The sequence below is a fragment of the Salmo salar genome, chromosome ssa07 (assembly GCF_905237065.1).
Source record: "Salmo salar chromosome ssa07, Ssal_v3.1, whole genome shotgun sequence".
NCBI classification, from domain to species: domain Eukaryota; kingdom Metazoa; phylum Chordata; class Actinopteri; order Salmoniformes; family Salmonidae; genus Salmo; species Salmo salar.
Genome location: NC_059448.1, coordinates 6,029,403 through 6,091,237, shown reverse-complemented (window position 1 = coordinate 6,091,237; position 61,835 = coordinate 6,029,403). Strand labels below are relative to the sequence as shown.

Below are 61,835 nucleotides of genomic sequence, written 5' to 3'. Positions count from 1 at the left end.
GGTTAGTCAAGGTAATTGAGGTAATATATACATGTAGGTAGAGTTAAAGTGACAATGCATAGATAATAAACAGACAAAGAGAACCTCAGTTTACAAATAAAAAAAAATATATACTTATAGAAAGTTATGCAACACCCAATTCCCCTGTGTGACAAAGTAATTGCCCCCTTACACGCAATAACTGGTTGTGCCACCTTTAGCTGCAATGACTGCAACCAAACACTTCCTGTAGTTGGAGGAATTTTGTCTAACTCTTGCATGCATAACTACTTTCACTCAGTGACATTTGTGGGTTTTCAAGTATGAACTGTCACAACATCTCAATTGGGATTTGTAACAGTATTCGTCGTCTGAAGAGGAAGAATCATCGGACCAAAACACAGCGTGGTAAGTGTTCATGCTTTCTTTAATAAACTGAACACCGAAACAAAAATAACAATGAGAAGAACCGAAACAGTTCCGTAAGGTGCAAAACACTAAACAGAAATTAACTACCCACAAAAACCCTGTGGGAAAAGGCTACCTAAGTATGGTTCCCAATCAGAGACAACGATAGACAGCTGTCCCTGATTGAGAACCGTACCCGGCCAAAACAAAGAAATACACAAAACATAGAAAAGGGCACATAGAATGCCCACCCTAGTCACACCCTGGCCTAACCAAAATAGAGAACAAAACCCTCTCTATGGCCAGGGCGTGACAGTACCCCCCCCCAAAGGTGCGGACTCCGGCCGCAAAACCTGACTGTTAAGGGGAGGGTCCGGGTGGGCCTTCTTTACGGCGGCGGCTCTGGTCCGGGACGTGGACCCCGCTCCACCTTAGGCTTGGCCCACTTAGGTGGTGCCTCTGGAGTGGGGACCCTCGCCGCTGACCCCGGACTGGGGACCCTCGCAGCGGGCCCCAGACAGGCGAGCGACTCCGGCAGCTCCGGACAGGCGGGCGACTCTGGCAGCTCCGGACTGGAAGGCGACTCTGGCAGCTCCGGACTGGGGTCAGGCACAGGACACACCTTGCTGGGGAGACATGCAGGAGGTCTGGCTCTGGGAGCAGGCACAGGATTCACCAGGCTGGGGAGACATGCAGGAGGCCTGCCTCTGGGAGCAGGCACAGGACTCACCAGGCTGGGGAGACATGCAGGAGGCCTGGCTCTGGGAGCAGGCACAGAATAGACCGAGCTGTGGGGGAGCACTGGAGATCTGGTGCGTAGGCTTGACACCACTCTTCCAGGCTGAATGCCCACTTTTGCCTGGCACAGGCGGAGCGCAGGCATAGGACGAACTGAGCCCTCCCAGCGCCCCGGAGACACAGTACGCAGAGCCGGCGCAGGATACTCTGGGCCGAAACGGCGCACTGGAGACCAGACGCGCTGAGCTGGCACAATCCGCCCTGGCTGGATGCCCACTCTCGCATGGCACTTGCGGGGGGCTGGCATATAGTGCTCCGGGCTATGAGCGTGTACTGGAGACACCGAGCGCCTCACCGCATAACACGGTCCCTGACCAGTACCACGCTGCTTCCGGTAAGCATGGTGAGTTGGCTCAGGTCTATCGCCTGACTCCGCCAATCTCCCCGTGTGCCCCCCCAGAAATGTTTTGGGGGGGCTGCCTCTCGTGCCTGCTTCGCTGCCTTGCCTCATATCGCCTCCTCTCAGCTTTGGCTGCCTCTAGTTCCTCCTTCAGGCGGTGATACTCCCCAGCCTGTCTCCAGGGTCCCTTTCCGTCCAAAATCTCCTCCCAAGGCCAGGAGTACTGAACCCTCTGCTCCTCCATACCACACTGCTTGGTCCATTGGTGGTGGGTAATTCTGTAACAGTATTCGTCATCTGAAGAGGAAGAATCATCGGACCAAAATGCAGCGTGGTAAGTGTTCATGCTTTCTTTAATAAACTGAACACCGAAACAAAAATAACAAAGAGAAGAACCGAAACAGTTCCCTAAGGTGCAAAACACTAAACAGAAATGAACTACCCACAAAAACCCTGTGGGAAAAGGCTACCTAAGTCTGGTTCCCAATCAGAGACAACGATAGACAGCTGTCCCTGATTGAGAACCATACCAGGCCAAAACAAAGAAATACACAAAACATAGAAAAGGGCACATAGAATGCCCACCCTAGACACACCCTGGCCTAACCAAAATAGAGAACAAAGCCCTCTCTATGGCCAGGGCGTGACAGCATTAGGTTTTGACTTTCACTAGGCCATTCCAAAATGTGTTTGTGTTCTTTTAGATTGGTATGTAATTGAGAAATGTGTTTTTGAAGCATGTTATCAAATCAAAATCAAATTTATTTGTCACATACACATGGTTAGCAGGTGTTAATGTCAGTGTAGCGAAATGCTTGTGCTTCTAGTTACGACCATGCAGTAATATCTAACAAGTAATATAACCTAACAATTTCACAACAACTACCTTATACACACAAGTGTAAAGGAATGAATACGAATATGTACATAAAAATATATAAATGAGTGATGGCCGAATGGCATAGGCAAGATGCAGTAGATGGTATAGGGTGCAGTATATACATATGAGATGAGTAATGTAGGGTATGAAAACATATAAAGCGGCATTGTTTAAAGTGGCTAGTGATACATTACATCAAGATGGCAAGATGCAGTAGATGGTATAGAGTACAGTATATACATATGAGATGAGTTATGTAGGGTATGAAAACATTATATGAAGTGGCATTGTTTAAAGTGGCTAGTGATACATTACATCAAGATGGCAAGATGCAGTAGATGGTATAGCGTACAGTCTATACATATGAGATGAGTAATGTAGGGTATGAAAACATTATATTAAGTGGCACTGTTTAACCTGTTATGGCTAGGGGGCAGTATTTTCACAGCTGGATAAAAAACGTACCCGATTTAATCTGGTTACTACTCCTGCCCAGTAACTAGAATAAGCATATAATTATTGGCTTTGGATAGAAAACACTCAAAAGTTTCTAAAACTGTTTGAATGGTGTCTGTGAGTATAACAGAACTCAAATGGCAGGTCAAAACCTGAGAGATTCCTTTACAGGAAGTGGCCTGTCTGACCATTTCTTGAACTTCTTTGCCATCTCTATCTTTTACTAAGGATCTCTGCTGTAACGTGACACTTCCTACGTCTTCCATGGGCGCTCAGAGCCCGGGAAAAACCTGAATGTCGTCATCCCAGCCCTAGGCTGAAACACATTATCGCCTTTCTCAAGTGGCCGATCAAGGGACTGTGGGCTTAGGCGCGTGCCCTGGCCGCCCCCGTCTTTGTGATTTTTCCTCTGTTTGCCGAAAAGGAGATTCCCGGTCGGAATATTATCGCTATTTTACGAGATAAATTGCATAAAAATTGATTTTAAACAGCGGTTGACATGCTTCGAAGTACGGTAATGGAATATTTAGATTTTTTTTGTCACGAATTGCGCCATGCGTGCGACCCTGATTTACCATTTCGGATAGTGTCTGGGACGCACGAACAAAACGCCGCTATTCGGATATAACGATGGATTATTTTGGACCAAACCAACATTTGTTATTGAAGTAGCAGTCCTGGGAGTGCATTCTGACGAAGACAACAAAAGGTAATCAAACTTTTATAATAGTAAATCTGATTTTGGTGAAGGCTAAACTTGCCGGGTGTCTAAATAGCTAGCCCGTGATGGCTGGGCTATGTACTTAGAATATTGCAAAATGTGCTTTCACCAAAAAGCTATTTTAAAATCAGACATATCGAGTGCATAGAGGAGTTCTGTATCTATAATTCTTAAAATAATTGTTATGCTTTTTGTGAACGTTTATCGTGAGTAATTTAGTAAATTGTTAGCAAATTCCCCGGAAGTTTGCGGGGGGTATGCTAGTTCTGAACGTCACATGCTAATGTAAAAAGCAGTTTTTTGATATAAATATGAACTTGATTGAACAAAACATGCATGTATTGTATAACATAATGTCCTAGGTGTGTCATCTGATGAAGATCATCAAAGGTTAGTGCTGCATTTAGCTGTCTTCTGGGTTTTTGTGACATTATATGCTAGCTTGAAAAATGGGTGTCTGATTATTTCTGGCTTGGTACTCTGCTGACATAATCTAATGTTTTGCTTTCGCTGTAAAGCCTTTTTGAAATCGGACAGTGTGGTTAGATAAAGGAGAGTCTTGTCTTTAAAATGCTGTGAAATAGTCATATGTTTGAAAAATTGAAGTTTTTGTATTTTTGAGGAATTTGTAATTCGCGCCACGCCTATCATTGGATATTGGAGCAGGTGTTCCGCTAGCGGAACGTCTAGATGTAAGAGGTTAATAAACTCGCACACCGAATCAGCGTATTCGTCAATGTTGTTGTTTGCCGCAATGCGGAACATATCCACGTGATCGAAGCAATCTTGAAGCGTCGGACCAGCGTTGAACAGTTCTGAGGGCAGGAGCTTCCTGTTTTAGTTTCTGTCTATAGGCTGGGAGCAACAAAATGGAGTCGTGGTCAGCTTTTCCGAAGGGAGGGCGGGGGAGGGCCTTATATGGATCACGGAAGTTAGAATAACAGTGGTCTAGGGTTTTGCCAGCCCTGGTAGCACAATCAATATGATGATAGAATTTGGGGAGCCTTGTTTTCAGATTAGCCTTGTTAAAATCCCCGGCTACAATAAATGCAGCCTCAGGATATGTGGTTCCCAGTTTACATAGATTCCAATGAAGTTCTTTCAGGGCCGTCGATGTGTCTGCTTGGGGGGTAATATACACGACTGTGATTATGATCGAAGAGAATTGTCTTGGTAGATAATGCGGTCGGCATTTAATTGTCAGGTGAACAAAAGGACTTGAGTTCCTGTATGTTGTTATGATAACACCACGTCTCGTTAATCATAGGGCCTACACCCCCGCCCTTCTTCTTACCAGAGAGATGCTTGTTTCTGTCGGCGCGATGCGTGAAGAAACCAGGTGACTGTACCGACTCAGATAGCATGTCTCGAGTGAGCCATGTTTCCGTGAAACAAAGAACGTTACAGTCTCGGATGTCTCTCTGGAATGCTACCCTTGCTCGGATTTCGTCTACCTTGTTGTCAAGAGACTGGACATTGGCGAGTAGTATGCTCGGGAGCATTGCGTGATGTGCCCGTCTACGGAGCCTGACCAGAAGACCGCTCCGTCTGCCCCTTCTTCTACGGCGTCGTTGTGTTGGGTCACCGGCTGGGATCCGATCCATTGTCCTGGGTGGTAGGCCAAACAGAGGATCTGCTTTGGGAAAGTCGTATTCCTGGTCGTAATGTTGGTGAGTTGACGTTGCTCTTATATCCAATAGTTCCTCCTGACTGTATGTAATAAAACCTAAGATTACCTGGGGTAACAATGTAAGAAATAACACAAAAAAACGAAATACTGCATAGTTTCCTAGGATCACGATGCGAGGCGACCATCTCTGTCGGCGCCGGAAGTGATAACCATATTTATACTCTCACACGCACTCTCTGATACCGATGATGTATGTTAAGGTAAAAAATAGCACAAGCACAAAAGGCAACAAGGTAATAAACTGAGTTATGTTTACATTAAGCAGTTGATGAAAAGGTTACATTTAATTTTTGTTTAGGTATGCATATTCAAGTGTATGGAATCTGTCAAGATGGACAAAAGAGGAGGAGAACTTTAAATATAATAACAATCACTTAACAACATTCCTGACTCTACTTCATGGATACATTACTTGACAAGATGTGAATGTCATATAATTCTCACGATTGAAAAATGGAATGCTGTATATTTATTCAGTACTGCAGCACCCTTAGGAGCAGGCAAAGCAGACTGTCTATAATACTATAGCCATTCAAATAAATAATTTTTTTTCTCAAATTTGGAATATAATACATTCATTCTAACATAATTATGGAAACAAACAGGCATATGAATTGCCAATATCATGATACCACTGACAATGTAGTGATATGATGTTGTCTAGTCTTTGTAAATGGAAGACTGGACTATCAAAATAGAGTTATATGCGTAGCCGTGGGAAATTGTTTTGGGGTGAGCATTCTGAGGATTCTGAATAATCTGACACAACTAATGGTGGGTACAAAGGTGCAACGTGTTGAAAAACTGTGACAGATGCAAACTCATCAATGTACATTTCTGCCATCAGGTGTTACTAACCAAAATAGTACAACAGAGGATATGGATGGAATTCACACTGATCCCCTCAATGTGACAATGACGCCTCGGATGATGTCATACATTTTTTTGGAGAAGGAACATGATTAGAAGACTCTACAGTACACCAGTTTCATATGAGATCCTGTACCCAGAGCAGTACTCTGCATTGACCCATTGACTCATCAGAGCAGTACTCTGCATTGACCCATTGACTCATCAGAGCAGTACTCTGCAGTACCCATTGACTCATCTGCACGTGAATCTGGAAGACTGTACTCTTGTGTGTAACATGGTGGAAGTTGAAAATATGACTTTATGTGTGACAACTGCAGGTTTTCTGTGAATGTATGTAAATCACAAGGCTTATTTGAATTTCCAGTGGTGCAGGAAAATTCTCAGCGACAACAGAGTAATGAAATAAAGATATGACATATGTAGGTAAAATGACACCTTGTTAAAGAATGCTGGAGATTATCAGCCTTATAATAACACCAGCATTACTTCCTCCTGCATTTTTGTATGAGTGACAACAAGGTGGCATTGTACCTACAGTGCCTTGAAAAAGTATTTTCTCCCTTTCTGAATTTCTCTATTTTTGCATATTTTTGATACTGAATATTATCAGATCTTCAACCTAAACCTAAAGGGAACCTGAGTTTAACAGTTTAACAAAAATCTATACTTATTTTATTTATTTAATAACTAACACATTTACCCAACACCCAATTCCCCTGTGTCAAAAAGTAATTGTCAACTTACACTCAATAACAATGACCAAACCCATTGTCAGACACAGGTAGAAGGAAGAATAGTGGTTAGAGCGTTGGGGCCAGTAACGGAAAGGTTGCTGGATCGAATCCCCGAGAATGTTTCCAACTAATCAACTAGGTATGATGTTACCTAGCCTTGTAAAAAAAAAAAAAAATGGATTAAACACAATGACCTTCGGAGGGGTGACGGAGGGGACACACGTCAGAAAGAATAGCCTTATCCTTTCCTGCCAAACACAAGCAAGAGACCAAAATGATCTACATGTTGATGACAACAGTTTCAAAGCAGTTACTTCTTCTTCTTCCATGTTTTCTTCTTCCATGTTTAAAGTGGTCCTCCAGAGATTGTTGAACTTTTCCTGTTCAAAAGCGATATCCCAAGTAAAATACGGTAAAGTACACACACTAAAGGGTGAAAAAAAACGGTATTTTTTTTACAAAATATTGTTTTTTACTGCAAACATCAAGGAGTAGGACATTATTCAAGGAGTTGGTTTGATGGGAAGTCATCTCCCCCCGTGCTTGAGGAGCAATAGAGAACCAAAGAGATAAGGCCCACCCACTTGTGCCATGTCATGAGGATACCTGGACCACCTATTGAGATGTTCCTTTTGTTAATAAATCAGGTGATAAAGGAGCTGAAAAGGAGACTGGAGAGACAGTTAAATTAAGATGCTGCCATTTGTATTGTAATATAATATTCATGCCTGGATTCTAGGACATCTGATTTTATACTCACATTACACAATAAGTGCAAACTAACTGTGACAAAAGTAGTGTTTTTCATGTGTCACTTTTCTATTGCATTTATTGATTGACATCCCTAATGTCACAATATGCTGCCTGTTTTGCTCTAATCTAACGACCTTTACACGGAAGTACAGATCAGTTCTTGGCAGTTAAAAGGAATGCATTAACAATATACCTTAGACATGAGACAAGGAACAGATTGGTCACCACTACCTCATATCACATCACCTTATAAAAGTGCACACAGTCAAGATTAAGTCCTCTATGGGTGCACCACGGATTCTAAGACAAACTACTCCTGAACTTCTGAATATTGCTATATATACTGGATACTGGATACATATAACTTGGTGTAGCTCTAGTCATATATGTATTACGAAATTATAAAATCAACCAATAAGACATTTTAGAATCAACTGAATTTCTATTTCACAATAATGGGTAAGTATTTTAAAATGAATTATAATAAGCCACTTTTTCACTATTTTCACTCAAAACAATTCTGTAAACTCACTTTGAAATACATTTTCTGCCATAGAAAAGGGTCCATTAATTGCGTTATTGCATTATTTGCATTATTGTATTATTTCAGTACAATACCTTTGAAATGATGCATGGTTATTTCATAGAATATCTCAGATACCTTATTTTTTTAATTTTTTTATGGTCAACCACCACAGGCTGAATTATTTTTTTAAAATGTACTTATCAAGGATCTACAGTGTGCTACCATTTTGGGGACATATGGTCCTACATATGTTGCTGTGCTACCTGAAATGTTTATTTATTTATTTATTTATAAGAAAAAAAATCACCCAGATAATACATTTTGTAATGATTTCTTCGCTATCCCTCAGCAGTATGCAAACATGTTGTGGCACAGAAAGAAAGGAAAATTGAGATGAGCTTCAAAAGTAACTAGGATTCATATAGATCCAATGTAGGATATATCTCAATATTATTTATTTTTATTCTGGTGCTCTTAAACCTGCAATCTGCAGATGCTACGCAAAATATAAGGTTGTTTTTCCAATGTTTGAAAAATAAATGTAAACAAACACTGTATGTCAAGCGGTACCGGAGCGCCAAGTCTAGGTCCAAAAGTCTCTTTTTACCCCAAGCCATAAGACTGCTGAACAATTAATCAAATGGCCACCCTACTCTCTGTTTAATATCTGTGCATAGTCACTTTACCCCTATCTACACGTACAAATTACCTTGACTAACCTGTACCCCCGCATATTGACTTGGTACCGAAACCCCCTGTATTTATCCTCATTATTGTTATTTTATTGTGTTACTTCTTTATTACATTTTTTTTACTTTATTTTATTTAGTAAATATTTTCTTAAATCCATTTTCTTAAAACTGCATTGTTATTTAAGGGCTTGTAAGTAAGCGTTTCACGGTAAGGTCTACACCTGTTTTATTCGGTGCATGTGACAAATAACATTGGATTTGATTTATAGCCTCAACATGGTTCAAACTATAATGTTGATATCATGGATGGTCAGACTTTGCATCCATAGCTCTGTCTATGAATTGGAGAGTGGTTATATTTCTCCAGCCCCATCCCTCAATCTTTTACCAGATTGTCGCTTTAATAACTCACATATTTTTCACTGTGCTCCTAAATGTATTTCTGTGTTCCTACATTTCTTGCTCGCCATAGAGCCCTGCTTACACATTTTGAGATTTTGGGGTATTTTGGTCCTTTAATAACAGGTCTTTCAAATAGTAACATAAAAATGTCAAAAAGTTGATCTAAATATATATTGTCTTTAATTTATCATACCACCGTCACCAAAATGTCATGAATTTTAACCACTTTAAAATTGACATACATACATAATTTCAAAGCTCACTACATTGAATCCCACATAATTGAAAAGCCAATTTCATAGAGAATGTTACAAACTGGACTATATGTAGTAACTTACTTTGAAAAGATGGTGATTGGATCTAAATAACCATTTGGCAATTGGTAGGCTAAATTCAGTTACATATTCTTTAACTGCCATTTCCCGAAAGTCAGACTTTTCGACAGCCAAGTAATTTTTCTCAGCTTCAGAAGCATCTACATTCACCAAAGTTTGTGTGATTATCTTTAGATAACGTCAGACTTTTACTGAGGGAACTGTTTATGTGTTTGTCAAGTTTGTATTCAATGCAACATTTTCTTTGAAAAAATGAAAAAAACATTATATATGTTTTGTATTTTAGAGATAAAGATTAAAAAAGTATTTATCCATAATCTGCTGGGTAAAAGTCCAATCCTGGAATGTCTTAACAAAATGAAACCTAAACATTTAGGCTGACTTCTTTCAGTATCCAGAAAAATAGATTTGAGGTACAAGCATTTCGCTGCACTCGCAATAACATCTGTTAACCATGTGTATGTGACCAATACAATTTGATTTGTTCATATTTAATTAGATATCGCTTAATTCTTCCTTTTAAGTACAATATTTCAGACAATTGTAATACAGAAATGTATTATATATACAGTATACATTCAACTGTATATTATATACATTCAACTGGTAAAAATTGATTGTGATATGACTAAGGGGGAAAAATTTACCTATTAGGATAGGATAACTGCAGAACTCAATTAGCTGAAGGCTGTCTCAATTCATTATTGTGTAATTGTTCTATATCTTGAGCTATAGCTACAGTGGTTGAAACATGAGATGCAGTAAGAGAACTGTCAATTGATTTATGATCTTATTGCTAATTTGAATGTGGTTTAATAGGTATGAGTGCTTTGAATCCAATGGTTGGGGATAATAGTGAACCGTAATGATAATGATTAAGACATCAGTGATAATTCTCACTTCATATTGGGTATTTTGATACACAGTGCATACGGAAAGTATTCAGATCCCTTGACTTTTCCACATTTTGTTACGTTACAGCCTTATTCTAAAATGTATCAACAAAAAAATGTTTCCTCATCAATCTACACACAATACCCCGTAATGACAAAGCGAAAACAGGTTTGTAGAAATGTTTGTAAATATATTAAATAAAAAAACAGAAATACCTTATTTACATAAGTATTCAGATCCTTTGCTATGAAACTCAAAATTGAGGTGCATCCTGTTTCCACTGATCATCCTTGAGATGTTTCTACAACTTGATTGGAGTCCACCTGTGGTAAATTCAATTGATTGGACATGATTTGGAAAGGCACACACCTGTCTATATAAGGTCCCTGTAACGCCCTGGCCATAGAGAGGGGTTTTTTGTTCTTTATTTTGGTTAGGCCAGGGTGTTACATTGGGTGGGTGTTCTATGTTTATTTTTCTATGTTGGTTTGTTTCTTTGTGTTGGCCGTGTGTGGCTCCCAATCAGGCACAGCTGTAGTTCGTTGTTGCTGATTGGGAGTCACATATAAGTAGCCTGTTTTTCCTTTGGGTTTTGTGGGTGATTGTTTTCTGTTTAGAGTATTTCCTGACAGGACTGTTTTGCTGTCATCTTTTGTTTATTTTTTGTAGTGTTCTCTTTTTCAATTAAAATTCTAATGATGAACACATCCTCCGTTGCACCTTGGTCTAATTCTGACGACGGCCGTTACAGTCCCACAGTTGACAGTGCATGTAAGAACAAAAACCAAACCACCCCTCCACACGGTGCTCATCGAACATCTCATGCCAAGATCATGGGCGTGAATATGGAGTTGGTCCCCCCTTTTTTTCCATGGCTGCTCGGCCATGGAAACCCATTTCATGAAGCTCCCGACAAACAGTGCTGATGCTGCTTCCAGAGTGTTGCAACCGAGGACAGACGATTTTTACATGCTGCGTGCTTCAGCACTCGGAGGTCCCATTCTGTGAGATGGCAAAATACACTATATAAACAAGATTATGTGGACACCCCTTCAAATTAGTGGATTCAGCTATTTCATCCACACCCATTGCTGACAGGTGTATGAAATTGAGCTCACAGCCATGCAAACATATTTTTTAAGCATATTAAAACACATTTGTTTACCTCTCCCATTTTGAACAGTTGTTGTGCTTTAACCAAATCCATTGTATTGTGTATTTATGTCTTTAGATCATAATTTTCAAAGAATACATAAGATGAGTGTATACCAAGTTACATCAACAGCGCTCCTTCTAATGGGTAAGGGATGTGTATTAAACAGAAATAGACATCTTGGATTATATATCTATAATGTCATTGTTATTATTTTAATGAAATTACTGTTCCTCTGTTTTTGCTGAACAATAGTGGTCATTACAATGAATCCTACATCCGCAACCAGTACAACAATCACTGATGCATCGACAACAACTGGTGAACCCACTACAACCATCACTAACGCATCGACTACAACTGATGAACCCACTACAACCGTAACTGATGCATCGACTACAACTGGTGAACCCACTACAACCGTAACTGATGCATCAACAACAACTGGTGAACCCACTACAACCATAACTGATGCATCAACAACAACTGATGAACCCACTACAACCGTAACTGATGCATCGACTACAACTGGTGAACCCACTACAACCGTCACTAACGCATCGACTACAACTGGTGAACCCACTACAACCGTAACTGATGCATCGACAACAACGGATGAACCCACTACAACCGTAACTGATGCATCGACTACAACTGGTGAACCCACTACAACCATCACTGATTTATCAACAACAACTGGTGAACCAACTACAACTGTTACATCGACAACAACTGGTGAACCCACTACATCCATCACTGATTTATCAACAACCACTGGTGAACCTACTAAATCAATTTCATCAACAACAACTGGTGAACCCATTACAACCGGCATTGATGCATTGCCAACAACTAGTGAAATCAATACAACCGTCATTGATGCGTCAATAATAACTGGTGAACCCACTACAAATGTCATTGGTGCATCAGCAACTACTGTTAGAGCCGAACCCCCTACAACCAACACTGATTCACCAACAACAACTAGTGAATGCACTACAATTGTCACTGATTTATCAACAATAACTAGTGAAGCTACAACAAACGTCACTGGTGCATCGACAACGACGGTTACAGCAGCACCCACTACAACCGTCATGGATTTATGGAAAACAACTGGTGAACCCATAACAATTGTCACTTGTGCATTGACAACAACTGGTGAACCCACAAATATTGTCACAGAAACAACAAAAACAACTGGTGAACCCAGTACAACTGTGACTGGTGCATCGGCAACTACTAGTGAACCCACAACAACAGTCACTGCTGTGTCGACAACAGCTGGTGAATCCACAACAACAGTCACTGCTGTGTCGACAACAACTGGTGAACCCACTACAACCCTCAGTGGTGTGTCGACAACAACTGGTGAACCCACTATAACCCTCAGTGGTGTGTCGACAACAACTGGTGAACCCACTACAACCCTCAGTGGTGTGTCGACAACAACTGGTGAACCCACTACAACCCTCAGTGGTGTATCGACAACAACTGGTGAAACCACAAAAACCATCACTGGTGTGTCGACAACAACTGTTGAACCCACTACAACCCTCAGTGGAGTGTCGACAACAACTGGTGAACCCACTACAACCCTCAGTGGTGTGTCGACAATGACTGGTGAAACCACAAAAACCATCACTGGTGTGTCGACAACAACAGTTACAGATGTAACCATTACAACCAAAGCTGGTGCATTGACAACAACGATTACAGCTGCACCCACTACAACTGTCACTGTTGTATCGACAACAACTGGTGAACCCACCACATACGTCACTGTTTCATCAACAAAAACTGGTGAACACACGACAGCCATCACTGAGTCAACAAAAACAACTGGTGAACCCACTAGAGCAGTCACAGGTTCATCGACAACAACTGGTGAACCCACAACAATTGTCACTGGTGCATTGACAAGAACTGGTGAACCCACAACAATTGTCACAGAAACAACAAAAACAACTGGTGAATCCACAACAACAGTCACTGCTGTGTCGACAACAACTGGTGAATCCACAACAACAGTCACTGCTGTGTCGACAACAACTGGTGAACCCACTACAACCCTCAGTGGTGTGTCGACAATAACTGGTGAAACCACAAACACCATCACTGGTGTGTCGACAACAATGGTTACAGCTGCACCCACTACAACTGCCACTGGAGAATCAAGAACAACTGTTGATCTCACTTCAACCGTCAATGCTTTGTCAACAACAAGTGATGCATCAACAACTACTGTTACTGCAGCACCCACTATGACTGCCACGAGTGTTTTGACAACAACTGGTGAACCCGCAACAACTGTTACCGTTGCATCGACAACAACTGGTGAACCCACTACAACCATCACTGAGTCGACAAAAACAACTGATGAACCCACAACAACAGTCACTGGAGTATCGACAACAACTGGTGAACCCACTACAACCCTCAGTGGTGTGTCGACAATGACTGGTGAAACCACTAAAACCATCACTGGTGTGTCGACAAAAACGGTTACAGATGTACCCATTACAACCAAAGCTGGTGCATTGACAACAACGATTACAGCTGCACCCACTTCAACTGTCATTGTAGAATCAACAACAACTGGTGAACCCACTATAACTGTTACCGGTGCATCGACAACAACTGGTAAACCCACTACATCAATCACTGTTTCATCAACAACAACTGGTGAACCCACTATAACTGTTATTGGTGCATCGACAACAACTGTTGAACCCACTAAATCAATTTCATCAACAACAACTGGTAAACCCACTATAACTGTTATTGGTGCATCGACAACAACTGGTGAACCCACTACTTCCGTCACTGTTTCATCAACAACAACGGGTGAACCCACTGCAACTGTTACTTGTGCATCGACAACAACTGATGAACCAACTACATCCATCACTGTTTCATCAACAACAACTGGTGAACCCACTACAACCATCACTGACTCAACAAAAACAACTGATGAAACCACTAGAGCAGTCACAGGTTCATCGACAACAACTGGTGAACCCACAAATATTGTCACAGAAACAACAAAAACAACTGGTGAACCCAGTACAACTGTGACTGGTGCATCGGCAACTACTAGTGAACCCACTACGACCGTCAGTGTTGTGTCTATAACAACTGGTGAACCCACTACAACCATCATTGGTGTGTCAACAAGTGATACATCAACAACCACTGTTACTGCAGCACCCACTACAAATGTCACAGGTATGTTGACAACAACTGGTGAACTCAGTACGGCATTCACGGGTGTGTTGACAACAACTGGTGAACCCACTACACCCGTAACTGGTGCACTGACAGCAACTGGAGAACTTACTTCAACCATCACTGGTGTGTCGACAACAACTGTTGAACCCACTTCAACTGTTACTGGTGCATCACCAACTACTGTTACAGATATACCCATTTCAACGGTGACTGGTGCATTGACAACAACGGTTACAGCCGCAGCCACTATACCCATCAATGGTGTGTCAACAACAAGCGATGCATCAACAACTACTGTTACTGCATCACCTATTACAACTGTCACGGTTGTGTTGACAACAACTGGCGAACCCACAACAATTGTCACTGGTGCATTGACAGCAACTGGTGAACCCACAACTATTGTCACTAGTGCATTGACAACAACTGGTGAACCCACAACAATTGTCAAAGAAACAACAAAAACAACTGGTGAATCCACAACAACCCTCAGTGCTGTGTCGACAACAACTGGTGAACCCACTACAACCCTCAGTGGTGTGTCGACAACAACTGGTGAACCCACTACAACCCTCAGTGGTGTGTCGACAACAACTGGTGAACCCACTACAACCCTCAGTGGTGTGTCGACAACAACGGTTGAACCCACTACAACCCTCAGTGGTGTGTCGACAATGACTGCTGAAACCACAAAAACCATCACTGGTGTGTCGACAACAACGGTTACAGCTGCACCCACTACAACTGCCACTGGACAATCAACAACAACTGGTGAACCCAAAACGACCGTCACTGGTATGTCAACAACAACTGTTGAACACACTAAAACTGTTACTGGTGTATCGACAACAACTGGTGAACCCACTACATCCGTCACTGTTTCATCAACAACAAGGGGTGAACCCACTGCAACTGTTACTGGTGCATCGACAACAACTGGTAAACCCACTACATCAATCACTCTTTCGTCAACAACAACTGGTGAACCCACTATAACTGTTACTGGTGTATCGACAACAACTGGTAAACCCACTACATCAATCACTGGTTCATCAACAACAACTGGTGTAGCCATAACAATTGTCACTGGTGCAATGACAACAACTGGTGAACCCACAACAATTGTCACTAGTGCATTGACAAGAACTGGTGAAACCACTAGAGCAGACACTGGTTCATCAACAACAACTGGTGAAGCCATAACAATTGTCACAGAAACAATAAAAACAACTGGTGAACCCAGTACAACTGTGACTGGTGCATCGACAACTACTAGCGAATCCACTACGACCGTCAGTGTTGTGACTACAACAACTGGTGAACCCACTACAAACATTATTGTTGCATCGACAGCAAATGTTGAACCCAATACGACTGTCAGTGTTGTTTCTACAACAACTGGTGAACCCACTACAACCATCACTGGTGTGTCGACAATATCTGGTGAAACCAATACAACCATCACTGGTGTGTCGACAACAAGTTATGCATCAACAACAGCTGTAACTGCATCACCTACTTCAACATTCACGGGTGTGTTGACAACAACTGGTGAACTCAATACGACCTTCACGGGTGTGTTGACAACAACTGGTGAACCCACCAAACCCGTAACTGGTGCACTGACAGCAACTGGAGAACTCACTTCAACCCTCAGTGGTGTGTCGACAATAACTGGTGAAACCACTACAACCATCACTGGTGTGTCGACAACAACGGTTACAGATGTACCCATTACAACCTTAACTGGTGCATTGACAACAGCGATTACAGCTGCACCCACTACAACTGTCACTGGAGAATCAACAACAACTGTTGATCTTCCTTCAATCGTCAATTTTGTGTCAAAAACAAGTGATTCATCAACAACTACTGTTACTGCAGCAACCACTACAACTGCCACGGGTCTTTTGACAACAACTGGTGATCCCGCAACAACTGTTACTGGTGCATCGACAACAACCGTTGAACGCACTACATCTGTCACTGTTTCATCGACAACAACTGGTGAACCCACTATAACTGTTACTGGTGTATCGACAACAACTGGTGAACCCACCACATACGTCACTCTTTCATCAACAAAAACTGGTGAACACACGACAGCCATCACTGAGTCAACAAAAACAACTGGTGAACCCACTAGAGCAGTCACTGGTTCATCAACAACAACTGGTGAACCCACAACAATTGTCACTGGTTCATCTACAACAACTGGTGAACCCACAACAATTGTCACTGGTGCATTGACAACAACTGGTGAAACCACAACAATTGTCACAGAAACAACAAAAACAACTGGTGAATCCACAACAGTCACTGCTGTGTCGACAACAACTGGTGAAACCACTAAAACCATCACTGGTGTGTCGACAACAACGGTTACAGATGTACCTATTACAACCTTAACTGGTGCATTGACAACAACGATTACAGCTGCGCCCACTACAACTGTCACTGGAGAATCAAGAACAACTGTTGATCTTACTTCAACCGTCTATGCTTTGTCAACAACAAGTGATGCATCAACAACTACTGATACTGCAGCACCCACTACAACTGCCACGAGTGTTTTGACAACAACTGGTGAACCCGCAACAACTGTTACCGGTGCATCGACAACAACTGGTGAACCCACTACAACCATCACTGAGTCGACAAAAACAACTGATGAACCCACTACAACAGTCACTGGTGTGTTGACAACAACTGGTGAAACCGCTACATCTGTCACTGTTTCATCGACAACCAATGGTGAACCCACTAAATCAATTTCATCAACAACAACTGGTAAACCCACTATAACTGTTATTGGTGCATCAACAACAACTGGTGAACCCACTACAACCCTCAGTGGTGTGTCGACAATGACTGGTGAACCCACTACAACCCTCAGTGGTGTGTCGACAATGACTGGTGAAACCACAAAAACCATCACTGGTGTGTCGACAACAACGGTTACAGATGTACCCATTACAACCAAAGCTGGTGCATTGACAACAACGATTACAGCTGCACCCACTACAACTGTCACTGGAGAATCAAGAACAACTGGTGAACCCACTATAACTGTTACCGGTGCATCGACAACAACTGTTGAACCAACTACATCCATCACTGTTTCATCAACAACAACTGGTGAACCCACTAGAGCCTTCACTGATTCATCAACAACAACTGGTGAAGCCATAACAATTGTCACAGAAACAATAAAAACAACTGGTGAACCCAGTACAACTGTGACTGGTGCATCGACAACTACTAGCGAATCCACTACGACCGTCAGTGTTGTGACTACAACAACTGGTGAACCCACTACAAACATTATTGTTGCATCGACAGCAAATGTTGAACCCACTACGACTGTCAGTGTTGTTTCGACAACAACTGGTGAACCCACTACAACCATCACTGGTGTGTCGACAATATCTGGTGAAACCAATACAACCATCACTGGTGTGTCGACAACAAGTTGTGCATCAACAACAGCTGTAACTGCCTCACCTACTTCAACATTCACGGGTTTGTTGACAACAACAACTGGTGAACCCACTACAACCATCACTGGTGTGTCGGCAATATCTGGTGAAACCAATACAACCATCACTGCTGTGTCGACAACAAGTTGTGCATCAACAACAGCTGTAACTGCATCACCTACTTCAACATTCACGGGTGTGTTGACAACAACTGGTGAACTCAGTACGACCTTCACGGGTGTGTTGACAACAACTGGTGAACCCACCAAACCCGTAACTGGTGCACTGACAGCAACTGGAGAACTCACTTCAACCCTCAGTGGTGTGTCGACAATAACTGGTGAAACCACTAAAACCGTCACTGGTGTGTCGACAACAACGGTTACAGATGTACCCATTACAACCTTAACTGGTGCATTGACAACAGCGATTACAGCTGCACCCACTACAACGGTCACTGGAGAATCAACAACAACTGTTGATCTTCCTTCAATCGTCAATTTTGTGTCAACAACAAGTGATTCATCAACAACTACTTTTACTGCAGCAACCACTACAACTGCCACGGGTCTTTTGACAACAACTGGTGATCCCGCAACAACTGTTACAGGTTCATCGACAACAACTGGTGAACCCACTAAAACCATCACTGGTGTGTCGACAACAACGGTTACAGATGTACCCATTACAACCTTAACTGGTGCATTGACAACAGCGATTACAGCTGCACCCACTACAACGGTCACTGGAGAATCAACAACAACTGTTGATCTTCCTTCAATCGTCAATTTTGTGTCAAAAACAAGTGATTCATCAACAACTACTGTTACTGCAGCAACCACTACAACTGCCACGGGTCTTTTGACAACAACTGGTGATCCCGCAACAACTGTTACTGGTGCATCGACAACAACCGTTGAACGCACTACATCTGTCACTGTTTCATCGACAACAACTGGTGAACCCACTATAACTGTTACTGGTGTATCGACAACAACTGGTGAACCCACCACATACGTCACTCTTTCATCAACAAAAACTGGTGAACACACGACAGCCATCACTGAGTCAACAAAAACAACTGGTGAACCCACTAGAGCAGTCACTGGTTCATCAACAACAACTGGTGAACCCACAACAATTGTCACTGGTTCATCTACAACAACTGGTGAACCCACAACAATTGTCACTGGTGCATTGACAACAACTGGTGAACCCACAACAATTGTCACAGAAACAACAAAAACAACTGGTGAATCCACAACAGTCACTGCTGTGTCGACAACAACTGGTGAAACCACTAAAACCATCACTGGTGTGTCGACAACAACGGTTACAGATGTACCTATTACAACCTTAACTGGTGCATTGACAACAACGATTACAGCTGCGCCCACTACAACTGTCACTGGAGAATCAAGAACAACTGTTGATCTTACTTCAACCGTCTATGCTTTGTCAACAACAAGTGATGCATCAACAACTACTGATACTGCAGCACCCACTACAACTGCCACGAGTGTTTTGACAACAACTGGTGAACCCGCAACAACTGTTACCGGTGCATCGACAACAACTGGTGAACCCACTACAACCATCACTGAGTCGACAAAAACAACTGATGAACCCACTACAACAGTCACTGGTGTGTTGACAACAACTGGTGAAACCGCTACATCTGTCACTGTTTCATCGACAACCAATGGTGAACCCACTAAATCAATTTCATCAACAACAACTGGTAAACCCACTATAACTGTTATTGGTGCATCAACAACAACTGGTGAACCCACTACAACCCTCAGTGGTGTGTCGACAATGACTGGTGAACCCACTACAACCCTCAGTGGTGTGTCGACAATGACTGGTGAAACCACAAAAACCATCACTGGTGTGTCGACAACAACGGTTACAGATGTACCCATTACAACCAAAGCTGGTGCATTGACAACAACGATTACAGCTGCACCCACTACAACTGTCACTGGAGAATCAAGAACAACTGGTGAACCCACTATAACTGTTACCGGTGCATCGACAACAACTGTTGAACCAACTACATCCATCACTGTTTCATCAACAACAACTGGTGAACCCACTAGAGCCTTCACTGATTCATCAACAACAACTGGTGAAGCCATAACAATTGTCACAGAAACAATAAAAACAACTGGTGAACCCAGTACAACTGTGACTGGTGCATCGACAACTACTAGCGAATCCACTACGACCGTCAGTGTTGTGACTACAACAACTGGTGAACCCACTACAAACATTATTGTTGCATCGACAGCAAATGTTGAACCCACTACGACTGTCAGTGTTGTTTCGACAACAACTGGTGAACCCACTACAACCATCACTGGTGTGTCGACAATATCTGGTGAAACCAATACAACCATCACTGGTGTGTCGACAACAAGTTGTGCATCAACAACAGCTGTAACTGCCTCACCTACTTCAACATTCACGGGTTTGTTGACAACAACAACTGGTGAACCCACTACAACCATCACTGGTGTGTCGACAATATCTGGTGAAACCAATACAACCATCACTGCTGTGTCGACAACAAGTTGTGCATCAACAACAGCTGTAACTGCATCACCTACTTCAACATTCACGGGTGTGTTGACAACAACTGGTGAACTCAGTACGACCTTCACGGGTGTGTTGACAACAACTGGTGAACCCACCAAACCCGTAACTGGTGCACTGACAGCAACTGGAGAACTCACTTCAACCCTCAGTGGTGTGTCGACAATAACTGGTGAAACCACTAAAACCGTCACTGGTGTGTCGACAACAACGGTTACAGATGTACCCATTACAACCTTAACTGGTGCATTGACAACAGCGATTACAGCTGCACCCACTACAACGGTCACTGGAGAATCAACAACAACTGTTGATCTTCCTTCAATCGTCAATTTTGTGTCAACAACAAGTGATTCATCAACAACTACTTTTACTGCAGCAACCACTACAACTGCCACGGGTCTTTTGACAACAACTGGTGATCCCGCAACAACTGTTACAGGTTCATCGACAACAACTGGTGAACCCACTAAAACCATCACTGGTGTGTCGACAACAACGGTTACAGATGTACCCATTACAACCTTAACTGGTGCATTGACAACAGCGATTACAGCTGCACCCACTACAACGGTCACTGGAGAATCAACAACAACTGTTGATCTTCCTTCAATCGTCAATTTTGTGTCAAAAACAAGTGATTCATCAACAACTACTGTTACTGCAGCAACCACTACAACTGCCACGGGTCTTTTGACAACAACTGGTGATCCCGCAACAACTGTTACTGGTGCATCGACAACAACCGTTGAACGCACTACATCTGTCACTGTTTCATCGACAACAACTGGTGAACCCACTATAACTGTTACTGGTGTATCGACAACAACTGGTGAACCCACCACATACGTCACTCTTTCATCAACAAAAACTGGTGAACACACGACAGCCATCACTGAGTCAACAAAAACAACTGGTGAACCCACTAGAGCAGTCACTGGTTCATCAACAACAACTGGTGAACCCACAACAATTGTCACTGGTTCATCTACAACAACTGGTGAACCCACAACAATTGTCACTGGTGCATTGACAACAACTGGTGAACCCACAACAATTGTCACAGAAACAACAAAAACAACTGGTGAATCCACAACAGTCACTGCTGTGTCGACAACAACTGGTGAAACCACTAAAACCATCACTGGTGTGTCGACAACAACGGTTACAGATGTACCTATTACAACCTTAACTGGTGCATTGACAACAACGATTACAGCTGCGCCCACTACAACTGTCACTGGAGAATCAAGAACAACTGTTGATCTTACTTCAACCGTCTATGCTTTGTCAACAACAAGTGATGCATCAACAACTACTGATACTGCAGCACCCACTACAACTGCCACGAGTGTTTTGACAACAACTGGTGAACCCGCAACAACTGTTACCGGTGCATCGACAACAACTGGTGAACCCACTACAACCATCACTGAGTCGACAAAAACAACTGATGAACCCACTACAACAGTCACTGGTGTGTTGACAACAACTGGTGAAACCGCTACATCTGTCACTGTTTCATCGACAACCAATGGTGAACCCACTAAATCAATTTCATCAACAACAACTGGTAAACCCACTATAACTGTTATTGGTGCATCAACAACAACTGGTGAACCCACTACAACCCTCAGTGGTGTGTCGACAATGACTGGTGAACCCACTACAACCCTCAGTGGTGTGTCGACAATGACTGGTGAAACCACAAAAACCATCACTGGTGTGTCGACAACAACGGTTACAGATGTACCCATTACAACCAAAGCTGGTGCATTGACAACAACGATTACAGCTGCACCCACTACAACTGTCACTGGAGAATCAAGAACAACTGGTGAACCCACTATAACTGTTACCGGTGCATCGACAACAACTGTTGAACCAACTACATCCATCACTGTTTCATCAACAACAACTGGTGAACCCACTAGAGCCTTCACTGATTCATCAACAACAACTGGTGAAGCCATAACAATTGTCACAGAAACAATAAAAACAACTGGCGAACCCAGTACAACTGTGACTGGTGCATCGACAACTACTAGCGAATCCACTACGACCGTCAGTGTTGTGACTACAACAACTGGTGAACCCACTACAAACATTATTGTTGCATCGACAGCAAATGTTGAACCCACTACGACTGTCAGTGTTGTTTCGACAACAACTGGTGAACCCACTACAACCATCACTGGTGTGTCGACAATATCTGGTGAAACCAATACAACCATCACTGGTGTGTCGACAACAAGTTGTGCATCAACAACAGCTGTAACTGCCTCACCTACTTCAACATTCACGGGTTTGTTGACAACAACAACTGGTGAACCCACTACAACCATCACTGGTGTGTCGACAATATCTGGTGAAACCAATACAACCATCACTGCTGTGTCGACAACAAGTTGTGCATCAACAACAGCTGTAACTGCATCACCTACTTCAACATTCACGGGTGTGTTGACAACAACTGGTGAACTCAGTACGACCTTCACGGGTGTGTTGACAACAACTGGTGAACCCACCAAACCCGTAACTGGTGCACTGACAGCAACTGGAGAACTCACTTCAACCCTCAGTGGTGTGTCGACAATAACTGGTGAAACCACTAAAACCGTCACTGGTGTGTCGACAACAACGGTTACAGATGTACCCATTACAACCTTAACTGGTGCATTGACAACAGCGATTACAGCTGCACCCACTACAACGGTCACTGGAGAATCAACAACAACTGTTGATCTTCCTTCAATCGTCAATTTTGTGTCAACAACAAGTGATTCATCAACAACTACTTTTACTGCAGCAACCACTACAACTGCCACGGGTCTTTTGACAACAACTGGTGATCCCGCAACAACTGTTACAGGTTCATCGACAACAACTGGTGAACCCACTAAAACCATCACTGGTGTGTCGACAACAACGGTTACAGATGTACCCATTACAACCTTAACTGGTGCATTGACAACAGCGATTACAGCTGCACCCACTACAACGGTCACTGGAGAATCAACAACAACTGTTGATCTTCCTTCAATCGTCAATTTTGTGTCAAAAACAAGTGATTCATCAACAACTACTGTTACTGCAGCAACCACTACAACTGCCACGGGTCTTTTGACAACAACTGGTGATCCCGCAACAACTGTTACTGGTGCATCGACAACAACCGTTGAACGCACTACATCTGTCACTGTTTCATCGACAACAACTGGTGAACCCACTATAACTGTTACTGGTGTATCGACAACAACTGGTGAACCCACCACATACGTCACTCTTTCATCAACAAAAACTGGTGAACACACGACAGCCATCACTGAGTCAACAAAAACAACTGGTGAACCCACTAGAGCAGTCACTGGTTCATCAACAACAACTGGTGAACCCACAACAATTGTCACTGGTTCATCTACAACAACTGGTGAACCCACAACAATTGTCACTGGTGCATTGACAACAACTGGTGAACCCACAACAATTGTCACAGAAACAACAAAAACAACTGGTGAATCCACAACAGTCACTGCTGTGTCGACAACAACTGGTGAAACCACTAAAACCATCACTGGTGTGTCGACAACAACGGTTACAGATGTACCTATTACAACCTTAACTGGTGCATTGACAACAACGATTACAGCTGCGCCCACTACAACTGTCACTGGAGAATCAAGAACAACTGTTGATCTTACTTCAACCGTCTATGCTTTGTCAACAACAAGTGATGCATCAACAACTACTGATACTGCAGCACCCACTACAACTGCCACGAGTGTTTTGACAACAACTGGTGAACCCGCAACAACTGTTACCGGTGCATCGACAACAACTGGTGAACCCACTACAACCATCACTGAGTCGACAAAAACCACTGATGAACCCACTACAACAGTCACTGGTGTGTTGACAACAACTGGTGAAACCGCTACATCTGTCACTGTTTCATCGACAACCAATGGTGAACCCACTAAATCAATTTCATCAACAACAACTGGTAAACCCACTATAACTGTTATTGGTGCGTCAACAACAACTGGTGAACCCACTACAACCCTCAGTGGTGTGTCGACAATGACTGGTGAACCCACTACAACCCTCAGTGGTGTGTCGACAATGACTGGTGAAACCACAAAAACCATCACTGGTGTGTCGACAACAACGGTTACAGATGTACCCATTACAACCAAAGCTGGTGCATTGACAACAACGATTACAGCTGCACCCACTACAACTGTCACTGGAGAATCAAGAACAACTGGTGAACCCACTATAACTGTTACCGGTGCATCGACAACAACTGTTGAACCAACTACATCCATCACTGTTTCATCAACAACAACTGGTGAACCCACTAGAGCCTTCACTGATTCATCAACAACAACTGGTGAAGCCATAACAATTGTCACAGAAACAATAAAAACAACTGGTGAACCCAGTACAACTGTGACTGGTGCATCGACAACTACTAGCGAATCCACTACGACCGTCAGTGTTGTGACTACAACAACTGGTGAACCCACTACAAACATTATTGTTGCATCGACAGCAAATGTTGAACCCACTACGACTGTCAGTGTTGTTTCGACAACAACTGGTGAACCCACTACAACCATCACTGGTGTGTCGACAATATCTGGTGAAACCAATACAACCATCACTGGTGTGTCGACAACAAGTTGTGCATCAACAACAGCTGTAACTGCCTCACCTACTTCAACATTCACGGGTTTGTTGACAACAACAACTGGTGAACCCACTACAACCATCACTGGTGTGTCGACAATATCTGGTGAAACCAATACAACCATCACTGCTGTGTCGACAACAAGTTGTGCATCAACAACAGCTGTAACTGCATCACCTACTTCAACATTCACGGGTGTGTTGACAACAACTGGTGAACTCAGTACGACCTTCACGGGTGTGTTGACAACAACTGGTGAACCCACCAAACCCGTAACTGGTGCACTGACAGCAACTGGAGAACTCACTTCAACCCTCAGTGGTGTGTCGACAATAACTGGTGAAACCACTAAAACCGTCACTGGTGTGTCGACAACAACGGTTACAGATGTACCCATTACAACCTTAACTGGTGCATTGACAACAGCGATTACAGCTGCACCCACTACAACTGTCACTGGAGAATCAACAACAACTGTTGATCTTCCTTCAATCGTCAATTTTGTGTCAACAACAAGTGATTCATCAACAACTACTTTTACTGCAGCAACCACTACAACTGCCACGGGTCTTTTGACAACAACTGGTGATCCCGCAACAACTGTTACTGGTGCATCGACAACAACCGTTGAACGCACTACATCTGTCACTGTTTCATCGACAACAACTGGTGAACCCACTATAACTGTTACTGGTGTATCGACAACAACTGGTGAACCCACCACATACGTCACTCTTTCATCAACAAAAACTGGTGAACACACGACAGCCATCACTGAGTCAACAAAAACAACTGGTGAACCCACTAGAGCAGTCACTGGTTCATCAACAACAACTGGTGAACCCACAACAATTGTCACTGGTTCATCTACAACAACTGGTGAACCCACAACAATTGTCACTGGTGCATTGACAACAACTGGTGAACCCACAACAATTGTCACAGAAACAACAAAAACAACTGGTGAATCCACAACAGTCACTGCTGTGTCGACAACAACTGGTGAAACCACTAAAACCATCACTGGTGTGTCGACAACAACGGTTACAGATGTACCTATTACAACCTTAACTGGTGCATTGACAACAACGATTACAGCTGCGCCCACTACAACTGTCACTGGAGAATCAAGAACAACTGTTGATCTTACTTCAACCGTCTATGCTTTGTCAACAACAAGTGATGCATCAACAACTACTGATACTGCAGCACCCACTACAACTGCCACGAGTGTTTTGACAACAACTGGTGAACCCGCAACAACTGTTACCGGTGCATCGACAACAACTGGTGAACCCACTACAACCATCACTGAGTCGACAAAAACAACTGATGAACCCACTACAACAGTCACTGGTGTGTTGACAACAACTGGTGAAACCGCTACATCTGTCACTGTTTCATCGACAACCAATGGTGAACCAACTAAATCAATTTCATCAACAACAACTGGTAAACCCACTATAACTGTTATTGGTGCATCAACAACAACTGGTGAACCCACTACAACCCTCAGTGGTGTGTCGACAATGACTGGTGAACCCACTACAACCCTCAGTGGTGTGTCGACAATGACTGGTGAAACCACAAAAACCATCACTGGTGTGTCGACAACAACGGTTACAGATGTACCCATTACAACCGAAGCTGGTGCATTGACAACAACGATTACAGCTGCACCCACTACAACTGTCACTGGAGAATCAAGAACAACTGGTGAACCCACTATAACTGTTACCGGTGCATCGACAACAACTGTTGAACCAACTACATCCATCACTGTTTCATCAACAACAACTGGTGAACCCACTAGAGCCTTCACTGATTCATCAACAACAACTGGTGAAGCCATAACAATTGTCACAGAAACAATAAAAACAACTGGTGAACCCAGTACAACTGTGACTGGTGCATCGACAACTACTAGCGAATCCACTACGACCGTCAGTGTTGTGACTACAACAACTGGTGAACCCACTACAAACATTATTGTTGCATCGACAGCAAATGTTGAACCCACTACGACTGTCAGTGTTGTTTCGACAACAACTGGTGAACCCACTACAACCATCACTGGTGTGTCGACAATATCTGGTGAAACCAATACAACCATCACTGGTGTGTCGACAACAAGTTGTGCATCAACAACAGCTGTAACTGCCTCACCTACTTCAACATTCACGGGTTTGTTGACAACAACAACTGGTGAACCCACTACAACCATCACTGGTGTGTCGACAATATCTGGTGAAACCAATACAACCATCACTGCTGTGTCGACAACAAGTTGTGCATCAACAACAGCTGTAACTGCATCACCTACTTCAACATTCACGGGTGTGTTGACAACAACTGGTGAACTCAGTACGACCTTCACGGGTGTGTTGACAACAACTGGTGAACCCACCAAACCCGTAACTGGTGCACTGACAGCAACTGGAGAACTCACTTCAACCCTCAGTGGTGTGTCGACAATAACTGGTGAAACCACTAAAACCGTCACTGGTGTGTCGACAACAACGGTTACAGATGTACCCATTACAACCTTAACTGGTGCATTGACAACAGCGATTACAGCTGCACCCACTACAACTGTCACTGGAGAATCAACAACAACTGTTGATCTTCCTTCAATCGTCAATTTTGTGTCAACAACAAGTGATTCATCAACAACTACTTTTACTGCAGCAACCACTACAACTGCCACGGGTCTTTTGACAACAACTGGTGATCCCGCAACAACTGTTACTGGTGCATCGACAACAACCGTTGAACGCACTACATCTGTCACTGTTTCATCGACAACAACTGGTGAACCCACTATAACTGTTACTGGTGTATCGACAACAACTGGTGAACCCACCACATACGTCACTCTTTCATCAACAAAAACTGGTGAACACACGACAGCCATCACTGAGTCAACAAAAACAACTGGTGAACCCACTAGAGCAGTCACTGGTTCATCAACAACAACTGGTGAACCCACAACAATTGTCACTGGTTCATCTACAACAACTGGTGAACCCACAACAATTGTCACTGGTGCATTGACAACAACTGGTGAACCCACAACAATTGTCACAGAAACAACAAAAACAACTGGTGAATCCACAACAGTCACTGCTGTGTCGACAACAACTGGTGAAACCACTAAAACCATCACTGGTGTGTCGACAACAACGGTTACAGATGTACCTATTACAACCTTAACTGGTGCATTGACAACAACGATTACAGCTGCGCCCACTACAACTGTCACTGGAGAATCAAGAACAACTGTTGATCTTACTTCAACCGTCTATGCTTTGTCAACAACAAGTGATGCATCAACAACTACTGATACTGCAGCACCCACTACAACTGCCACGAGTGTTTTGACAACAACTGGTGAACCCGCAACAACTGTTACCGGTGCATCGACAACAACTGGTGAACCCACTACAACCATCACTGAGTCGACAAAAACAACTGATGAACCCACTACAACAGTCACTGGTGTGTTGACAACAACTGGTGAAACCGCTACATCTGTCACTGTTTCATCGACAACCAATGGTGAACCAACTAAATCAATTTCATCAACAACAACTGGTAAACCCACTATAACTGTTATTGGTGCATCAACAACAACTGGTGAACCCACTACAACCCTCAGTGGTGTGTCGACAATGACTGGTGAACCCACTACAACCCTCAGTGGTGTGTCGACAATGACTGGTGAAACCACAAAAACCATCACTGGTGTGTCGACAACAACGGTTACAGATGTACCCATTACAACCGAAGCTGGTGCATTGACAACAACGATTACAGCTGCACCCACTACAACTGTCACTGGAGAATCAAGAACAACTGGTGAACCCACTATAACTGTTACCGGTGCATCGACAACAACTGTTGAACCAACTACATCCATCACTGTTTCATCAACAACAACTGGTGAACCCACTAGAGCCTTCACTGATTCATCAACAACAACTGGTGAAGCCATAACAATTGTCACAGAAACAATAAAAACAACTGGTGAACCCAGTACAACTGTGACTGGTGCATCGACAACTACTAGCGAATCCACTACGACCGTCAGTGTTGTGACTACAACAACTGGTGAACCCACTACAAACATTATTGTTGCATCGACAGCAAATGTTGAACCCACTACGACTGTCAGTGTTGTTTCGACAACAACTGGTGAACCCACTACAACCATCACTGGTGTGTCGACAATATCTGGTGAAACCAATACAACCATCACTGGTGTGTCGACAACAAGTTGTGCATCAACAACAGCTGTAACTGCCTCACCTACTTCAACATTCACGGGTTTGTTGACAACAACAACTGGTGAACCCACTACAACCATCACTGGTGTGTCGACAATATCTGGTGAAACCAATACAACCATCACTGCTGTGTCGACAACAAGTTGTGCATCAACAACAGCTGTAACTGCATCACCTACTTCAACATTCACGGGTGTGTTGACAACAACTGGTGAACTCAGTACGACCTTCACGGGTGTGTTGACAACAACTGGTGAACCCACCAAACCCGTAACTGGTGCACTGACAGCAACTGGAGAACTCACTTCAACCCTCAGTGGTGTGTCGACAATAACTGGTGAAACCACTAAAACCGTCACTGGTGTGTCGACAACAACGGTTACAGATGTACCCATTACAACCTTAACTGGTGCATTGACAACAGCGATTACAGCTGCACCCACTACAACTGTCACTGGAGAATCAACAACAACTGTTGATCTTCCTTCAATCGTCAATTTTGTGTCAACAACAAGTGATTCATCAACAACTACTTTTACTGCAGCAACCACTACAACTGCCACGGGTCTTTTGACAACAACTGGTGATCCCGCAACAACTGTTACAGGTTCATCGACAACAACTGGTGAACCCACTAAAACCATCACTGGTGTGTCGACAACAACGGTTACAGATGTACCCATTACAACCAAAGCTGGTGCATTGACAACAACGATTACAGCTGCATCCACTACAACTGTCACTGTTTCAGCAACAACAACTGGTGAACCCACTATAGCTGTTACTGGTGCATCGACAACAACTGGTAAACCCACTACATCAATCACTGTTTCATCAACAACAACTGGTGAACCCACTACAACCATCACTGAGTCAACAAAAACAAATGGTGAACCCACTACAAACATTATTGTTGCATCGACAGCAAATGTTGAACCCACTACAACTTTCAGTGTTGTTTCTACAACAACTGGTGAACCCACTACAACCATCACTGGTGTGTCGACAATATCTGGTGAAACCAATACAACCATCACTGGTGTGTCGACAACAAGTTATGCATCAACAACAGCTGTAGCTGCATCACCTACTACAACATTCACGGGTGTGTTGACAACAACTGGTGAACTCAGTACGACCTTCACGGGTGTGTTGACAACAACTGGTGAACCCACCAAACCCGTAACTGGTGCACTGACAGCAACTGGAGAACTCACTTCAACCCTCAGTGGTGTGTCGACAATAACTGGTGAAACCACTACAACCATCACTGGTGTGTCGACAACAACGGTTACAGATGTACCCATTACAACCTTAACTGGTGCATTGACAACAGCGATTACAGCTGCACCCACTACAACGGTCACTGGAGAATCAACAACAACTGTTGATCTTCCTTCAATCGTCAATTTTGTGTCAAAAACAAGTGATTCATCAACAACTACTGTTACTGCAGCAACCACTACAACTGCCACGGGTCTTTTGACAACAACTGGTGATCCCGCAACAACTGTTACTGGTGCATCGACAACAACCGTTGAACGCACTACATCTGTCACTGTTTCATCGACAACAACTGGTGAACCCACTATAACTGTTACTGGTGTATCGACAACAACTGGTGAACCCACCACATACGTCACTCTTTCATCAACAAAAACTGGTGAACACACGACAGCCATCACTGAGTCAACAAAAACAACTGGTGAACCCACTAGAGCAGTCACTGGTTCATCAACAACAACTGGTGAACCCACAACAATTGTCACTGGTTCATCTACAACAACTGGTGAACCCACAACAATTGTCACTGGTGCATTGACAACAACTGGTGAACCCACAACAATTGTCACAGAAACAACAAAAACAACTGGTGAATCCACAACAGTCACTGCTGTGTCGACAACAACTGGTGAAACCACTAAAACCATCACTGGTGTGTCGACAACAACGGTTACAGATGTACCTATTACAACCTTAACTGGTGCATTGACAACAACGATTACAGCTGCGCCCACTACAACTGTCACTGGAGAATCAAGAACAACTGTTGATCTTACTTCAACCGTCTATGCTTTGTCAACAACAAGTGATGCATCAACAACTACTGATACTGCAGCACCCACTACAACTGCCACGAGTGTTTTGACAACAACTGGTGAACCCGCAACAACTGTTACCGGTGCATCGACAACAACTGGTGAACCCACTACAACCATCACTGAGTCGACAAAAACAACTGGTGAACCCACCAAACCCGTAACTGGTGCACTGACAGCAACTGGAGAACTCACTTCAACCCTCAGTGGTGTGTCGACAATGACTGGTGAACCCACTTCAACCCTCAGTGGTGTGTTGACAACAACTGGTGAAACCAGAAAAACCATCACTGGTGTGTCGACAACAACGGTTACAGCTGCACCCACAACAACTGCCACTAGAGAATCAATAACAACTGGTGAACCCACTAGAGCAGTCACTGGTTATTCTACAACAACTGGTGAACCCACTAGAGCAGTCACTGGTTATTCTACAACAACTGGTGAACCCAAAATTACCTTCACTGGTCTGTCAACAACAACTGTTGAACACACTAAAACTGTTACTGCTGTATCGACAACAACTGGTGAACCCACTACACCCGTAACTGGTGCACTAACAGCAACTGGAGAACTTACTTCAACCATCACTGGTGTGTTGACAACAACTGTTGAACCCCCTTCAACTGTTACTGGTGCATCAATAACTACTGTTACAGATATACCCATTTCAACCGTGACTGGTGCATTGACAACAACGGTTACAGCCGCAGCCACTACAGCCATCAATGGTGTGTCAACAACAAGCGATGCATCAACAACTACTGTTACTGCATCACCCATTACAACTGTCACGGGTGTGTTGACAACAACTTGCGAACCCACTTCAACCATTAGTGGTGTGTCGATAACAACTATTGAACCCACTACAACCATTACTGGTGTGTCGATAACAACTGTTGAACCCACTACAACCATTACTGGTGTGTTGACAACAATGGTTACAGCTGCACCCACTGCAACTGTAACTGGTGCACTGACAACAATTGGAGAACTCACTTCAACCTTTACCGGTATGTCGACAACAACTATTGAACCCACTTCAGTCATCACTGGTATGTTGACAATTAGTGGTGCATCAACAACTACTGTTACAGCTGCACCCACTACAACCATAACTGGTAAATCAAATGCAAACACAACTACAACAGTTACTCCTGTCATCACTACTGCCATCATCACAGCCACGACAACTGCAACTACCGCTGTTGCAATCACTAAGGTGACTGTGGTGTTCCGGTCCAGAGGAGAGACATTTACCTCTGACCTATCAAACCCATCTTCTCAGGCCTTTCAAAGCCGAGCATTACTGATTAAAACTCAGGTGAGCCTCCCAAAACATTAAGATGTGAATGTCCTAATGAGAGGGGTAGAATACAGTCACATAGTCAGCTTTTAATTGACAGGGGGTTGTTTGTTTAAAATTCATCTGTTTCTTATTTTGCCTTCCAGCTTGAACCTTTCTATCGATCAGCTTTCACCTCTCTCAACAGTTTGGCTGTGACAGAATTCAGGTGATTTTCTTTGCATTACATGTTGTGTGTTGATTTAAATTCATTTCACTTTTTATCTAACATGTTACCGCTCATTTCTTCTCAGCTCTGGATCCATCATCAATACTCTGAATTTAGCATTCAGCTCCCCCTCTGTTCCTAATATCACGGAGATTGGCACTGTTTTGATAAATGCTGCGCAAAACATCACAGCTTTCAACATTGACCCCTCCTCAGTGAAAGTCAACAGCACAGGTAAACACATTTATTAATTCAATTCCATTTTATTATCTGGTAAATTATTATAAAAAAATATTTGGAGCATCACACATCTATTTGGAACAGTAATTGTTGACATGATTTCTTTCAAACATTGACTTTAAAATATCTTATAAATCAGTCCCCATCAATTGATTGACCTTTTTCTTAAAATAGTATGTATAAAAAAATACAAATAAAATTACGTACATTTCAGCTGTGCTTTGCCTGCTCTTGCTCTGTAATACACGTTGTTAATAATGTGAGTGTTCTGTATCAGAATGCCACAGTTTTCCTCATTCTAATGCTACTAACCGTGTGTTTGTAGCATCTACAGTGCATTTGGAAAGTATTCAGACCCCTTGATTTTTTTCCACATTTTGTTACGTTACAGCCTCATTCTAAAATTAATTAAATGTTTTTTTTCATCATCAATCTACACACAATACCGAATAATGACATTGCAAAAACTGTTTTTAGATATGTTTGCTAATTAATAAAACATTTAAAACTGAAATGTAACATTTACATACTACATTTAGATATAAGTATTCAGACCCCCTTTCAGTACTTTGTTGAAGCACATTTGGCAGTGATTACAGCCTTGAGTCTTCTTGGGTGATGATACAAGCATTGCAAACCTGTTTTTGGGGAGTGTTCCCCATTCTTCTGTGCAGATCCTCTCAAGCTCTGTCAGGTTGAATGGGGAGCGTCCCTGCACAGCTATTTTAGGTCTCTCCAGAGATGTTGAAAAGGTTCAAGTCAGGGCTCTGGTTTGGCCACTCAAGAGACTTGTCCCGAAGCCACTCCTGCATTGTCTTGACTGTGTGCTTAGGGTCATTGTCCTGTTGGAAGGTGAATATTCACCCCAGCCTGAGGTCCTGAGCGCTCTGGAGCAGGTTTTCATCAAGGATCTCTCTGTACTTTGCTCCTTTCATCTTTCCCTCAAGCCTGACTAGTGTCCCAGTCCATGTCGCTGAACAACATACCCACAGAATGATGCTGCCACCACCATGCTTCACTGTAGGATGATACCAGGTTTCCTCCAGACGTGACACTTGGCATTCAATCCAAAGAGTAAAATCTTGGTTTCATCAGACCAGAGAACCTTTGTTTCTCATGGTCTGAGATATCTTTAATTTCCTTTTGGCAAACTCCAAGCGGGCTGTCATGTGCCTTTTACTGAGGAGTGGCTTCTGTCTGGCCAGTCTACCATAATAGCCTGATTGGTGGAGTGCTGCAGAGATGGATGTTCTTCTGTTCCGAACTTCTTCCATTTAAGAATGATGGAGGCCATTGTGTTCTTGGGGACCTTAAATGCCGCAGACATTTTTTGGTACCCTAGCCCAGATCTGTGCCTATACACAATTCAGTCTCGCAGCTCTAAGGACAATTCCTTTAACCTCATGGCTTGATTTTTCCTGTGATGTGCACTGTCAACTGTGGGACCTTATATAGACAGGTGTGTGACATTCCAAATCATTGAATTTACCACAGAAGGACTCCAATCAAGTTGTAGAAATATAGGTAGGTAGGGCAAAGGTACAGGATGGCAGGCAGGCTCAGGGTCAGGTCAGGCAGAATTTTGTAATCCAGATAGGTGGGGCAAAGGTACAGGACGGCAGGTAGGCTCAGGGTCAGGGCAGGCAGGAATGATCAAAACTGGGAAACTATTAAACAGGGACTATAGCAAAGACAGGAGCAAGGGAAAACGATGTTAGGTTTGAACGAATTAAACAAACTGGCAACAGACAAACAGAGAACACATATATAAATACACAGGGTATAATGGGGATGATGGGCGACACCTGGAGGGGGGTGGAGACAATCCCAAAGACAGGTGAACCATATCAGGGTGTGACAGTGGGGGAGCAGGAGAAGAAGAGGATGTCATAAATGTAGATGAAGATGAACTGGTTCAACATGACACAGAGAACATCATTTACCAGAGCCTGGAACACAGCAGAGGCGTTGGTGAGGCCAAAATGCATGAACAGATACTTGTAGTGGCTACTGGCCGTGTTGAAGGCGATCTTCCATTCATCCCCCTCTCGTATCAGCACCAGGTGGTAGGCGTTTTGTAGATCCAGCTTGGAAAAAAGTGGCCCCCGGGAGCGACTCGAAGGCCGAGGAAATTAGTGGTAGCAGGTAACGGTTCTTCACAGTAACGTCATTGAGTCCCCGGAAGTCAATGCACAGGCGCAGGGTCTTGTCATTTTTCTCCACAAAGAAGAACCCAGCGCCGGCAGGAGAGGAAGAGGGATGAATAAAACCTGCAGCTAGGGAGTCTCCAATGTAGGTCTCCATAGCCCTGGTCTCCGGTCCCGACAGAGAGTACAGACATCCCCGGCGCGACGTGGTGCTAGGGAGAAGGTCAATCCTGCAGTCAAAGGGTCGGTGTGGGGGAAGCGACGTGGCCCGGGCCTTGCTGAATACCTGGAAGTCCTGGTACTCCGCGAGAGGTCTGAATGGCGAGAAGTCTGGGGCAACTTCCCAGCCCCCAGGAAGGTGTCCATGGGGGAGGTTGCGCTGACTTCAGACAATCGTGGTGGCAGAACAGACTCCAGCCCATGATGGCACCAGTAGACCAGTTGATGAGGGAATTGTGTCGCTGGAGCAAGGAGAATCCCAAATCCATGGGAATGTGAGGAGACTTGATGAGCAGAAAATGAATAGTCTTGCTGTAATTCCCTGACACCCGTAGGTTGATGGGAGTGATAATATGAGTGACCTGGCCTATGGAACGCCCGTCCAGCGCTCTAACATCTATGGGAATGTAGAGGAGCTGAGTGGGGATGTTCAAATCGGAAGCCAGGGTAGCATCCAAAAAGCTCTTGTCGGCCCCAGAGTCAATGAGGACCTGAAGAGATTTAGACTGGTTTCCCCACAGTAGAATGGCATGAAAAGGGGTGCGAGTAAGGGAAGCAGCAAAGTTCTCCATATGGCCCACCAGAGTACTCGCTCCGGTGGGCCTGGTCTTTTAAAGGACAAGAGGATACAAAATGACCAAGAGTCCTGCAATACAGGCAACTCTTCGTGTTGATTCAGTATTGACATTCCGCTGGCGACACTGATCCAGCAAAATGTCCAAAGCCCGGTCATGGCGTTCAGCCAACATTTGGACCCCTCCATAAGGCCACGAAGCAATTCCTCGTTCCTACCTATGGTGGCTCCTTGGGAGAGCTCCTTGTTGAGAAGCTGGCCCGGGTCCGCTGGGTCAGTCGTGGCCAGTTCGTACTAACACGTTTCAGGTAAGGCCCAGATGCAGACAACGTTGAAGTAACAACAGTGTATTAATCCAACAGGGGCAGGCAAGAGACAGGTCAAGGGGTCAATATCCAGGTAGGTAGAGCAAATGTACAGGGCGGCAGGCAGGCTCAGGGACAGGTCAGGCAGAGGTCAGTAATCGAGATAGGAAGAGTAAAGTTACAGGATGGCAGGCAGGCTCAGGGCAGGCAGGAATTCAAGTGGTCTGAATTTCCGAATGTACTGTATACATTAGAAATGCTTTTCAGCTGAAGTGGTCCATGTGAAATGTTGCAGGAAGCCTGTTTACAGGCTGCCGGAAGTGCATTACATAACAGCCCAGCATTTAATGATTTAGATGTCAATATAAGAGCATCATGTTATACTCCCATCTATTACGATGACTTTGGTATACTGCCACACAGCCTTAAAGAGATGTGGAAATTGACATTTTATTTTTGAACTTAGCTGCTCCTGCAACAAGTACTGTTCCTCCTGCATCTTCTGTTACAACCCCTGTGGCTGGTACGACCACCACAACAACTGGAGAACCTGTCACTGTACCGGCTACCGTTCCTACAACTAGGCCCACAACTACAACCACTACATACGTGGCCCCCACAACTACAGTGTCAAGGACAACATCACCACTGTCAACAACTACCAGCACAGCTCCAACTACCACAACAACCAATGCACCAACCACTACTACAACACCTACTACTACTACTAGTACAACCACTACTACAACACCTACTACTACTACTAGTACAACAACAACTACAACTACAACAACAACTGTACATCTCCAACCTGCTCCACTGGTGTCTTTCGTCATACAACAAGTGTTTGTAGAAGCTTTAAATGACCCTCAAAGTACACAATTCCAAGAACTTGCAGTAACTATTACTGCAGTGGTAAGTCCCAATTTCTCAGAGTATGTTTTTATTGGGTGTACGACCATCAATAATGTATGGCGATTGTTGTAAAATCTAAATTTTAAAGTACATCTTTAATTTGTTCTAATCAGGTGACAATTAGTCTAGATTACTACAGATTCATTTATATTCTCCAATATCTATCTTAAATAACTAGCGCTTAGCTACGGTATGGGGATAGGATTATATATAATATTTTTTCTTGTTTGTTAAATCATTAAAATGTTCTCCTGTTTGTACCATTCCACAGTTTGATGTGATCTACAAAGCAAAATATGGGATCCTTTTCATCCGGACAATTGTTCTTGGATTCAGGTAATATTCCATTATATTCCATTCTATTCTTATAACCTTTGGCATGCCACTGTTCACGACTTTTTATGACCTTTTGCAGACCTATTTTACGTTCCCGTATGGATGTAAAAACACAGGCGGAGGTACAACTGGTGTTCAACGAGACCTCCACTCAATCTGTCCCTGAGCTTACTGACATTAGCGATACACTGAAAGAGGCTGTGACCAATCCAAACATTACCTTTGGCAACCTCTCTGTGGATGTTACCACCATCATTGTTAAAGGTGAGTAAACCCAGATAGGTGAACGAAAACAATCTATACACAGCAAATTCTCCAGTGTTGAATAAAATCTGAGTGTTATATCTAATGGTTTTCTACAGTCTATATGGGTCCCAGTGTTGGGGAGTAGTGAACTACAGATGGTGGATCTTACTTTGAGACAGTTTACCACAGCAGAAACATAATCCTGCAGCAACAGACATTTTTGGAAGTTTTCCTGCAACAGGGTGATGAAATTAAGATCCTACATCTCTACATGTAGTTTGGCTGGTAGCCTAGTGGTTAGAGCGTTAGGCCAGTATCTGGAAGGTTGCTGGAACAGATCCCTGAGCGGACACAATTCAGTCATTCTGCCACTGAGCAAGCTGGTTAACCCACTGTTCCCCAGGTGCTGAAGATGTGGATGTCAATTAAAGTAGCCCCCCACACCTCTCTGATTCAGAGGGGTTGGGTTAAATGTGGAAGACACATTTCAGTTGAATACATTCAGTTGGACAACTGACTAGGTATCCCCCTTCAACTACATTTTTTGCAGTATCTTGGTGGTAGTTGCACCGAATTAATATCTAAGTAGTGTTTTCAGTAGTTAATTACATTTCTTGCCATGTAGTGGTATAGCTAACTACTGGAACTACACTACTTTTCTTGCACAAAAATATTGATGAGAAAAGTAGGCGATAATTTCCTTTCATTTTTGGCATCAGACCTGCCTAATTCTCACATGAACATTGTTTTTGCCTTTAATAGGCTAAATTACATTAACAAATGACCCCAAAGTGATCTGTCTTGCAGTTTGTAGTCCAAAGTATTTTGGATGTAGTGAACTACTTTTCCATAGTAACTTCAGTTAAGTAAACATTATTTTTGAAGAGTAGCTTTAGTGTAGCTCAACTTGTTCCAGTGTAAAGTAATTGGTAGCTTGCTGAACTATATTTTCAGAGTTAAAACAACACTTTGCTTAGAGGTGATGCCGTTACACTTTCTCATTGTTACGTAATTAACACCTTTAGTGTAAAGTCTTAATTGCATATTTCCCATGCTGCCTTTCCAGTTCTTCAGTGGGATTTTGGGAGGACAACATCCTGAAAAGGTGTATTGCTGCCCCCTATTGGGGGGGATCCAAAATAGAAAAGGGAAAAAAGTAAAACTTTTAAAAACCTCAAACCTCCAAAAAAAGAAAATAAAAAAAAGAAATTCAAAACAAAAAAGTAACCCTCAGTCAATCAAAACGTAGCCAGAACCATACTCCAGGTTAGTGTTAGGGCCCAGGTACCATAGAGGATGGATCTGCTGCAGCTAGTTAACAAATATTTGATTTATTTTCAATACAAGACAACAGATAAGCAATACATACAAGCAGTACCCAGGGGGAGGAACCACACAGACAAAAAATATAAATAAAGAATAAATGAAGAGATGAATCAAGAAAGAAAACACAGAACAGACAGTGTGCATATGTACACATACATACAATGTAGGATCTTAATTTGAGCCAGTTTGCTACAGCAGGAAAATAATCCTGCAGCAACAAGAAATGCGAATTATTACGTGACTTATAACTGGACATTGTTTGTAGGGATTGATACATATTTCATTAGGGCAAATCCAGTCTGACATTTTAAAGTGGAAATTAAAAACTTTAGAAGCCTATTTGAAACTCAAATACTCTACAAGTTTGCATTTTCCTGCTGTGAGTCTACTTCTGTATAGACATACACAATGTACAAGCATAGAAACCATAGCAGATAATAGCAACCAAACATCCTAAAGAGAATGATCCTTGATCAGATTCTGGGAGTACGTGACAGCCTTGGACCAGCGTCTCAATCATTTTGGCAGTTGATCTTTCTAATATACAGTATGAAGGAAAAAAGGAAACCGCACACTGCTCTTGATAGTATCACTGATATTTAATAAGCTTACGTATCGGCCTAACGGCCTTCATCAAAGCTTTTGTGAATTTTCTGAAAACAGCACCTCTATGTAGACCTAGCCCCACCCACATCCGTTCCACGTATGGAAAGGGGGTGGAGGCAAATATACAGTACCAGTCAAAAGTTTGGACACACCCACTCATTATTTTTACTATTTTATACATTTTAGATTTATAGTGAAGACATCACAACTATGAAATAACATATATGGAATCATGTAGTAACCCAAAAAGTGTTAAACAAATCAAAATATATTTTAGATTTTAGATTATTCAAACTAGCTACCCTTTGCCTTGATTTACATTTACATTACATTTAAGTCATTTAGCAGACGCTCTTATCCAGAGCGACTTACAAATTGGTGTATTCACCTTATAATATCCAGTGGAACAACCACTTTACAATAGTGCATCTAAATCTTTTAAGGGGGGGTTAGAAGGATTACTTTATCCTATCCCAGGTATTCCTTAAAGAGGTGGGGTTTCAGGTGTCTCCAGAAGGTGGTGATTGACTCCGCTGTCCTGGCGTCGTGAGGGAGCTTGTTCCACCATTGGGGTGCCAGAGCAGCGAACAGTTTTGACTGGGCTGAGCGGGAACTGTGCTTCCTCAGAGGTAGGGAGGCGAGCAGGCCAGAGGTGGATGAACGCAGTGCCCTTGTTTGGGTGTAGGGCCTGATCAGAGCCTGAAGGTACGGAGGTGCCGTTCCCCTCACAGCTCCGTAGGCAAGCACCATGGTCTTGTAGCGGATGCGAGCTTCGACTGGAAGCCAGTGGAGAGAGCAGAGGAGCGGGGTGACGTGAGAGAACTTGGGAAGGTTGAACACCAGACGGGCTGCGGCGTTCTGGATGAGTTGTAGGGGTTTAATGGCACAGGCAGGGAGCCCAGCCAACAACGAGTTGCAGTAATCCAGACAGGAGATGACAAGTGCCTGGATTAGGACCTGCGCCGCTTCCTGTGTGAGGCAGGGTCGTACTCTGCGAATGTTGTAGAGCATGAACCTACAGGATCGGGTCACCGCCTTGATGTTAGTGGAGAACGACAGGGTGTTGTCCAGGGTCACGCCGAGGCTCTTAGCACTCTGGGAGGAGGACACAAGGGAGTTGTCAACCGTGATGGCGAGATCATGGAACGGGCAGTCCTTCCCCGGGAGGAAGAGCAGCTCCGTCTTGCCGAGGTTCAGCTTGAGGTGGTGATCCGTCATCCACACTGATATGTCTGCCAGACATGCAGAGATGCGATTCGCCACCTGGTTGTCAGAAGGGGGAAAGGAGAAGATTAATTGTGTGTCATCTGCATAGCAATGATATGAGAGACCATGTGAGGATATGACAGAGCCAAGTGACTTGGTGTATAGCGAGAATAGGAGAGGGCCTAGAACAGAGCCCTGGGGGACACCAGTGGTGAGAGCACGTGGTGCGGAGACAGATTCTCGCCACGCCACCTGGTAGGAGCGACCTGTCAGGTAGGACGCAATCCAAGCGTGGGCCGCGCCGGAGATGCCCAGCTCGGAGAGGGTGGAGAGGAGGATCTGATGGTTCACAGTATCAAAGGCAGCAGATAGGTCTAGAAGGATGAGAGCAGAGGAGAGAGAGTTAGCTTTAGCAGTGCGGAGAGCCTCCGTGACACAGAGAAGAGCAGTCTCAGTTGAATGCCCAGTCTTGAAACCTGACTGATTAAGATCAAGAAGGTCATTCTGAGAGAGATAGCAAGAGAGCTGGCCAAGGACGGCACGTTCAAGAGTTTTGGAGAGAAAGGAAAGAAGGGATACTGGTCTGTAGTTGTTGACATCGGAGGGATCGAGTGTAGGTTTTTTTCAGAAGGGGTGCAACTCTCGCTCTCTTGAAGACGGAAGGGACGTAGCCAGCGGTCAAGGATGAGTTGATGAGCGAGGTGAGGTAGGGGAGAAGGTCTCCGGAAATGGTCTGGAGAAGAGAGGAGGGGATAGGGTCAAGTGGGCAGGTTGTTGGGCGGCTGGCCGTCACAAGACGCGAGATTTCATCTGGAGAGAGAGGGGAGAAAGAGGTCAAAGCACAGGGTAGGGCAGTGTGAGCAGGACCAGCGGTGTCGTTTGACTTAGCAAACGAGGATCGGATGTCGTCAACCTTCTTTTCAAAATGGTTGACGAAGTCATCCGCAGAGAGGGAGGAGGGGGGAGGGGGAGGAGGATTCAGGAGGGAGGAGAAGGTTGCAAAGAGCTTCCTAGGGTTAGAGGCAGATGCTTGGAGTTTAGAGTGGTAGAAAGTGGATTTAGCAGCAGAGACAGAAGAGGAAAATGTAGAGAGGAGGGAGTGAAAGGATGCCAGGTCCGCAGGGAGGCGAGTTTTCCTCCATTTCCGCTCGGCTGCTCGGAGCCCTGTTCTGTGAGCTCGCAGTGAGTCGTCGAGCCACGGAGCAGGAGGGGAGGACCGAGCCGGCCTGGAGGATAGGGGACAGAGGAAATCAAAGGATGCAGAGAGGGAGGAGAGGAGGGTTGAGGAGGCAGAGTCAGGAGATAGGTTGGAGAAGGTTTGAGGAGAGGGAAGAGATGATAGGATGGAAGAGGAGAGAGTAGCGGGAGAGAGAGAGCGAAGGTTGGGACGGCGCAATACCATCCGAGTAGGGGCAGAGTGAGAAGTGTTGGATGAGAGCGAGAGGGAAAAGGATACAAGGTAGTGGTCGGAGACTTGGAGGGGAGTTGCAATGAGATTAGTGGAAGAACAGCATCTAGTAAAGATGAGGTCAAGCTTATTGCCTGCCTTGTGAGTAAGGGGGGAAGGTGAGAGGGTGAGGTCAAAAGAGGAGAGGAGTGGAAAGAAGGAGGCAGAGAGGAATGAGTCAAAGGTAGACGTGGGGAGGTTAAAGTCACCCAGAACTGTGAGAGGTGAGCCATCCTCAGGAAAGGAAATTATCAAGGCGTCAAGCTCATTGATGAACTCTCCAAGGGAACCTGGAGGGCGGTAAATGATAAGGATGTTAAGCTTGAAAGGGCTGGTAACTGTGACAGCATGGAATTCAAATGAGGAGATAAACAGATGGGTCAGGGGAGAAAGAGAGAATGTCCACTTGGGAGAGATGAGGATTCCAGTGCCACCACCCCGCTGGCTCGATGCTCCAGGGGTATGCGAGAACACGTAGGCAGACGAGGAGAGAGCAGTAGGAGTAGCAGTGTTATCTGTGGTAATCCATGTTTCCGTCAGCGCCAGGAAGTCTAGGGACTGGAGGGTAGCATAGGCTGAGATGAACTCAGCCTTGTTGGCCGCAGACCGGCAGTTCCAGAGGCTGCCGGAGACCTGGAACTCCACGTGGGTCGTGCGCGCTGGGACCACCAGGTTAGAGTGGCAGCGGCCACGCGGTGTGGAGCGTTTGTATGGCCTGTGCAGAGGGGAGAGAACAGGGATAGACAGACACATAGTAGACAAGCTACAGAAGAGGCTACGCTAATGCAAAGGAGATTGGAATGACAAGTGGACTACACGTCTCGAATGTTCAGAAAGTTAAGCTTACGTTGCAAAAATCTTATTGACTAAAATGCCGAAAATGATACAGTACTGCTGGCTGGTGGAGTAGGCTAGCTAGCAGTGGCTGCGTTGTTGACTTTGAACGTGTAGCTGGCTAGGTAACCTCGATAGTTTCAGTACTACACCTTGTCATGATACAAAGCAACTTTGTAGCTAGCTAGCTAACATAACACTAATCAAGACGTTCCTTGTAATGTATTTAGTTTCTACAATGCTGCTCGTTGGTAATAGTTGGCTGGGTTAGGAAAAATGGCGTCGCGGGGGACGGAAATAGCTGGCTAGCTAACCTCGATGGCTGGCTAGCTAACCTCGGTAATTACTAAACTACACAATTATCAAGCTATGACAAAGACAACTAAGTAGCTAGCTAGCTAACACTGCACTAGTCAAATCGTTCCGTTGTAAAGTATTAGTATCTACAGCGCTGCTAGTCGGTAACGGTTGGCTAGCTAGCAGTGGGTTAATGATGACTAGGTGCGTTGACTAAGTCTGGCGCCGCGTCGCGGCTGGCTAGCTCACCTCGATAATTACTCAAACTACACAATTATCTTAGATACAGAGACAGCAAAGACAACTATGTAGCTGGCTAACTAACACTAACACCACACTAATCAAGTCGTTACGTTGTAATGTAATAGTTTCTACAGTGCTGCTAGTCGGTAGAAGTTGGCTAGAAGTTGGCTAGCAAGCAGTGATGACTAGCTAGCTAGCAGCTAGCAGTGTTGACTACGTTAGGAGGACGAAGATAGCTATCCTCGATAATTACTCTAATTACTCTAAACTACACAATTATCTTTGATACAAAGACGGCTATGTAGCTAGCTAAGAAGAATTGCTCCGATCAAACAAATCAAGCCGTTGTAATGTAGTGAAGTGTAATATTACCTGTGGAGCGAAGCGTAGTGCGACTGCTTGCTCCAAACCGGAAGTCTACAGACTATTAGCTTGTACAGTAACTTTTCTGCTCTTTTGTCTTCAAAGTGCCCACCACAAATATCACAACAACTACAACGGCTGCTCCTGTCATCCCAACTGCCATCATCACAACCACAACCACTGAAACTACCGCTGTGGCACTCACTAAGGTGCCTGTGGTGTTCAGGTCCAGAGGAGAGACATTTACCTCTGACCTATCAAACCCATCTTCTCAGGCCTTTCAAAGCCGAGCATTACTGATTAAAACTCAGGTGAGCCTCCCAAAACAATGAAGATGTGAATGTACTAACGAGAGGGGTAGAATACAGTCACATAGTCAGCTTTTAATCAACAGGAAGTTGTTTGTTTTAACTTCATCTGTTTCTTGTTTTGCCTTCCAGGTTGAACCTTTCTATCAATCAGCTTTCACCTCTTTCAACAGTTTGACTGTGACAGAATTCAGGTGATTTCTTTTGCGTTACATTTTGTATGTTGATATAAATTGATCTCACATTCTATCTAGCTTTATCATGTTATCTCTCATTTGTTCCCAGCTCTGGATCCATCATCAATACTATGAATTTAGCATTCAGCTCCTCCTCCGTCCCAAATTCCAAGGAGATTGGCACTGTTTTGATAAATGCTGCCCAAAAAATCGAAAGTTTCAACATTGACCCCTCCTCAGTGAAAGTCAACGGCACAGGTTAACATATTTATTTATTTAATTGTATTCTATTATCAGTTTCATAACTTTTTGTATGAGATAATTGTTGTATTTTGTACACCATTGTATCATATGCCATTATCTCTACATCAATCAATAATAATTCATTAGTTGCATTCCAGTTGTATTTAGCAAATGAGCTGTCTCACTAATCACATTACAGGGCAAAAAAACCCTCATATTTTAATTTGATCATGTTTCCTTTTTCTCTTTCCATCCCAGCTGTGACCTCAAGTGGAGTAAGCAGCAAGACCAGTCTCTTCACAGCATTCTTTCTGGTGGTTCTGTCTCTGCTACTGTCAAGTCAGCATTAGTCTCAGTGGTAACGCCCACTTGGTAGTCATATTTTCACTTTGAGAACTTCCCACACATTCCAAACCCTACCCCAATTCCACCTATGATTGGAATAGTGTTCAAAAATGAAATGAAGTCTTGTAAGCTGACATAAGATACAGTCTATGTGGCAGTTGAACACAACGATGTGATATAATTACTGCCTATTCAATCAAAATGTGTAAGTGCATGGGTTTCCATCATAAGTCAATGTTATTTCCATGCAATGACAAAGCATGTTTGATTTAATATGCACTTAAGGTTATTGTTGATTCACTCTGTTGCTGATATGAACTAAAACATTGATTCGCTCTGTTGCTGATATAAACTAATGAGAGCATCATTTTATTTTCTAGTTTGACTTCTATTTTGAACCGGTGAAACCTGAATAATGGATTTAAATAAAGCACTTGGGAGCAAAATGTTCAACGATTTAAACAATTATGAATGTAGTCTTCATCATGTATCTGTTTTACCATATAATGTAATTCTGTTATCAATAGTCCTGATATTGTGCCAGTGTAAGGTTGTCTGCTTTTTCTGGAAGTATACAATCTGTAATACATGTCTTACTGTTGTGACGATTCGGGCCATTATGGTGTTTACTATTTTTTAACTAAATGAATGGAATGGATGACAAGGTACCGAATGGCTCCAATTGTGATGTTTATCTGGCTTTACAAAACTGGAAGAACAAGACTACACTAGATCAGCCCCACAGGCTCACGTGGTACACAGTGAGGGAGTGTTGTGCCCCACTGGTCTGGACAGCAGTTAGTTATTCGCTCTCCTAGAGATCGAGCTTTGATTGGTTCTCACGTGCGAGATATTTGCTTGCAAAATGCCCCTCGCTTCCTAATCAGTTCGCCTCGCCCCAACTAGATATAGACAAACAGGTAGCTAGTTCATGATTCTTTCAATTTGTAAAGGGAATACCAGGTTAGCATGCCACTTTGAAGACGCAGCCCCTTCATTATCAATGGAACATGCCGACAACATCAAAGAGTCTTCCCAGACTCTGGAGTAAAACAGATGTGTATCTTCGCCAGACAAACACTAGATGCCATTCCACAATAATGGCTCAGATTAACCGATGACTGTAGATGTAAAGCGTACGATATCTCTGAAAAACTAAACTCGTCAAGAGTGTTATGACAGGAAACATTTTGTCTGTTATTTCCTTGCATTTAATTGGATTCTACTGTGTGTGTGTGTGTGTGTGTGTGTGTGTGTGTGTGTGTGTGTGTGTGTGTGTGTGTGTGTGTGTGTATATATAAGTACTGTACCTATTATCATATTTATAATGTATCTGTAGTATTTATATTATATTATAAACTGGGTGGTTCGAGCCCTGAATGCTGATTGGCTGACAGACATGGTATATCAGATCGTATACCACGGGTTTGACAAAACATGTATTGTTACTGCTCTAATTACATTTGTAACCAGTTTATAATAGCAATAAGGCACCTCTGGGTTTGTGGTATATGGCCAATATACCACGGCTAAGGGCTGTAGCCAGGTACTCTGCGTTGTGCGTAAAATCAGCCCTTAGCCGTGGTATATTGGCCTAATGTTTACATATTTTGCATTACTCATCACATATGTATATACTGTATTCTATCCTACTCTATCTTAGTTTATGCCGCTCTGACACTGCTTGTCCAAATACTTATATATTCTTAATTCCATTCCTTTACTTTAGATTGTGTGTATTGTTAGATATTACTTGTTAGATATTAGTGCACTGTTGGAGCTAGAAACAAGCATTTTGCTACAAAATTGCAATAACATCTGCTAAACACGTGTATGTGACATATAACATTTGATTTGATTTGAAATACCACACCTCCTCATGCCTTATTGCTCAATCATGCATCATTATATATTTTCAAAACAAAAATAAGTATTGTATCCTGTGAGCTCAATTGTAAAATTCTTCCATTATAGTATAAGACCTCCTCCCTATAGGCAGTCTCATCGTTGTCGGTGATCACGTCTTCCACTGTTGTGTCATCAGAAAACGTAATGATGGTGTTGGAGTCGTGCCTGGCCACGCAGTCGTGGGTGAACAGAGAGTACAGGAGGGGACTAAGTACACACCCCTGAGCGGCCCCAGTGTTATGGATCAGCGTGGCAGACATGTTGTTTCCTATCCTTACCACCTGGGGGCGGCCCATCAGGAAGTTGCAGAGGGAAGTGGTTATTCCCAGGGTCCTTATCTTAGTGATGAGCTTCGTGGGCACTATGGTGTTGAACGCTGAGCTGTAGTCAATGAACAGAGTTCTCACATAGGTGTTCCCTTTGTCCAGGTGGGAAAGGGCGGTGTGGAGTGCAATAGAGATTGCATTATCTGTAGATCTGTTTGGGCGGTATGCAAATTGGAGTGGGTCTACGGTATCCGGGAGGATGCTGTTGATGTTATCCATGACCAGCCTTTCAAAGCACTTCATGGCTACCGACGTGAGTGCTACGGGTCAGTAATCATTTAAGCAGGTTACCTTCGCTTCCTTGGGCACAGGGACTATGGTGGTCTGTTTGAAACATGTAGGTATTACAGACTCGGTCAGGGAGAGGTTGAAAATGTCAGTGAAGACACTTGCCAGTTGGTCCGTGCATGCTTTGAGTACAGATCCTGGTAATCTATCTGGCCCCGTGGCTTTGTGAATGTTGACCTGTTTAAAGGTCTTGCTCACATCGGCTACCGAGAGCGTGATCACACAATCGTTCAGAATGTTATGAGCTATGTTAAAATATGTTATCAGCTATGTTAAGATATTTTATGAGCTATGTTAAAATATGTTATCAGCTATGTCAATATATTTTATGAGCTATGTTATCAGCTATGTTATGATATGTTATCAGCTATGTTAAAATATGTTATCAGCTATGTTAAGATATTTTATGAGCTATGTTAAAATATGTTATCAGCTATGTTAAGATATTTTATGAGCTATGTTAAAATATGTTATCAGCTATGTTAAGATATTTTATGAGCTATGTTAAAATATGTTATCAACTATGTTAAAATATGTTAAGTGTGCAGTGAGCATGGCTAACAGTTTATATGGAAAATAAACAGACTGAAAAACACCAAGCAGCAATAAGCCTCTGATAGCTAGCTGCATTTCAGGCTTGTTTGACTTAAAAGGTCAAGAGGGTGCTAGGATTTGGTCTGGGGGATTCCAGGTGAATGGCTCAAGAATAGTTATGATGTTTGGGTCGTGATTACCAATGCTATGTATAACATAAACACTGTTGGACGTATTTGAATTAGAATCAAGCTAAATACTATCTGGATTGTTTGTGGTGATAAGTGTTTTATGTTAAATTCCTTTGAAATGCATGAAATTATATTTCCGTCAATTCACATTCAGTTCAAATTCTGCTGTGTCCAATTCTAAATGGAGTTTTAATTAATGAGTTTTAATGAAGGACATTCCAAAAAAAACGAATTGACCCCAACCCTGCTTCTGATACAGTAAATGATGAGACCATGACTGTCACGGTTGTTGTAGGAATGAGCGGACCAAAGTGCAGCGTGTGCGTCGTTCCACATTTTATTTACACTGTGAAACTATGCGATACATAAACAATAAACTGAACTAACAAAAACAACAAACCGTGACGCAGAGGTGACCAGCTGCCTCTAATTGGAGATCATCCCAAACAAAACCAACATAGAAATACATATCTAGAACATGAACATAGAAATAAAAAACATAGAAAAACACCCCCTGTCACGCCCTGACCTACTCTACCATAGAAAATAACATCTTACTATGGTCAGGACGTGACAATGACAGCCCAACCCTGGTTCTGACACAGTAAATGATGACAGCACAATCTGGTTCCTATACTGTAAATGATGACAGCACAATCTGGTTCTGATACAGTAAATGATGACAGCACAATCTGGTTCTGATACAGTAAATGATGACAGCGCAATATGGTTCCGATACAGCAAATGATGACAGCACAATCTGGTTCTGATACAGTAAATGATGACAGCACAATATGGTTCCGATACAGCAAATGATGACAGCACAATCTGGTTCTGATACAGTAAATGATGATAGCACAATCTGGTTCTGATACAGTAAATGATGACAGCACAATCTGATTCCGATACAGTAAATGATGACAGCACAATATGGTTCTGATACAGCAAATGATGACAGCACAATCTGGTTCTGATACAGTAAATGATGATAGCACAATCTGGTTCTGATACAGTAAATGATGATAGCACAATCTGGTTCTGATACAGTAAATGATGACAGCACAATCTGGCCTCATTTTTACCTTATCCCTTATCAACTTGTCTCATTCTGCCATTCAGACTAAATATTCCTAGCACAGACCTACCAAATGAATGATAGAAGCACACCAGAATACAAAAATAAGGATCTTTATTTGGATATCAACAAGTCTGATATGAGCAATGGTAAAGTGCTGAGCTTTGATATATGTTCAAAACCACATTACCGCTACAAGCCAATAGAGAGATTGGCCAAGTCTTACTGAGACATAAAAAAAACTACATACATTTTGCTGTGCATTTAATAAATTAACAAACACTGTTTCATGAGCTGAAATAAAAGATCCCTGAAATGTTCCATACACACAAAAAGCTTATTTCTCTCAAATGTTGTGCACACATTTGTATTTCATCCCTGTTAGTGAACGTTTCTCCTTTGCCATATCAAGAAGCTGAATAAACGGCATACATATTACACAGGTGCACCTTGTGCTGGGGACATTAAAAGGCCACTCTAAAATGTGCAGTTTTTTCACACAACACAATGCTACAGATGTATCACTTTTTGAGGGAGAGTGCAATTGGCATGCTGACTGCAGGAATGTCCACCAGAGCTGTTGCCAGAGAACTGAATGTTAATTTCTATACCATAAGCCACCTCCAACGTTGTTTGCATAGTCAACTTACACACAGCTCTAACACACACACTTACCCCACCAGACGTCTTTTCACAGCCTTCAAATCCAGAACAAATTCAAGAGAGCATACAGTACTATACAAAGCCATTATTACATTGAACTCCCTACCATCTCATATTGCTCAAATGAACAGCAAACCTGGTTTCAAAAAACAGATAAAGCAACACCTCACGGCACAATGCCTCTCCCCTATTTGACCTAGATATTTTGTGTGTATGCATTGATATGTAGGATATGTGTGCCATTTTTAAATGTACATAGTTCTGTCCTTGAGCTGTTCTTGTCTATTACTATTCTGTAATATGTCATGTTGAATGTTTTGCGTCTGGACCCCAGGAAGAGTAGCTGCTGCTTTCGCTACAGTTAATGGGCATCCTAATAAAATACCAAATACTGCGGGGATGTCTGCTCAAAACAAAAGTGACATAATTACCCAGCTAGCACAGTGGATCTGGGTTGATTCCGGTTGAGAGTCGGGGCACTCGGCTGAGAGTCAGACTCGGCTGACGTCATGTGGCCCGAGTCTGGGCTGCCCTCGGCAGCATTACTTTATGGCTAGGATGCAGGGATTGAGCTCGGGCCGATTCCGGTGTGAGTTATCTGGCACAAATGTATTACTTGGGGCTCTGGCCGATTCCGGTGTGAGTTATCTGGCACAAATGTATTACTTGGGGCTCTGGCCGATTCCGGTGTGAGTTATCTGGCACAAATGTATTACATGGGGCTTGGGCCGATTGGATGGTGCACCATGCTGCTTTGTTGACAAAATGACAGAGCGGCACAGATTACTGTTCCTTTTGAGAATGGAGCTCCCTCCCCGCTTTGAAACGTGGTAACTATAGTACACTTAACTAGCTTTGAAAAAGTAAATCCATTATTCTCTAATTAAACATCTCTCCCTAATTTCTGAATAATGCTTGTAACATCGTCTGTAGGCTACAGTAACCTACGCTTCAGAGGGGCGGGGCAAGTATTCTACACACACGCACACCCAATGGCTGGCAGGCTGAAGCTGGAATATGTTTCTGAGTGACAGAGTGAGGGCTTTGCATAGGCGCTTTGTTGTGATTTCTGTGAGACTGGAAATAAATGCCCGGAATATAAAATAACATTATTAACCGGTTCCCATGCTTTTAAAAATAATCTCTCTGTTCCAGAACAGTATAGATCAGTTTTTGATTTTCGGATCTAGTTGTATTCCTCAAATAATTTAGGTTATTTTCCCATTTTTGTTTCTGTTTCCTGAACTGTGGGACTGGGACTGGAAATAAATCTAGTGCCAATAAAAACAATCCAACCCTTGGTTTGTATCAGGGTGAACAAAACATTCATATGATGTTGCAAGAATGTTCACACAAAAATGTATTTTTTTTCTTTAGCGGTTCCCAAAATAGTATAAAGATGAGCAAAGAATGTTGTTGAAAAAAATCTATATTTTGTAGCGCAATTTCTTTTATTATTATATTATTTTATACTAATACAATTGCTGAGAGAAAGAGATTTTTAACACGTTTTTTTCTCTCTCTCTAAAAGGGAGCTGTCAAAATTATTGAAAGCTCTAAAGATTCTTATAATTCAAATCAAACAAAATTCAATCTGCATTAACATAATATTTTTTTTTTTATCTCAGTTTAAGGAACAGTATTGTGACATTACATGGCTTCCTGTTTCACTGGGGTATAAACATGTAAAATCCCTTTGTCACCCATCACCATAGGGAGAAGGCAAAGAACTCACAAATGAAAAGAGACAAATGGTTGTTGACCTTCATAAATCAGACAGTGGGTACAATAAAATAACAACAAAAAAATACATACACCACTTACCACTATTAGGGCAAAAAATAAGAACTTTAAAACCACTGGAACGTTGGTAAACTTGTCTGATATGGGATGCAAGTGTATCTTGCGTCCAAAACAAAAACCTATAATTGGCAGAGAATAGTATTTGTATTCGTTGAGAGCAGTCAATGTAAAGTTATACTTATAGGATATTCCATTTTATTATATTATAGAGTATTATATTGCATAAATAACATTACAAGTAATCTTATATAGGGTTCTATTTGAATTTGAACAGTGCTGTGAATATGCAAGTATTTCATCAGGGCTCATCACTAACAAAAGCAACCGGATGTCCTTATCTCAGAGAAGAGTTGTCTGTAGTGTAGTGTCATTTCTCTTAATGAATGACAAGACTTCAAGGAATGTTCAAGTGCTATCAACCTAGTGTCCATCTGGCACCAAGTGGCTGGGACAGTAACTTCATTTTAAATTACATGAAAATACGTTGTGCATCATTGTTCATCTTCAAGAATGTAAAGTGGTTTACCGAGAAGGTAGTGGTGCTATTATAACAATCAGTTGTGCTTTGCAACTGTTCCCTATTGAATTTACAAGGCATATTCATAAAGTCACGAGTGACACATCACACAGCCACTAAAGGACCGGTAGGCTACTAATTTCTGCAGTCAGGCCTAAAACTCAAACCCCCACTCTGCAAAATCAACACCAACCTGCATCAGATCTTAGACAAAATAACGTTTTTATTTATTTTGTCATATTTTGGTTACAGGTAAAATCATTAAATTAAGTTCATATATTCAGTTCATATCTCATTTCCATATAGTTATGTGTATCGTAACCTACCTAACTTGAATTTAAATAATTTACACAAAATGTAAACGGGGCGCATTGTGCGCCGATGACGTGAACCCCCGCACCTCTCTGATTGAGCGGTGTTGGGTTAAATGCGGGGGGGGGTCGACTTTAGTCTACAGTCGGCTTCGTTAGCCTCACAACTCAGAACATTATCTTCGAGCTATGAGTAAAACTATAATACCCAGCATTCCACTGCCGCCTGCCGGAAAAGGAAAACGCATGGATGTATGTGTTTACAATCTTTCTTAACAAGCTTAAGTTCGCAGGTGCTGTTCCTCATGAAACAAGTGTAGGCGATACCGGCAAAAGAAAATAATGACACATGTATTATTCGCTACTACTCATTTAGTACGATATAACAGAATGTGTTTGTTTCGTACTTGTAGAACAGGCGGGGAAGCCAAATAATCTGTCGCATCGTCAGGCCACCCACCCACCATATGCAGCAGTGATTTTTAAGAAGTGGGACAAGCGAACAGATGGCGCATCTAGGCTGCGCGCGACAGGGACACCTACAGTGTTGAAACAGTGTTGGATATGAACAAGGGAGCTTGTAAAGGCGTGTTTTATGTAGTCTACATCTTTGCCATTTCTGAGTGGATTGGATAATATTACATCGCAGAATTTCCCACTGCCTCTTGAACCGTTGCTTGAGCCTACTCTACTTTGGCGCGGGTATTGGAAAACACGTAGTGACAGGGCCATCGCCACCGGTAGCTATAATCAGAGAGGAAGAGGCGAAGCGAAGCCTTTGCTATAATCTCCTATTTGACATCTCTCTCAGTTGGTAAACAATGGTTGACAACCGTTATGCCACGGCTTTGGTTATCAGCTGTGTGCTCAGCGTGCTGGCTACGGTGTACCTGTCTGTAGCGGTTGGGACGCAGCACTGGTACCAGTACACCAGTCCCTCGGTGCGCGGCGAGGCCAACATATCCGAACTGCGGTCGCTGCATGATGAATTCATGGACGGGGAATTCGATGAGAAGACCTACAGTGACACGCTCTTCCGTCTCAACGGGACCATAGGCCTCTGGTGGCGCTGCGTTCTGGTGCCACCTCTTACCCACTGGTACAAGGAGTCAGGTATTAACAACATAATCTCCTCCCATAAACTCAGTCAACACGGATTTCCTCAAAAATAATTTGGTGATCCAATCCATGGTTTGTCAGGGCATGATTTATGTTTTTTTCTTTTTTCTCTCAATTTCCCCTCTGTTTCAGATCCAAAGATGGTGATGAAGTGTGTTACCTTCACGTTAACACAGCAGTTTACCCCAAAGTACAAAGAGCCAGGGAATCACAACAGTGGAGAGGACATGCTGCGGACCTGTAAGCCTGTATTCATTTATTTTGCAAATTGCAATGTATTGATCTGTTACCCCACCCAGCTTCTGTGATATGCTATGCATGCTCAATGCCTTATGCCAGGGGTAACCAACTCCAGGCCTAGAAAACAATTGGGGTGTGCAGGCTTTTGTTCCAACACAATATGAACACAATTGATTCACCCGGTAGCTCTCCAGGACCAAAGTTGGATCACCCTGTATCTCTCCAGGACCAGAGTTGGATCACCCTGCATCTCTCCAGGACCAGAGTTGGATCACCCTGTATCTCTCCAGGACCGGAGTTGGATCACCCTGTATCTCTCCAGGACCGGAGTTGGATCACCCTGTATCTCTCCAGGACCGGAGTTGAATCACCCTGTATCTCTCCAGGACCGGAGTTGAATCACCCTGATTCTCTCCAGGACCGGAGTTGGATCACCCTGTATCTCTCCAGGACCGGAGTTGGATCACCCTGTATCTCTCCAGGACCGGAGTTGGATCACCCTGTATCTCTCCAGGACCGGAGTTGGATCACCCTGTATCTCTCCAGGACCGGAGTTGAATCACCCTGTATCTCTCCAGGACCGGAGTTGAATCACCCTGTATCTCTCCAGGACCGGAGTTGAATCACCCTGTATCTCTCCAGGACCGGAGTTGAATCACCCTGTATCTCTCCAGGACCGGAGTTGAATCACCCTGTATCTCTCCAGGACCGGAGTTGAATCACCCTGTATCTCTCCAGGACCGGAGTTGAATCATCCTGTATCTCTCCAGGACCGGAGTTGAATCACCCTGTATCTCTCCAGGACCGGAGTTGAATCACCCTGTATCTCTCCAGGACCGGAGTTGGATCACCCTGTATCTCTCCAGGACCGGAGTTGGATCACCCTGTATCTCTCCAGGACCGGAGTTGGATCACCCTGTATCTCTCCAGGACCAGAGTTGGATCACCATGTATCTCTCCAGGACCGGATTTTGATCACCCTGTATCTCTCCAGGACCAGAGTTGGATCACCCTGTCTTATGCCTATACTTCAGTAATTAATGTCTTATGCCCACATTGTGTGATATGCATTATGCAATGCATGAATAACTTATACCTGGCATCTGTGATATTCAATAATAGACACAGTATCATTGTATGCACTTGGATGCTCATGCTTTTCTATCTGAATTGTGTGTGAGAGTTTTTACTGCTTGCCTATTGAGTTCTAACTTGGATCCCTATCTGTGTGCAGACTTGTGGAGGTGCCAGTTCCTGCTGCCATTAATCTCCTTAGGTCTGGTGGTGCTGGCAGGCTTGATAGGGTTCTGTGCCTGCCTCTGCCACAGTCTCACCCCCACCCTGGGCATAGGAATGCTCCACCTACTGGCTGGTGAGGGATTTATTAAACATTGTATTGTTCTTATCATTCTCTTCTTAAGCAATAAGGCCCATGTGGGTGTGGTATATGGCCAATATACCACGGCAAAGGGCTGTTCTTAGATACGGTGCAACGCGGAGCCTTAGCCGTGGTATATTGGCCATCTACCACAAACCCAGAGGTGCCTTATTGCTATTATAAACTGGTTACCAATGTAATTAGAGCAGTATAAATAAATGTTTTGTCATACCTGTGCTTTACGGTCTGATATACCACAGCTGTCAGCCAATCAGCATTCAGGGCTTGAACCACCCAGTTTATAATAAGTTGTACCCTTCTTCATTGTTTCCAGAAGGGCATTTCAGTGCTAGGCACCATGGCTATTAACCACAACTCTGTTCTACTATAGTGGAATAGTGAATTTGATAGCTGTCACATACATTAGTCTAGCGTTTACCAAACTCGGTCCTAGGGACCCCATTGTTGTGCACGTTTTGGTTTTTGCCTTTGCACTACACAGCTGATTCAAATAACCGACTCATCATCATCTATTTCAAACAGAAATTTGTTTCCTGTGGCACTAATTCCAAAACGTTTTGGGACACTGTAAAGTCCATGGAGAATAAGAGCACCTCCTCCCAGCTGCCCACTGCACTGAGGCTAGGAAACACTGTCACCACTGATAAATCTACAATTATCAATCATTTCAATAAGCATTTTTCTACGGCAGGCCATGCATTCCAACGGGCTACCCCTACCCCGGCCAACATCTCAGCACTCCCTGCAGTAACTTGCCCAAGCCCCCCCCCCCCGATTCTCCTTCACCCAAATCCAGACAGCTGATATTCTGAAAGAGCTGCAAAATCTGGATCCCTACAAATCAGCCGGGCTAGACAATCTGGACCCTCTCTTTCTAAAATTATCAGCTGAAATTGTTGCAACCCTTATTACTAGCCTATTCTACCTCTTTCGTATCGTCTGAGATCCCCAAAGATTGGAAAGCTGCCGCGGTCATCCCTGTCTTCAAAGGGGGAGACACTCTAGACCCAAACTGTTATAGACCTACAGTGGGGGAAAAAAAGTATTTGATCCCCTGCTGATTTTGTACGTTTGCCCACCGACAAAGAAATGATCAGTGTATAATTTTAATGGTAGGTTTATTTGAACAGTGAGAGACAGAATAACAACAACAAAAAATCCAGAAAAACGCATGTCAAAAATGTTATAAATTGATTTGCATTTTAAAAATAAGTATTTGACCCCCTCTCAATCAGAAAGATTTCTGGCTCCCAGGTGTCTTTTATACAGGTAACGAGCTGAGATTAGGGGCACACTTAAAGGGAGTGCTCCTAACCGCAGCTTGTTACCTGTAAAAAAGACACCTGTCCACAGAAGCAATCAATCAATCAGATTCCAAACTCTCCACCATGGCCAAGACCAAAGAGCTCTCCAAGGATGTCAGGGACAAGATTGTAGACCTACACAAGGCTGGAATGGGCTACAAGACCATCGCCAAGCAGCCTGATGAGAAGGTGACAACATTTGGTGCGATTATTCTCAATTGGAAGAAACACAAAAGAACTGTCAATATCCCTCGGCCTGGGGCTCCATGCAAGATCTCACCTCGTGGGGTTGCAATGATCATGAGAACGGTGAGGAATCAGCCCAGAACTACACGGGAGAATCTTGTCAATGATCTCAAGGCAGCTGGGACCATAGTCACCAAGAAAACAATTGGTAACACACTACGCCGTGAATGACTGAAATCCAGCAGCGCCCGCAAGGTCCCCCTGGTCAAGAATACATATACATGCCCGTCTGAAGTTTGCCAATGAACATCTGAATGACTCAGAGGACAACTGGTGAAAGTGTTGTGGTCAGATGAGACCAGAATGGAGCTCTTTGACATCAACTCAACTCACCGTGTTTGGAGGAGGAGGAACGCTGCCTATGACCCCAAGAACACCATCTCCACCGTCAAACATGGAGGTGGAAACATTATGCTTTGGGGGTGTTTTTCTGCTAAGGGGACAGGACAACTTCACCGCATCAAAGGGACGATGGACGGGGCCTAGCCAGTCTCCAGGCCGTAATCCCATAGAAAATCTGTGGAGGGAGCTGAAGGTTCGAGTTGGCAAACGTCAGCCTCGAAACCTGAATGACTTGGAGAAGATCTGCAAAGAGGAGTGGGACAAAATCCCTCCTATGATGTGTGCAAACCTGGTGGCCAACTACAAGAAACGTCTGACCTCTGATTGCCAACACGGGTTTTGCCACCAAGTACTAAGTCATGTTTTGCAGAGGGGTCAAATACTAATTTCCCTCATTAAAATGCAAATCACTTTTTAACATTTTTAACATGCGTTTTTCTGGATTTTTTTGTTGTTATTCTGTCTCTCACTGTTGAAATTAACCTACTATTAAAATTATAGACTGATCATTTCTTTGTAAGTGGGCAAATGTACAAAATCAGCAGGGGATCAAATACTTTTTCCCCCACTGTATATCCATCTTGCCCTGCCTTTCTAAAGTCTTCGAAAGCCAAGTTAACAAACAGATCACCGACCATTTCGAATCCCACCGTACCTTCTCCACTATGCAATCTGGTTTCCAAGCTGGTCATGAGTGCACCTCAGCCACGCTCAAGGTCCTAAACAATATCATAACCGCCATCGATAAAAGACAGTACTGTGCTACCGTCTTCATCGACCTGGCCAAAGCTTTCCACTCTGTCAATCACTGCATTCTTATCGGCAAACTCAATAGCCTTGGTTTCTCAAATGACTGCCTTGCCTGGTTCACCAACTACTTCTGAGATAGAGTTCGGTGTGTCAAATCGGAGGGCTTGTTGTCCAAACCTCTGGCAGTCTCTATGGGGGTGCCACAGGGTTCAATTCTCGAGCCGACTCATTTCTCTGTATATATCAATGATGTCGCTCTTGCTGCTTGCTGCTGGTGATTCTCTGAACCACCTCTATGCAGACGACACCATTCTGTATACTTCTGGCCCTTCTTTGGACACTGTGCTAACAATCCTCCAAACGAGCTTCAACGCCATATGTGGACAACGCCAACACTCCTTCCGTGGCCTCCAACTGCTTTTAAATGCTAGTAAAACTAAGTGCATGCTCTTCAACCGATTGCTGCCTGCACCCTCCCGCCCGACTAGCATCACTACTCTGGACGGTTCTGACCTAGAATATGTGGACAACTTCAAATGCCAAGGTGCCTGGTTAGACTGTAAATGCTCCTTCCAGACTCACATCAAGCATCTCCAATCCAAAATTACATCTAGAATCAGTTTCCTATTTTGCAACAAATCCTCATTCATGCATGCTGCCAAACATATCCTCGTAAAACTGACTATCCTACCCATCCTTGACTTCGGCGATGTCATTTACAAAATAGCCTCCAACACTCTACTCAGCAAACTGGATGTAGTCTATCACAGTGCCATCTGTTTTGTCACCAAAGCCCCATATACTACCCACTACTGCAACCTGTATGATCTCGTTGGCTGGCCCTCACTACATATTCGTCGCCAAACCCACTGGCTCCAGGTCATCTATAAGTCTTTGCTAGGTAAAGCCCCGCCTTATCTCAGCTCACTGGTCACCATAGCACGCGCTCCAGCAGGTATATTTCACTGGTCATCCCCAAAGCCAACACTTCCTTTGGCCGCCTTCCAGTTCTCTGCTGCCAATGACTGGAACGAATTGCAAAAATCACTGAAGGTGGAGTCTTATATCTCCCTCTCTAACTTTAAGCATCATCTGTCAGAGCAGCTTACCGATCACTGAACCTGTACACAGCCAATCTGTAAATAGCACACTCAACTACCTCATCCCCATATTATTATTTACCCTCTTGCTCTTTTGCACCCCAGTATCTCTACTTGCACATCATCATCTGCACATCTATCACTCCAGTGTTAATGATAAGTTGTAATTATTTCACCTCTATGGCCTATTTATTGCCTACCTCCCTACTATTCTACATTTGCACACACTGTACATAGATTTTTCTATAGTGTTATTGACTGTACGTTTGTTTATGTGTAACTCTGTTGTTTTTGGCGCTCTGCTTTGCTTTATCTTGGCCAGGTCGCAGTTGTAAATGAGAACTTGTTCTCAACTGGCCTACCTGGTTAAATAAAAGTGAAAAAACAAACAGATGCAGCTATCCTTGAGATCATGTTTTAAGACTCACCATTGATACAACAGTAGTTGAAGGAAAAAGAAATCCTTGATTTCTTTTAGAAATATACAACAGCATATGCCTGACCCCCCCCCCCCTCTCTTCCTCCTGCTCTCCCTGCAGGGCTGTGTACTCTAGCCACAGTGTGCTGTTACCTGGCAGGGATGGATCTCCTCCACAGGGTCTCTGTGCTGCCAGACAAGGTGGACGGCTCCCTGGGCTGGTCCCTCTACCTGGCCCTCATCTCGTCCCCGCTGCACATGATGGCTGCCGCCCTGCTGGTGTGGGCGGCACGCAGCCACAGTCAGAACTACTACCGCATGACTGCCTACAGGGTAGCATAGAGACCAGGTCTGCTGGTGCCTGACTATCTGTTTTATATAGGCACATTTCCAAATCAAAACCATAACTCCAACCACATGATACTTGTTGATCTTGAAATAACTGAATAGGTATATAGAAAATGCTAATCTTTGCCCTCTGATAGGCTACTGGGATTTTCACCCTATTGTTTTCACACAGTTGCTTAGCCAGTCATTTCAGATCTATAAAAGTGCCTAGTGTAGGGATGAGGAGTTGAAATTGGGAAACAGAGTGACCCAGAACAAAATGTACAATTGGTTAGACCAACAAGCATATAATTATTTATAATAGACTTTCCAAACCGTAACCAGCCACAGTCAGAGCTGCTTCCATTCGACTTTCATATGCACTAGCAAGAAATGTTATTGGCCCATGTTTGGAAAATCAAACCGTTCTGAAAGAAATATGTTTATGGCGATTGAAGTTATGTCCAAACATTTGAGTACAGTACCAGTCAAAAGTTTGGTCAGACCGACTCATTCCAGGGTTTTCTTATTCTACATTGTAGAAAAATAGTGAAGAAATCAAAACTATGAAATAACACATATGGAATCATGGAGTAACCCAAAAAATGTTAAACAAATGAAAATATATTTTCTATTTTAGATTCTTCAAAGTAGCCACCCTTTGCCTTGATGACACCTTTGCACACTCTTGGCATTCTCTCAACCAGCTTCACCTGGAATGCTTTTTAAACAGTCTTGAAGGAGTTCCCGCATATGCTGAGCACTTGTTGGCTGCTTTTCCTTCACTCTGCGGTTCAACTCATCCCAAACCATGTCAATTGGGTTGAGGTCAGGTGATTGTGGAGGTCAGGTCATCTGATGCAGCACTCCATCACTCTCCTTCTTGGTCAAATAGCCCTTACACAGCCTGGAGGTTGTGTTGGGTCATTATCCTGTTGAAAAACAAATGCTAGTCCTACTAAGCGCAAACCAGATGGGATGGCGAATCGCTCCATAATGCTGTGCTTGCCATGCTGGTTAAGTGTGCCTTGAATTCTAAATAAATCACAGACAGTGTCACCAGC

The 61,835-nt window shown here is 43.3% G+C and overlaps 2 protein-coding genes across 2 annotated transcripts; both read left to right on the top strand.

Annotated features, from left to right (window-relative positions):
- Nucleotides 1–32,957: 32,957 nt before the first annotated feature.
- Nucleotides 32,958–47,018, top strand: LOC106608497 (cell wall protein DAN4-like). The gene is made up of 10 exons (XM_014206438.2): nt 32,958–32,984; nt 33,473–33,534; nt 33,620–33,768; nt 37,486–37,934; nt 38,206–38,270; nt 38,350–38,534; nt 44,944–45,149; nt 45,279–45,340; nt 45,432–45,580; nt 45,824–47,018. The coding sequence occupies exons 1-10, from the start codon at nt 32,958–32,960 to the stop codon at nt 45,913–45,915; spliced, it is 1,446 nt and encodes a 481-aa protein (XP_014061913.2). The 3' UTR covers nt 45,916–47,018.
- A 6,682-nt stretch (nt 47,019–53,700) lies between these two features.
- Nucleotides 53,701–61,421, top strand: LOC106608498 (claudin domain-containing protein 1). The gene is made up of 4 exons (XM_014206439.2): nt 53,701–54,639; nt 54,778–54,885; nt 56,120–56,257; nt 60,566–61,421. Exons 1-4 carry the CDS (start codon nt 54,348–54,350, stop codon nt 60,784–60,786), a joined length of 759 nt encoding a protein of 252 aa, XP_014061914.1. The 5' UTR covers nt 53,701–54,347; the 3' UTR covers nt 60,787–61,421.
- Nucleotides 61,422–61,835: the final 414 nt, after the last annotated feature.

What these genes read in the sequence shown, in the direction of transcription:
- LOC106608497 (XM_014206438.2), top strand. Translation starts at nt 32,958, where the DNA reads ATGGTTACAGCTGCACCCACTGCAACT. An exon ending in TTGGCTGTGACAGAATTCAG is followed by an intron (nt 33,535 to 33,619) that starts GTGATTTTCTTT and finishes ATTTCTTCTCAG; the next exon opens with CTCTGGATCCATCATCAATA. An exon ending in TACCACCATCATTGTTAAAG is followed by an intron (nt 38,535 to 44,943) that starts GTGAGTAAACCC and finishes TTGTCTTCAAAG; the next exon opens with TGCCCACCACAAATATCACA.
- LOC106608498 (XM_014206439.2), top strand. Translation starts at nt 54,348, where the DNA reads ATGGTTGACAACCGTTATGCCACGGCTTTGGTTATCAGCTGTGTGCTC. An exon ending in CCACTGGTACAAGGAGTCAG is followed by an intron (nt 54,640 to 54,777) that starts GTATTAACAACA and finishes CCTCTGTTTCAG; the next exon opens with ATCCAAAGATGGTGATGAAG. An exon ending in AATGCTCCACCTACTGGCTG is followed by an intron (nt 56,258 to 60,565) that starts GTGAGGGATTTA and finishes CTCTCCCTGCAG; the next exon opens with GGCTGTGTACTCTAGCCACA.